A 72,089-nucleotide genomic window follows, 5' to 3' on the forward strand; every position below is an offset into this window, starting at 1 on the left:
GCTGGGAGACTAGCTTATTGCCTTCTTTTTTCACACACTTTTCTGCTGTCTGAAGTGGATTCACACCATAAAACTTTCTAGTAACAGTCACAACAGAGTTGTCATTCCACTTCACACACTACAATACCATTTAACTTGCAGTCAAAACGTCCTCTCACGTTATTCAACTTCATTCTTGATTGGGAGAGGACAGCATCCTGATCTCTTTTCACGAAGGGTTCCACAGGCTCGAATACCCTTTTGAGCCAATTCTGTCAGTAGTTTGTGGCTTGTGATAAAAATTATCAAAGAACACATGTCGGTATGACCTCTAAACTGGCTGCAGGGTTTTATTGACAACTCGGGATCCCAGCAGTGACTTGCTGTCACCCTCTTTACCACAGTAGTTGGAAAAATTGTATGGATAGCCATTTGCACTACACAACAACCACATTATGTATCCAAAACTATGTTGTTTCCATTGTCAGCAGACTCTTGGGATCTGCGTCTGAGACAAGTAAATACTCAGTAATACTCATGGCAGGGCCAGTGAGCTTATATTTCTTTGGGATATACTGTACAGTTGCAGCAAGTATCAGTTTGTTTCAGTCTGTAAGGTAGCGTTGTAGTACTAGATCTGCAACCTGCTTATTCGTGCATGAACATAGGTAAATTTTATTGGGCTACATAGCGACGTTACCCATTTGGGGAACATCAATAATATTATATTCTATCTTAACAAAAATTTTCTTTTAGTTAATTGATGATTTCAAGTGGGATAATAGACTATAGCACCAGTCGAGCAGGGCAGTACTGCCAAGGTGGATGGAAAGCTGATGACAGTGAGAGCTGGAGCTCCCGTTTCATCAGCCCTCGGGACTAGGTCCCGACCATCCCCCTTTGCTGAACATTTTCAATGTTTCAGTAACACAGAGAGTAGGCCAGCATGCTCTTCAATACAAGTTTCTCTATCAACACCAAACTACATGCACAGTGCACACTACACTTCCTTTTTCCACAAAAAAAAAAAAAAAAAAAAAAAAAATCATGGCAGCTCAACACGTGGCCTCGGAATCCCCAGGGGGGAGGGATCATAAATGCCCCCACCTTCCACCCATCTCCCGGTGACGACTCGAGCTGCCTAGAACCACTGTCTGACTCTCTTCTTCATTTCTGCAACATTTGCGGCCTTTCCTCAAACTTTCGCTCTGTTGAGCACCACCTCTTCTCTAAACCTCACCTTCTTTTTCTAACTGAGACTCAGCTGTCTGAGGCAACTGACAACAGAAGCTTTTCTGTATCCTCCTACTTTCCCTATACTCATATCAAAGCCAAAGGTGGCTGTTGTGTATATATACGCAACAACTTATCTTGCTCTCGTGTTCCTGAACTCGATTCTTCTGAATTCTCTACACTCTGGCTTCGGCTATCTTGGCATTCTGTGTCTAAAGATATCTGTGCTGTTGACTAATCTCCTAATTCTACTGACTGAAAAATTCTTTGACTATCTTACTTCTACGATGGAGCACATTCTATCCATTTCTCATTTCTTTAAAATCTCGATTCTAGGAGATTTCAATGTTCACCACCACCTTTGGCTCTCTTCTCCTTTCACTGATCAACTTGGTGAACAAGCCTACACCTTTTCTACCCTTAATGACCTAGAGCAGCTTGTACAGCACCCTACCTGTATCCCTGATTGCCTTGGAGAGAGCTCCAACATACTTGACCTCTTCCTTTCAACCAATCATTCTGCTTACACTGTTAATCTTTTCTCTCCATTGGGCTCCTCCGATCACAACCTTATCACCTTAACCTGTCATATCGCTCCAGTACAGCCTGTGGACCCTCCAAAGAAACGTAGTCCGTGGCACTTTGGAGCTGCGGATTGGGAGGCCCTCAGGCAGTACTTCTTTGATTTTCCCTGGAATGATTACTGCTTCCATGGCCGGGAACCATCGAGTGTGCCTTGCGCATTATGGAGGTTATTCTCTCGGGCATGGAAGCATACATTTCTTTCTCATATCCTTTGACTAATGCAAGGTTTAATCATGCTTGTTCTAATGCTGTGCACAACAAGATGAGGGCCTATAAAAGGTACCGGAGCCAACCCACCTTGAATCGCATCTTTCATATATTTCTGCCCGGAATCGTGCTAAGTCTGTTCTTCGCTCTGCTAAAAATAATTTCATCCCTACTAAATGCTCTCAACTCTCCAACTCGAATTCTTCCCGTTCCTTCTGGCACCATGCCAAAAACCTTTTTAACAACTTTGCCTCATCATCCTTCCCTTCCCTTTTCTACTTTGATGTCTCTGTAGCTATTTCTTCTATTGATAAAGCAGATCTCTTCGCACAGACTTTCTCCTCCAGTTCCACCTTGGACAATTCTGGTGCTGTTCCTCAATCACTTCCCCCCTATGACTTCCCCACAGTTGACATTAAAATGTCTTCAGCTGATGTATTTTCTGCCATCACAGGCCTCAATACAAATAAGGCATATGGGTCTGATGGAGTACATCCTGTTGTTCTCAAGAACTGTGTTTCTTTGCTTACATCCTGCCTAAGCAAACTCTTTCGCCTTTGTCTATCAACTTGTACCTTTCCTTCTTGCTGGAAGTTTGATCTCATTCACCCAGTCCCAAAGAAAGGTGACCATTCCCAATCCTCTTACTATCGTCCAATTGCTCTTACATCCTCTATCTCAAAAGTTTTCGAATAAATTCTTAATAGAAAATTTTTAAACAATCTCTCCTATCACAATCTTCTTTCTGATAGTCAGTATGGGTTCCGTCAGGGACACTCCATTGGCGATCTTCTCACCTACCATTCAGACTCCTGGTCATCCTCCTTTCGGGACTTTGGCGAAAGCTTTGCCATTGCACTTGACATCTCAAAAGGCTTTCGATCGAATCTGGCATAAATCTTTAATTTCCAAACTGCCCCATTACCGTTTCTATCCTTCTATCTGTGCCTTCATCTCTAGCTTCCTTTTGGGTCGTTCTATAGCCGCTGTTGTAGACGGCCATCGTTCTTCTCCTAGACCTATCAACAGTGGTGTTCCTCAGGGCTCTGTCTTATCACCAACTCTCTTCCTTTTATTCATCAGTGACCCTCTAAGCTGTATATCTAACCCTATCCACTCATACGCTGATGACTCCACCCTTCATCTTTCCATTCGGTTTCTACAACGTCCATCCCAGTAGTTACTTCAAGAAACAAGGGATGAGGCTATGGCACACCTAATGTCTGACTTGGCTCGTATCTCTGACTGGGGTAAAAATAATCTGGTTGTTTTTAATGCATCAAAGACTTAGTTTTGACACCTATCAACCCGACAAAATCTTCCACAGGTATACCCACTAATGTTAAATAATATTTAGCTTAATCCAGCATCATCTTCGTACACGCTTGGAGTTTCATTTACTCAGGACTTATCTTGGAAAGATCGTTTTGCATATCATAAAATCTACCTCCAAGAGATTAGGTGTGCTAAGCCGATTCCGTTCCTTCTTTACCACCGCTCAGTTGTTGACTCTATATAGGGGTTTTAACCGCCCCTGTGTGGAGTACAACTCTCATGTGTGGGGAGGCTCCCCACATACAGCTCTTTTCATTAGGGTGGAGTCAAAGGCTTTTCGTCTCATTAACTCTCTTCCTCTTACTGGCTCCCTTTAACCTCTGTCTCTTTGTCACATTGTTGCATCTTTATCTCTTTTCTATCGCTACTTTAATGGTCACTGCTCCTCTGAACTGTCTGCATGCATTCCTCCACCTCTGCGACGGGCAAGTAGCACCCGTCTAGCAGCAAACTCTCATCCCTTTTCTGTCCAACTCTCTAATGCAAGAGTTAACCGTTACTCACAGTCCTTCATTTATGCAACAGGTCAGTTCTGGAACTGTCTCCCTCTGTCTGTGGTTCCTGCTACCTATGATCTCCAGTCTTTCAAACGCAGTGTGTCCAGGCATCTCGAAATGATCGGATCTTGAATTTGGCTCTCTCTTGTATTTTGTTTTTCTCTTGGAAGGAACAATAATTGCGGGCTCGCGGCCTTTGGTTCCTTCTTTTTCGCAAAGAAAAACATATTTAGTGAAAAATGACTAAGGATTTTAGCAACAAAAAATGAAAAACACAATACCTAAAGTGGTAAAAAATCGTGAAATGTAGAAGAGCAGAGGGAGGTAGTGGAGGTGATTCTATATATATGATTAACTAAACACCAGTGAAGTTATTTTTGCACTATGGGTATAATATCATCAATAAACTGATTTTTTATTAATATTTATTTTGATATTCCAAAAATGGGAAAGTTGGTGCTTAAAAGGTTATGACACAAAGGCATTGGGAATGGAATGCTAATCGCACGCCAAAATATGTTGTTGGATAAGGTACACGGTACCTACAAACCATATTAGGAGACGAGATGTTTTGGTAATAGATACATAAACACACACACACGCAAGACCCACACACAGACACACACTGAGAAAAATTACATCACCTAGCCTTGCTAAAAGGGGATGATAAAAATATACAGCAGCTGACATTCGGTCGTCCTTGATCAAATCCTCTTCAGAAGCAATAGGCTTCTGCACATCAACATACTTACTATATCCTGAAGGTCTGGCGAAAATTCATCCACAGTTTTTCAAAGTATTTTGGCAACACACACACACACACACACACACACACACACACACACACACACACACACACACACACACACACACACACACACACACACACACACTCACACAGACACACACACACACACACACACACACACAAGCTATATCTCCACTCCTTGCTAAAGATGGGTGATAAGAGGAAATACTGTAGAACTGTTATTAAGAAAATGTGAATGCCTCTTTAGAACTGGGTGCAAAAGCACTCAAATAATTTTCAAGGAAGAATGTTATCTCTCATTTTGTAGGATGAGGGTACGACATATTAGTGCAAGGTCTGAGGTACTGCTTGTTTAAAGGGAAAGATTTCAACTGAAGCGTAGGGTAAAAAATTAAATCGATGTGTCAAGGATGAAATTGCTCTCACGTCAAGTGTGTGTGTGTGTGTGTGTGTGTGTGTGTGTGTGTGTGTGTGTGTGTGTGTGTGTGTGTGTGTGTGTGTGTGTGTGGTGGAATTGTGGTGAGTCTTATTAGGATTTAGATAATGCAAGAGTGTAGTGTATGTATATTTTATATAACTAATTATAAAGTATATGTCAAGTATAGGAGAGGAGGAAGCAGGGGTGAAGGGAAGGTAGCCAGAGAACAAAGAAGAAACTGACTGTGGCAGTATGATGTATGTATGTGTAGATAATGTATAGATAATGTGAATAATTATACTGGGTTAATAGTGTAGGTTATGTAGATGATGTCCAAGTAACGTGTACATAATGTGTTGATGAAATAGATGTTTTGATAACGTAATGCCTAGGATACGTACATAGTGTGTAGAAAATGTGTAGATGATGTGTAAATAATGTAGATAATGTGTAAGTACTGTAATTTGTGAATAATGTAGATAATGTGTATATAATGGAAATGATGTTTGGATGATGTAGGTAATGAAGGTAACGTTTAGATAATGTGCATAATATGCTTAATGAAAATCATTTTTTTTTCTCTGAGGAAATGGGGAGGGAAGAAGTTAAACTACCCATTCAGCGAAGTACAGATCCATTATCGTAAATACAGATAGGTAGAGTGACGTTGTTAGTGTTGATCAACGCCGGACTGTCTGGCAGAATAGACCCATCAACCGCAGGCAAGCAACAGCTCTTGCAGGGCCATCCTGTGCAGTGAACTTACGTTCCTTTGAGGCTGACAGCACCTAGCGGTAGCGAGGCGCGGGGAACTGTGGTGGTTTGTGTCCTGGATGGATGACGCATTGACGTCACGCCACGCAGATAACAGCGGCACCTTAGCAGTCTCCACATCATCCTGTTATCTGATTTTATGTTCACCGTCCAACACTGTGAATGGAATCCTGTTTTTTTTTTTTTTTTTAATGCGAGGAATAAGGAACCAAAGGGTTATAGGAAACTATTAGGCTTGTTACTCAGAGACACGTAAAGTGGAAAGAAGATAATAAAAAAAATGAAAGTCAGGAAAGGGGAAAGTAGGAGGAATGGGGACAGACATAGATATATAAAGGTGAAGACAGAAGTAGGCAGCACTACATCAAGCTAGTGAATGCTGGTCATCACCACTTACAACCACTGCACTGGAGTAAAGTCTGGTGGTTGTGGCTACGAAAAAAGATGACCGGATTGATTTCGCACGACATGTCTCTTAGTGAATGCTAAGTCCTGTCACTTATTCTGTCTCTGTACCAGGACCATTTATGTATCTAAGTCTTTCTGTTGCCAGACGATTTGATTTAGCTTAAGCTATGAGTTTGTACTCGTATGTCAGTGAGGTGGAGGAGGGAAGAGGGGACGGGAGACCGAGAATGATATAAAGGGATGGAGTAGAAAGGTATATGAGAAAGGGGAGTGTAAGTTGGGGGGAGGGGCAGCGAAGTGGCAGGGGCTACGGCGACACGGAGGCGATTTGTTTGTGGTCACCCTTTACGCCTAAGGGATTAAGGTGTCTGGTTATATACTCGTACATATAGGTAGATAGTCAGGGAACGGACTGTTTGATGATGCTTGGTGTTGGAAGCATTCAAAACCAGAGAGGGTATTCAGACAGCATAGCATGCCACGCCCGAAATTTGACCATGACCCGTAACAATTACCTTTGATCCAACTTCACAAAAGTCGAATACTTTCCTACAATTAACACACATCGTATCAGACATTCATGAGACATCGTCATACCCTAAAATTTTATCTTGACCCATGACCTTTGACCTTGGATTTTTCCCCACAAAAACCAAACCACTTCTCTCCAGACCCATATGAAACATGTCAATCTTCATGTGAATAGGATGAGGCACTGACGAAGTACTGTGTAAAGAAAAAAATGCATACAAACATTCATACATATATGCATAATAAATACATAAATATAACCTAACTGGATGATTGAGCTAGGCCTTCAGCATTGCTGTTAAAACTCAATCTCCTTTCACACATGCCAGTCACCTGCATCTGTTAGAAAATGTCTATTAATTTATCTTATACCATTTTCATTTTGATCTATCTGCTGTCAACACACAGTCACCAAGCACAACAAAGCAAAATTCTGTAGCCGCACTCAACAACAGGAGACACAATGAAACCTATAGGCTGACAGAAAATGTTAATAACATAAATGGCCCTAAGATGACAAAAAACAACCATGATATTCACATCCACCGCACAAGTATCCAAATGGCAAATAAATAGTTTTATGTCCTCGGGTCTCAATACTTCTAAAACCTCGTTCGTGTTAGGTTAGTTAGTGTGCAAGATTTTGCTATAAAAAAAATCGGGGCTTTCCTCCCCTGGTGGTAGACCATCCGAGGAGGATTGCGGAATTCCACCTTTCTTTAAACTTGATCCAACAGGAGGCTTACCACTGTGCATATTTTCAGAGTTAAAAAACTTGGTTGTGCGAACCAAACGTCGCCTGGGACCAATGGGAACACAAGCCCCCACCCACGTAGGGGACAACCTTAAATTGTTTCCCTAGGCCTAATACCTGGTCTGGGTAGAAGTCTACCACTATTTAATATTTTGCTTCTTAGGTTAAAAAATATGGCATTCCTATCCTGGAGACAGATCCCTCGTAGTAGGTGGGGGAGTCCCACCATTCCTAAAAGCTAATCAGAGTGGAATTCTTTCACAGCCCAAATTTCGTTTTCCAACACCGTCCAAGACCCTCACGTTTGTCAGGCAGCTATTTCTCTGAGAACCATTTCCTCCTCCTGTTCCTCCTCCCCCTCCTCTTCCATCTGCTCCTCCTCCTCTCTCCTCCTCCTTTGCCTCCTCCTCTTCCTTCATTCTGGAGACATACTCGTACTATGCGGTCTCGTAAACACAACCGTCAGATGTTTTTATACAGTACCACTAAAGTGACAGCTCTCGTGACCAGGTTAGAAAGAGTCTCTTTGTTCTTTAACTACGAGACAGACTGCCCCAAATCACAGCTGATATTAAGTCCAAACAGACAACAAATTGGTAGCGATTTAGTTAAAGCATCTAACAACCATCACACATCCAAGTGAAATCCTTCAATATAGCCAACATTTATTCAACACAGCCAACATCCAGCTAACAGCCAACACATAGCCTCACTAAATTACCATGATATCAACAGCCTGCCCTCGTTCAGCCTGGTTATCAAATCTAAGAGCTATAATATTAATGAAAAATAAGTAGCATGGTTCTTTGTAGACACTTTGCTTATATTATCCAAGTGGTGACACGTGACGTAGTGTAAAATGGACTAAGAGCTAAAACATCTGTGCTAACGCCATCACACCAGCACAGAATAAGATAGCGCTAGCCTATTATCAGCATAAATGACTCGATATTACTACAGAAGTGGTTACGTGATGATGTGTGAGTCCACCTTCTACAACAGCAAGCATCCACACCAATACGACTGGAGCCAACACCTAGCCAACACACAGCCAACAGTCAACTCAGCCAACACACAGGCAGCCCTCATTCAGTCTGCTTATCAAATCAGAGAGAAGTATTAAGCACCACTAGCTCGCTCAGCCAATAGAATAGGACTGGAGCTGAGAGAGGAGTTTGGGTTTAATGACTGGAACAGCAGCAGGAGAATGGCTGAGTGACAAGAGGATGGGTGGGGTATGGAAGGGATAATAGTGGGGTGAGGCGAGACGGTGTAGTGACAAGAGGTTTGGATGGTAGGGTGCCATTTGGGTGGGAAGGGGCGTGGTAACGAGAGGGTGGGAAGGGGTAGGGTGACAAAAGTGTGGGTCGGGTAGGGTGGGGGTGACAGGAGTGTGGATGGGGAGACAAGCATAAGGGAAAGGAATGGTGATAACAGAGAGAATGGAGTATTATGGTAACATGAGTGTGGGTTGGGTGGTGGGACGACAAGAGTGTGGGTCGGGTGGGATGACAAGAGTGTGGGTGCGGTGGTGAGAAGAGTGTGGGGGGGTGGGGAGACAAGAGTGTGGGCAGGGTGGTGATATGAGAAAAGTGTTGGTAAGGTGGTGACAAGAGTGTGGAAGAAGTGGGTTAGTGACAAGAGTGTGGCTGGAATGGTGAAAATAAAGTGAATGGGGTGGGATGGTGATAATAGCGTGGGTGGGGTGGTTTTTTTTTGTTTTTTTTTTTATGTGTCCGACTCTGGGCATAGGCTTCACAGCCTGCACTCAAGGCCCAGTAGTCCTCCTACATACCATACACCTCTCTACATGTCACCACTTCGGCGCTAACACCCACCGTCCACATTGAATACATGCTAGGGCTGTCTCATACAGGACTGGTGTATTGGTATTAGCGGGGGTACTTTTTATGACATGTCGGCGGGTTATCTGGTAGATCAGGAAAGAGAGTGGGTGGAGATGTGGTATGACAAGAGTGTGGGTGGGGTGGTGGTACGACAAGAGTGTGGGTGAGGTGGTGGTATGACTAGAGTGTGAGTGGGGTGGTGGTATGACAAGAGTGTGGGTGAGGTGGTGGTATGACAAGAGTGTGGGTGGGGTGGTGGTATGACAAGAGTGTGGGTGAGGTGGGGGTATGACAAGAGTGTGAGTGGGTTGGTGGTATGACAAGAGTATGGGTGAGGTGGTGGTATGACAAGAGTGTGGGTGGGGTGGTGGTATGACAAGAGTGTGGGTGGGGTGGTGGTATGACAAGAGTGTGGGTGAGGTGGTGGTATGACAAGAGTGTGGGTGAGGTGGTGGTATGACAGGAGTGTGGGTGAGGTGGTGGTATGACAAGAGTGTGGGTGGGGTGGTGGTATGACAAGAGTGTGGGTGAGGTGGTGGTATGACAAGAGTGTGGGTGGGGTGGTGGTATGACAAGAGTGTGGGTGGGGTGGTTGTATGTCAATAGTATGGGTGGGGTGGTGGTATGTCAATAATGTGGGTGGGATGAGGGTATGACAAGAGTGTGGGTGGGGTGGTGCAATGACGAGAGCAAGAATGTGGGCGAGGTGGTGGTATGTCAAGAGTGTGGGTGGGGTGGTGGTATGTCAAGAGTGTAGGTGGGGTGGTGCAATGACAAGAGTGTGGGTGGGGTGGTTGTAGGACAAGAGTGTGGGTGGGGTGGTGGTATGACAAGAGTGTGGGTGGGGTGGTGGTATGACAAGAGTGTGGGTGGGGTGGTGCAATGACAAGAGTGTGGGTGGGGTGGTGCAATGACAAGAGTGAGACTGGAGTGGTGCAATGACAAGAGAGTGGGGGTATGATAAGTGTGTGGGTGGGGGTAGGGGTATGACAAGAGTGTGGGTGGGGGTGGGGGTATGACAAGAATGTGGGTGGGATGGTGGTGTGACAAGAGTGTGGGTGGGGTGGTGGTATGACAAGAGTGTGGGTGGGGTGGTGGTATGTCAATAGTGTGGGTGGAGTGGTGCAATGACAACAGCGTGGATGGGGTGGTGCAATGTCAAGAGTGTGGGTGGGGTGGTGGTATGTTAAGAGTGCGGGTGGGGTGGTGCAATGACAAGAATTTGGGTGGGGTGGTGCAATGACAAGAGTGTGGATGGGGTGGTGCAGTGTCAAGAGTGTGGGTGGGGTGGTGGTATGTCAAGAGTGTGGGTGGGGTGGTGCAATGACAAGAATTTGGGTGGGGTGGTGCAATGACAAGAGTGTGGGTGGGGTGGTGGTATGTCAAGAGTGTGGATGGGGTGGTGGTATGTCAAGAGTGTGGGTGGGGTGGTGGCATGACAAGAGTGTGGGTGGGGTGGTTGGGTGATAAGATTGTGGATAGGATGGTGGGATGACAAGAGTGTGGGGAGGATGTTAAAGCTTTGTAGCCAACGCCCATCTCAACAGTTACTTCAACAAACAAGGGATGAGGCTATGGCACGCCTAATGTCTGACTTGGCTCGTATCTCTGACTGGGGTAAAAATAATATGGTTGTTTTTAATGCATCTAAGACTCAGTTCTTACACCTATCAACCCGACAAAATCTTCCACAGGTATACCCACTAATGTTGAATAATATTCAGCTTAATCCTGCATCATCCTTGAACATGCTTCGGGTTTCATTTACTCGGGACTTATCTTGGCAAGATCATATTACATCTCTTGTAAAATCTGCTTCCAAGAGATTGGGTGTGCTAAGCCGACTCCGCTCTTTCTTTACCCCTGCACAATTGTAGACTCTATACAGAGGTTTTTTCCGCCCCTGTGTGGATTACAACTCTCATGTGTGGGGAGGCTCCCCACATACAGCTTTTCTCAATAGGGTGGAGTCAAAGGCTTTTCGTCTCATTAACTCTCCTCCTCTTACTGACTCCCTTCAACCTCTGTCTCTTCGCCGCACTGTTGCATCTTTATCTTTTTTCTGTCGTTACTTTAATGGTCACTGCTCCTCTGAACTGTCTGCTTGCATTCCTCTACCTCTACGACGGGCGCGTAGCACCCGTCTGGCAGCAAACTCTCATCCCTTTTCTGTCCAACTCTCTAATGCAAGAGTTAACCGTTACTCCCAGTCTTTCATTTATGCAGCAGGTCAGCTCTGGAACTGTCTGCCTCTGTCTGTATTTCCTGCTGCCTATGATCTCCAGTCTTTCAAACGCAGTGTGTACAGGCATCTCAAAATGATTGGACCTTGAATTTGGCTCTCTCTTGTATTTTGTTTTTCTCTTGGAGGGAACTGTAAACTGCGGGCTCATGGCCTTTGGTTCCTTCTTCCTCGCATAAAAAAAAATATATATATATACAGTATGTAACTCTTAATTCTTGTAATAGTTGAGTCTTGAGTTAATTGAAGGGCAGGAGTAGTTAATGATGAATACAGGGAGTTGATCTTGATTTATTATCTTCAGAGAAAGTCTAAGTTGGGCAGCGTATGTATTATTCAGAGACTTAATGTACTAAGTAAGTCTAGTTGGATCTCTCTTCTTATTCGCTCACTCCACTACCTGCCGGTTCTATGGCCAGTCTCCTTCTGATCTCAGAATCCTACATTCCGGTGTAGCAGGGGTCGTGTCACCTGTGCTCTACTGTCGTGGAAGCTTTTAGAACACTGTATATCTGTGTGTATGTACTGCTTCCGGTGCACGATCAACATTCCTTCACTTAAAGAGTTGCAGGCTAATTTCCCGTTCCCACACCTTGTCTGGTGCTCTGTCTATCTATCTGTCTATCTATCCATCATGCTTTCTGTTAAGATTTGTATTTATAATATGGAGTCCTGACATCGCTCGGTCACACAGCTGGCGGTCCTCCGACAGCAATCATCCTTGACATATGCTAATCTGTTAATATATAATATTCTTCTTCTTCATTCTTAATACATAATATTGATTATAATATTGTATAGATATAATATTGCAATGATCCATTAATATTGCATTTTAAACAAGTTGTATACATAATTGAATATGGTTAAATTGGTTATTGTATTACATTTTGTAAGATGTGTATGTATAACAGACATACGCATATAATTGTGCAATGGTAAAATGCTTGGTCATTACATTACATATGGAGTTATCCTTTCAGTAATGTCTAATATATCACCTAACTTGTGTGTTGATTCTGGTAATACAGAATTGTAGTAACATTGTATGAACTGTTACATAATATTGTAGTAACATTGTGGTAATACATAACTGTAACATTGTATGAATTGTTACATAATATTGCAGTAACATTGTAGTAACACATAATTGTAACACTGTATGAATTGTTACATAATATTGTAGTAACATTGTGGTAATGCATAACTGTAACATTGTATGAATTGTTACATATCGTCTGTAGTTATATAATTGTAGCAAGTGTAACATAATGCAAACTGTTGTCGTTATATAATTGTTACATATTGTTTGTAGTTACATAATTGTAGCAAGTGTAACATAATGCAATCGTCTGTCGTTACATAACTGTTAGATATTGTTTGTAGTTACATAATTGTAATAATTGCAGTCCTGACATCGAATCCGGTCATGCTTCGGTCGATGATAGTGATGATGTGCCATGCCACTGGCTCGTGTAGACAACAATTTGCTTTTTGTTTCACTTATAGAAGGAGTTTATGTGGTATTTTGGCATTTGTAGTAACACTTACGCTTATTTTCATTTGTTTGTTATGTGATCTTACGCTTTTTCGGTGTTGTCCGAGGTTGCATAATTGCTGGCTAATTCCCTTGGGACCCCTTTTTTAAGGTTTAGTTTATATTGCACAGATATTACTAAAAATGATATTATATAGCCCCATATTTTGTTATTTTATATAAAAAATATATATATATACACTATATACAGTATTAACTATGTACACTATATACAGTATTAACTATAAACACTGACTTGTTATTCACTTGTACCTATCGTGGGCAATATATGTGTCAGCACTGTGCAGAAATCTTTGTCTTCACGATTGTGTGGAAGTAGTTCATCCTTGTAACTTAATTTATCTGTTTCCACTAGGTAGCTTTAATTAATAAATGTTTAATACTGTTCTTTTAATCGCTCGCTGAGTAACTGTGATAGTATATTTTCTTTATTACTTTGTAGATGTAATAATGTATAGCTGTATGTATGAAACACGTATTCTATGTAGGTATAAATGTTAACACTCGTTGGTAGTAAATAAATGCTATAATAAACGAATGAATATATACAGTGTAGAATATTTATAATTGGCGCAAGTACTTAATAATTGAATTATGAAGATAATTGAATTAGGTATATGTATGTAAGTTGTAACTATACAGCACGTTTTATATGTTTGTGCAAAATGTGTTGTCTATCACTGTGTACCGTAGAAATGAAGCAACTATGTAACTCACTAGTTTTTACCGTGGTGGGAATGGTGTGAGTGGTGGTGGTGAGTGGTGGTGTCACACACGAGTTGATTGACGTGGCGTCGTCTCAGCAAACACGAATGGTGACATCGACTTCCCACACTGGTAGCTGTGGTGAGTAAATGAGCAGCGACGAGTAACTTGAGTGAAGACGAGTGAGTAAGATGAGTTGTGAATATGAGCTTGGTAATTGCTGTCGTCGTCTTGACCTTCTCGTACTCCTGCGTCAGCGGTGGAGGTCGGGGGGCGGTAGGAGAAAGAGGAGGGTTAGGTCAGGTGGTTGTGAGTTGTGAGTCAAGTCTCGCTCTTCATTTGCTTGTTATGTTTTTCTTCCTCGATATATTCTCGGTCCTTTCCTCTTGTGATTTACTCGTTGTGGGATGAAGAATGTCGCTACTTGTAGGTGAGTGTAGAAGATTATACAGATAACTCATAGAGTTGTTAGTTGTAGTTGATCATAGATGGTTGTAGTTCGTTGGTTCGTCGTAGAAATTGGAAGATTGTTTGTATCAATATTTTGTTAAACTACTGGCAAGGCGTCCTGTGACCTCTTCACCTCTAAATCAGCATGATGATTGGGGAGACGGAGGGGGGGGGTTGCAGAGAACACTGTCAGGAGCTGGTTGTGAGTTGTTGGTTGTAAGAGGTATTGTTTGTTTTCAATCTTGATAATTTAGAATCAACTGTACATTTGTAGACTTGTAGGCTTGTAGACTCGTAGGCTTGTAGGCTTGTAGACTCGTAGGCTTGTAGGCTCATAGGCTTGTAGACTCGTAGGCTTGTAGCTTGTATTTTGTAGGAATTCACTGTAGAATTGAAGCTAATCTTTGTTAGAGTCTCACCTGCTTTTGTAGAAATTCACTGTAGATTCGTAGATGAGGTTCGTATGTTCGCTGCTGCCATATCTTACAATAACTTCATAGCTTCTTGTAGTGTGTTTTGTAGATCAGTTATACATATATTAGACTCGTGGACGAGCGGTTGTTATACGTGAGTAGTTTTGTAAGTTGATAATCTTCGTTCCCTTTTGTCATGCAATGACAGGAGAGGTAAAGATTAGTATGGGACTATTTTTATTTGTCCTGGAAATATTAACAAAGTCTCTCACACACGAGTGAAGTATAGAGTCCCGCGAGCTACCTCCTGTCTCTCTCTCTCTCTCTCTCTCTCTTCCACCCTCTCGCCCATGTTGCTAGCCTCCTTCTCCCTACTACCTGTCGGTTCTATGGCCTGTCTCCTTCTGATCTCAGAATCCTACATTCTGGTGTAGCAGGGGTCGTGTCACGTGTGCTCTACTGTCGTGGAAACTTCTATAACACTGTATGTCTGTGTGTATGTACTGCTTCCTGTGTACGATCAACATTCCTTCACTTAAAGAGTTGCAAGCTAATTTCCTGTTCCCACACCATGTCTGGTGCTCTGTCTATCTATCTACCTATCTATCCATCATGCTTTCTATTATGATTTGTATTTAAAATATGGAGTCCTGACAGACGGTGGTATGACAGGAGTGTGGGTGGGGCAGCTGGGTGATAGGGGTGTGGATTTGATCATATTCTCAATCCTGATTTACCTGATTATGTCAGCAAAAGCATCCATCACACACACCTTTGCCTTTTGCATTTAGCGTCGGTGTTGGAGAGGGACACCTTCACTTTTATCGATATAACATAAAAACGTCTTTGCACTCCCTACCTACCCCTCGATAGGAGGGTGGTGGACTGCAGGACAGGTAACTTCAATTTGCAGTCCACCAAGTTCAAGTTCAGATGAGCTCAGGCCACAAAAACAACATAGAGTATCCTTTCCTTTTCTTAGTTTCTTTTTCCTCTTCCTTTCAATTTCTCAACCATCTCTCTTCCTTCTCATTCCTTTCCTTCTCTTCTTTCTCTTCTCACCCCAACATGAGCTCCCTCCTTTCTCTTCCCTCCCTTTTTTTTCCCGATTTTCCTTTCCTTCCATTCTTCCCCAGCTCCTCTTTCTCCCTTTTCACTTGTGGTCTCGAATCAGAAGATAATAGTAATAAAATATCGCCCTTGCTCATTCTCTAATTTTTTCATGTTCATTTTTATTACACTGTCTTTTCCTATCGTTTCACCTTCCCTCCTTTCTCATTTTCCTCCCTCCCTAATTACATCCGTCAATTACCTGATTACATCCACACAAACGGGGTGCTCATGCTAATTCCATGCCATAAATCCGCTTGGTGTAGTAATTGTCAGGATATTGGACTCGTATACTGACAATCCCCCCGCTACCCATCACCGCTCTTTAATCCTTTCCTGCAATTATCCTCCCGATGCTGCTTGCAAATGAGTCCACCGGATTTATATTGACCAACATTTTACCAGTTTACAGCAGCACAGTGTTTCTGTTCACGTTATACAATGGCAGTGCCAAACTGATTAAGCCACCGGGTTCCTTCTGTCTATCTTGCTAATATTATAGCGGATAGCTGTAATCTCGGAGAGGGTGGCCATAAAAAAAGCAACGCCTATTTTTCACCCATTCCTCTGCCATCAGGCTGCCCTTCCTCTAGCTCACACCACAGTTATTCGTATCTCCACCTCACCTCTGCATCATAAACCTCTGTCTCCCATCCACACCATTTTTTCTCCACCTCTTTTCTCACTCACGCCACCTTCAGTCACACAAGTCACTTCTCCAGTGTAAATCCCTTGGGCAAAAAATTTTCATTATTTTCCTCCTGTTGCCTTTGTGAAATTCCTGAATCTATTTACTTTCACGCATTTCAAATTTCCTGTTATAGCACGACATCCAGTCTGGCAAATTCGTCTGAAAGAGAAGAATGGTATGAGAGACGGAAAAGTGGAAGTGGAAAAGACACCAGCAGGTAGAGGAAGGGAATGAATGCATATGAAACTTCTATGCCTCTGGTTCAGTCAACTTGTGTGAAAGCCTTATCCTTTGAGCCACCATAAGCGACTCATACAGTCATTATGAACGCTGCGAATAAAAATGAACGGACGGTGCAAAACAAATTATCATTTTACCAATATGAAAAAAATTACCTTATTGTGTTAGGTAAGAATCTACAGACAAGCTAGCTGGCGCAGAGTGTACCGACTGAATTATAATGGATGTGAGGTGCCGTAATGTCTCCAAAATGGCCTGACTGTATCTAAGTTTACCTAAATGGCTCTCAGTGGATTTGAATTCACCTAAATTAGTCTGACTGGGACAAACTGGACGTGGATGCCCTGAAAGGACCTATTGTAGCTGGACTTGACTGGCTTCACAGATCTGTGGGAGGATCCAAGCCACCAGATATACTGAATTTGTACAGGGGTCTTATTCGTCCTTGTGTAGATTTCTGTACAGACGTCATGTGCGGAGTTATAGGTTTTTACCTGCATCATCTTTCCTCCTCTGAGTGACTCACCTGCACTCCTTCTCCCCCCCCTTCCACTTCCATGATGGGGTTGGTGTGGTTCACAACATTAGATACCTAAAGGGGTTATCACCCTGAATGAGATAAATTATTTCATTATTGCCATCCCCAGACAATTTTATTCATATTAGGATAGATTAACAGGAATGGAAGGACTGACTTTAAATATCCCCTCTGAAACAAGAGGTTTTCCTATAATGAATGAAATAGTCTAGAGTTAGCGAGCTTTAAACGAGTATTCAGCACCGGTGATTCATTTTAACATTCGGGAAACCTCTGGCATGGAAAGAGTTAGACTCATTCACCATTAAACTCCTGTAATATGATAACTCTTTCTAAAGCTTTATGAATGACTGTGCTGGCAAAAAAAAGAAAAAAAGAAAGAAAAAACAGAAACAAAAAAGATGTCCTTAGGTTTGAAGGAGTTAAGAATAACATCGATGAATGAAGCAGAAAACATGTGCATAACGGACGACATAATTCTCTTATTAGGATTAGCAGTTTATTATCAACTGATTGTTATGTTTAGGGAAGACAGACACTTTGAAGAAAGCTTGCATCATATATTCCCACAAGGTCATAGTATAGAGACAAGTGCTCGTGGGCCCTTCGGGCCCCTCGCACTTGCTCCTGCGGAGGGCTCTCGCGTTTATATGCTGCTCTAGTGTAATGCTGTCACTTGGATTTTTAGCAGCTAACCAACTGATCGTGTTATTTGCAGCTTCGGTAATGGAACCCAGTTTATTTTAGTTCTACCTCTGGGCAAAAAAATTATACGGAGATCCTATGCCGGGCTTCGGAAGCAGCGTTTTTTGGTCAAAATGTGATACGCTCATTAAATATAGTAAAAGTTTTTCAATCGTGATGGGACCAAGTTTTTTCACATCAGCGAATTTTTTGCCATTTTTGTGCCAATTTTGGTGCGATTTGAATGTGTAATTTCGGCTGCCCAAAACACACACACACACACACACACACACACACACACACACACACACACACACACACACACACAGACACACGCACACACGCGCGCGCGCCTACTGCTATAGTATATCACATGAGGATGGTTCAACACTGATTTAGTTTCTTCACTACAATGATTGTGCTTGAGATGGACGCCTTCACACAGTGTGTTCGTTATTAATTTGCGGATCCAGTACCAGGCTATAAAAAGGTCCCTAAACCCCCTCCCTATCTCCTCCCTATCCCCCAAAAGGAAGATGATGGACTGAGAGTAAATGGTAGCTTCAGCCTGCAGTCTGCTGGGTTTCCCTCCGGATGACGCTGAGGTCACAGCAGCAAAAAGATCTATAATGATAGTCCAGTAGTTTTGTTCTGAACCAGGAAATGTTGATACTACAAGATTTTTGTTAGGATTTATAAACCATGGGGATCCTAGATGAGGAATGAGTCAGAAGCCAGTCAGACAAATTTGGGCAACTCGAATAATATTCATACATGCATAGAAGATAGTTCTCACCTGACTGCAAATTGCAAAATGGACATATCTGGTAATTGGAGAATGGCGAAAGGCTGATTCTAGTCTCTGTGTTGGGGCTTTTAGGCAAGGCTCCTTCCGTGTTAATTCTTTTATTACAGTGACTTTATTTTATTCGCTCTACTACAAATAAGAGAATGTTATTTCGCTATACTGTATATGAAATTAACTGGTAAGGAAGAAGTGCTACAAAGTCTAATAAGGCCACAAGATTAACAAAGCTAGAGAAGAGGAGATAGTGAGAGGAACAGCAAATTTCATGGAAGGGAACAAATATTTGTCATATATACTTTAGATATATCCCAGCCTGGAACACATGCTACGAACACATCTATGGAATTACCTAGGAAAGATGTGTTAGAACGTCTCCAATGGGCAGGAAATCAAGAGCCCGTGAGAAGGGGAGTCTGAAAGATACTAAAAAGGCGAAAAATATGCAAGGAAATACATGTGAAGATGTGAATATTAAAAAAACTATAGTTCCCAAGACTGAATTCTCGTCGTTTTAGGCTTTGCTGCCCTTTTTCCTTAACTATTTCGTTTGCTTGATGCACTGTATTATTCTCTTATGTAATGCGTATATAATGATATCAATAAAGGTTGCACGAATTTCATGTAAAAGAATGATAATACCTCATAAGAATATTAAAAAAAAAATGGGGGGGGATACGAAGGAAGGTATCAAGGATCCCAAATCCACAATATTAAGATAGCCAGACAGCAGGTGTGGGTGTAATGTTTGAAGAATGTAACATGCAAGAGAATATTAAAGTTCCATGTGTAGAAAGTAACTTGTGAGCAAGAAGTGCTTGAAAGTCTGTTAAGTCAGTTATATTACTGGCCATATTTTTGTCAGTAAATTTCTACACATAGAACGTTAAAACACTGTTATATGTTATGTAGCAGTGATAAAGCGACATCAGCAACATAGATTAAAAAAAATAAAGAGCAATATGTAAGATGAATGACTATGTATTAGGTGCTCGTAAGTTTCTTAAACACATGACCAGGAAAGTGAGACAAGAGGTTGGTGTGAGAGGACATGAGTGAAATAAAGGAGGAATGTAGGAGAGGCTGTGGATGCTACTTTGTGACGTAAATGAAGACAAATCCTCAGGGAAGGAGATTAGGGGGACGTGATGGAGGGATGAGGGGGTGACGGTGGGGTGATGGGGAGTACGGGAGGGTTAGGGTGAAAAAGGGTAACGGATGGTGGGGTGAAGTGGGCCGATGGAGAGAGAGAGAGAGAGAGAGAGAGAGAGGAAGTGGGGCGATGAAATTAGAGACCATCTTTGAAGCACAGCTCACACACCTGAACCACCACATGCATTGCATCCAAGGTTGCCTCTGACAGTATAATAATCAGGTCTAGATTCAGTGGCTTTTGGCTGTGTGCTGATAGCTGGGGGAGCCATTGAGTCAGTAAAAGTTGCCAGGAAGCTAACATGACATTAATATATTTCTCGCGAAATGCATGTTTGAGTAGTTATAACATACCCGGGAGTAGCCCTGGGCAGGGTTGAACTGGGCCATCCCCCCCCCCCCATGCTTAGTGCTGGGCATGCCCTCAAGCAAACCCCTACTTCAAACCTCTCTCTCTCTCTCTCTCTCTCTCTCTCTTTTACCGCTCACATTGACTTGTCTTCCATTGCAAGTAATTGCAAATTCTTGTCTGCTGTTGAAAAAGACTCCTCTTCTTAGCTGGCATCGTTTTCAAATGACAGATGGCATCCACTTCTGTTTCAGGTGAAGTCTAGTTCTTTCTGCAAGCAACATCGACTTCTCTCTGCTGGTGACGCTGACAACTATCGGCAGACATCTTCAGCTTCTATCTGCAGTTGACATCGACTTCTTTCTACAAGGGACGTCAGCTACTCTCAGCGGATGACAAAGTATTCTGTCTTCAAACATCGTTGGGTTTTTCTGCAACTTGACGTCGACTTCTCTCCCTGTAAGTCCGACTTTGCAAGTTACATAGACTTCTCTACCCAGATAACGTTAACAGCTCTTAAGAGGCGGTGTGACCTTCCTGCAAGGAATGTCAACTTCTTTCTGCAGGTGATGCAGAAATCTGTTTGCAGGTACAGTAAACATAAAAATAGGTGGTGTAATTTAATATTTACAGGTAAATTTTACACCTCTCTCTTTAATAACGGCGAGTTTCTGTCTCTGTCTCTGTCTGTCTGTCTGTCTGTCTGTCTGTCTCTCTCTCTCTCTCTCTCTCTCTCTCTCTCTCTCTCTCGCTTTCAATATCGTCTTTAGTTTCTTTGCGAGTGACATGGTCTTTACTCCCCATATGGATTTGTCTTCGATTGCTATACCTCATACCAATTAATCTGGCCAGGCATGTATGGCAACACTGTTCCTGCCGAGATTCTGATTGGCTGGAGGTGTTTGTTCGATTTCGTTGTTTCTTAAACCGATACTTCCTTTATTATCAGAAGTGATACTGGGAGGATGGTTTATTTCCGGAAATGTTTAAAGTGGAGGGGGATAGATTAATAATGATCTTGACCAAGCTATTCAATAAGATATGGGTGACGGGGTTACTACCGTCAGTTTGGAAGAATGGTGTAATTGTTAAAGTTCCGAAGAAGGGAGACCTGAGTGAATGTGGTAATTGGAGGGGAATCTCTTTGTCACCGATAGCTTTGAAAGTTTTCAGTAGAGTGTTGTTAAATAGGTTGGAGCCGGTGGTTGAGGGTATTCTGAGGGATGAACAGGCTGGTTTTAGAAAGGGACGTGGTTGCAATGATCAGATCTTTATAGTTAGGCATTTGATGCAGCAAGTTAATGAAATGAGAGTACCGTTAAGTCTTTGTTTTGTTGATTTTGAAAAGGCTTTTGATAGTGTTTCGAGAGAGACTATGGGGAAGATCATGAGACATTATGGAATACCAGAGGAGTTTGTGAGGGTCATTATGAACATGCATGAGGACACATTTTGTAAAGTGATGGTTGATGGTTGTCTGAGTGATTCGTTTGAAGTCAAGTCCGGAGTAATTCAAGGTGGTGTTCTATCGCCTTTACTATTTATATTGGTCATTGATTACATTATGAAACGCGTTGGAACAGAAACCGGTGCAGGTATACTTTGGGGAGAGAACAGGAAACTTTTGGATTTAGATTATGCAGATGATATAGTTTTGATTTGTGATGGCCCAGAAGAGATGCAGAGAGTGTTGGACTGTTTGGTGAGTGAAGGTCGCAAGGTGGGTTTGGTTATTAATTGTGGAAAAACTGAAATAATCAATATGAATATGGAAAATGCGCAGGAATGTGTAATTGGAGGTACGGTTGTAAAGCAAGTTGATAGGTTTAAATATTTAGGTACTTATTTAGCCAAGGATGGTTCTTTGAACTTTGAATTCGAGGAAAGGTTAAAGAAGGCTAATCAGGCAATGGGAATGCTTAAAAATATTTGGAATAATAACAATTTCTCTGTGCATACAAAAATCAAACTTTATAAGGTAATGGTTAGGAGTATCTTAATTTATGGACACGAGTCTTGGTACAGCACAGTGACTATGGAAAATAAATTCTTGGTGTTTGAAAATAAGGCACTTAGAAGAATATTAGGAGTTAAATGGTGGGAAAGGATACCAAATAGTAGAATTAGAGAAATAACGGGAGTGCAGCCGATCGATGAATATGTTAGATTCTCACGATGGAAGTGGCTAGGACATGTGTATAGGAGACAGGGAATAGTACGAGGTACACCAGGGTGGGTGGCACTTGGTAGGAGAGGTAGAGGAAGGCCAAAAGAGACGTGGGTGAGGACAATGAGACGGGAAGCTGGAGATGAGTGTTGGGGAGATCTTGAGGAGTTAGCACAAGATAGGATGTGGTGGTGTGAGTTCATCGAGGCCCTATGCATCCCCGAGGGTGCCACAGGAAATGATTGATTGATTGATACTGGGTTTGTGGACAATACAATCGTCAAAAGCAAATAGAAATCCGTTATATACTTAACAACAATTAAATTTGCGTTTGAAGATAGAGATATGAGTCAACAAAGTTTTATAACATTCCAAGTCAAGGTCATCATTCGAACAATTCCTTTATATCTCCGACACTCGATAATATAACAGAAAATTATGGAAACTTGCTTAATCTAAGCATTGGTATAACACATTTAAATTTTAAGATCAGTCCGTACTGTGATAATAGAGGAGATATAATAGTTTTCCTTTAGCCTACTTTCATTTTCGTGATTTTTTCAAACCTTCCTCCCCGGAGAACTCGTCTTTTCATTAGAATTTTGAATTATCCAGAGTTGTGGCACGATTTAAGGATGCGGACTGATCTTATAATTTAAATGTGTGTTATACCAATGCTTAGATTAACCAGGTTTCCTTAATTTTCTTTTATATTAAGGAGTGTCGGAGATCTGAAGGAATTGTTCGAATGGTGACCTTGACTTGGACTGTTAAATTACTTTGTTGACTCATATCTCCATCTTCAAACGAAAATTTAATTGTTGTTAAGTATATAACGGATTTCTTATTGCTTTTGACGATTGTATTGTCGACAGACTCAGTATCACATCTGGTAATGAAGAGAGTATCAGTTTTAGCAACAACGAAATCGAACAAACACCTCCAGCCAATCAGAATCTCGGCAGGAACAGTGTTGCCATACATGCCTGGCCAGATTAATTGGTATGAGGTATAGTGATGGGAAATTCTTACCTGCAGTTGACAGTCTCTTTGGCACTGTCCTCTAATCGCATATGTCATTCGGTTCTATTTGCAGGTGACGTCAAGTTCTTTCGGCAAGTGACATTGACTTCTCCCTACTGATAACGGTGAACACTACCATCAAGTAACATCAACTTCTTTCTGCAGTTGATATCGGTTTCTCTCTGCAAGGCATGTCAACGTTGGTATGCGAATGACGTCGGGTTCTCTCCTCATAGAACGTCGGTTCTCTCTGCATGTGAGGTCGACTTCTGTCTACAGGTGGCGTCGCCTTCTCTCGTGACGAAACGTCGTTATCTCTCTGCACTTGACGCCGACTTTTAGTGCAAGTTACACAGACTTACCTACGCAGGTATCGTTACCAGCTCTCAAGTGGCGGTGTGACCTTCTTCTTGCAAGGAGTGCCAACTTCTTTCTGCAGGTGACCCAGAAATTAATTTTCAGGTAATCTCAACATATCACAACAGGTGACACATAATTTAAATTTCAGATAAGTTTGACACCTGTCTTTTCATTATTGATGAGTTTCTCTCTCTCTCTCTCTCTCTCTCTCTCTCTCTCACTCACTCTCAAGATCGACATGTGTTTCTTTGCAGCTGGCATGATCTTTCAGCTCACATCGTCTCGTCTTACATTGCAAATGAATAGAAATTCATGTATACAGTGGTCAAAATCTGTCTTCTTAGATGCCATCGTCTTCTAATCACAGATGTCACCAGCTTCTGTTTGCAGGTGACGTCGAGTTCTTTTTGCAAGTGACATTGACATCCGTATGTTGATGACTTTGACAACTATCTGAAATAACTTCACTTTCTTTATGCAGTTTACATTGGCTTCTCTCTACAAGGGACTCTCTCTCTCTCTCTCTCTCTCTCTCTCTCTCTCTCTCTCCCCCCAATATCGACTTCTGTTTCCTTGTAGGTGACATGATCTTTACCACTCACATCGGACTGTCTTCCATTGCAAGTGACGGCAAACTTTTGTCTGCCGTTGCCAAAGACTCCATCTTCTGAGATGGCATCGTCTTCTATTCGCAGATGGCATCCGCTCCTGTTTGCAGGTAATCTCAAACTCTTTATGCAAGTGACTTCGACGTCTCCCTGCTGGTGAAGCTGACAGCTCTCCGCAGGTAGCTTCAACTTCTTTCTGCAGTTGGCATCGGTTTCTCTCTACAAGGGACGTACACTTCACTCTCCAGATGACGTCAGGTTCTCTATTCATATATCGTCGGTTCTCTCTGCAGGTGTCGTCGGCTTCTGTCTACAGGTGACGTCGCTGTCTCTCCTGATGAGACGACGAAATCTATTTGCATGTGACGTGGACCTCTCTGAAGGTGACGCCGACTTTTCTCTGCAAGTTACACAGACCTCTATGCAGGTAACGTTAACAGCTCTCAAGAGGCGGTGTGACCTTCTTGCAGGTTCTTTCTGCAGGTGACGTAAAAATCAACTTGCAGGTAAAATATCAACATATCAGAACATTTGACACATAATTCAATATTATCAGGTAAGTCTGACTTTTTTTTTTTTTTTCATTAACGACGAATTCTCTCCCTTGCCCTTAGTCTCTCTCTCTCTCTCTCTCTCTCTCTCTCTCTCTCTAAGCGTGCAGATGGTTGTTGCTTAGTCGTCATGACTCATGCTGCCAGAATGTCATGAGTTGGTAGTGGCCACTGCCTTTCCAAATCCTGAGGAGACTGTTTTATGTGAATGCAGAGTAGTCAAAACACTGAGTAACACACAAGGAAACTGTGTTACCATTTCCCTGAATGATATTATGAACGACTAAGATAGACTTGACCTCGGGAGTGTAACACAACCCTCTCCCTGTACAGCATCCAGTAGTAACATAAGTCTTATGAGTAACCTGAAATTGATGGTAAATCTACGGGCCTAGATTTCACATTTTGGTACTTAATAGCTCTTCACTTCTATTCACTTGCTTAAAATTTTCTTTGTATGTACATTTTTTCTTTCCATTTCATATCTCAATCATATTTCCTTACATTAAGAAGAGTAAATTTTCTGAATATGACACACACTTTCGGAGATGAAAAAAAGTCGACCCAGACTGAAAGGTTACACGACAATCTTACTCGTTTTAGAAACGGAATGACATATTTACGTGAAATAGATCCATCAGCTTAGTCTCATTCACATCCTATCCCCAGTACATCGCATTTCTCTGTTACCTTCGACTTTTTAAAAGTAGGATGTCACAACTTCTAATCCCTCCTGCTCCCGAAGAGATCATATTGGAAGATGCTTCTCGTTCTTAATTTACGGGAATGAATCCTCCTGTTAAGGTGTATGATTACATTAGGAATGTGAGGGGTGCAAATGATGAGGTGAAAGAGAGAGAGATTGTCCAGAGGATTAAGGGTGCAAAATTGGATGTACGTGGATTAAATGAAACTAAATGGGGAGGTGAGAGTGTGAGAGAATGGGAGTATGGATGGGGTGTATGTGCGGGAGTGGGTGAGAATGAGAGGGCAAAAGGAGTGTGTCTCGTTGTGTGCACGAGATGGAAGGAGAACATAAGAGAGTATGGATCAGTTGGCTCAAGGACTGTGTGGGTAAGATTGAAAGTTGGACTACAAATGTGGGCGATTGTGTGTGTGTATGCGACAACGCAAGATCGTGCAAGCAGAGTGAAAGAAGAGTTCTGGGCACATGTAGACGCGTGCATGGAAAAGTTTAAAAGGAATGAGTGAGTGATTTTGATTAGATATATGAATGGTAATGTTGGGGAGTGGGGTGTGCCTACAGAGGTGGATGACAATGGCAGTGCTATAGTGGACATTTGTGCAGGTCAGTACCCTCTTCAGGAACAAAATGATCCACAGGAATACGTAGCGAGTGATGAGAAAGGTGGGTGGTGAACTGAAAGAACGGAAGGCAATGACTGATTATGTGTGTGTGGATGACGGAATGAGATGTGTAATGGATGAAAGAGCATATAGAGGTTGGGGGAGTGGGTTCTCTGACCACCTGCTGGTGGTGGTGAGAATCAAGGTTCACATGAAATGGAGGAATAGAGGAAGGGAAGGACAGGAGGAAGTAGTTCATACAAGGAAGGTGTATAGGGTATAAGGAGATGGGAAAAAGGCGAGACTATAAGAGAGATGTGGAGGAGCAATTGGGTAAATTTGGATTGGAGCAGATGGGGGACATGGAAGGTGTGTGCAAGATATTCACAGAAGAAATATGTGCAGCATGTGAGGTGGTGTGTGGGATGAAGAGAAGACGAAAGGGAGTGCAAGGAACTGCATGGTGGAATGAAGAGGTGAGAGAGGCTGTGGCACAAAAGAAGAAAGCATATAGGGAGTGGATGAGAAACAGGCGTGTGGAAGAAGTGGAGAGATGGAAGAGAGTTCTATGTACAGAGGAAGAGAGAGGTGAAAAGATTAGTAAGAGTGCGTAAGAAGAGAATGGATGAGAAATTTGGAGGGAATTTGAGTAAAAAATGGAGAGAATGTAAGAAAACATTCTGGAAAGAGGTAAAGACAGTTAGCCTGGGTGTTAAAGGAGTTAGTCGGGAAGTGAAAGATAAAAATGGCAGAGTACTAGTGGAGAAGGGATAAAATGTGAGCAGATGAAGAGAGCACTTTAAGGAACTGTTGAACAGAGAGAATGAAAGTATAAATGGCTGGGGAATGGCTAGGAGACGGAAGGATGTGAGATGGGAGGAAGAAATCAGTAAGATGGAAGTTGTGGAAGCAGTGAAAAAAGTCAGAATGGGGAAAGCTCCAGGAACTGATGGAGTGTGTGGTGAAATACTGAAGCACTGGGGAGAGATAGTAATAGAATGGATGCGGAAGATGTACAGAATGGCCTGGGAGGAAGGTAGAGTCCAGGAGGATTGGAAGTCGGGTATAATTATTACCCTGTACAAAAGGGAGAAAGAAGTGTGGTAATCATAGGGGCATTTGTCTTCTTAGTGTAATAGGAAAGTATATGGTAGGATACTTACTGACAGACTAAGGGAAATAAAGGAATTAGTTGGAGAAGAACAGGGAGGTTTTAGGAAGGGACGAGGTTATGTAGATCTGACATTCATTCTTAGGTCTGTAGTGGAAAAGTTTCTAAGGAAGGGAAAGAAGTTGTGTGCGGCCTTCATGGATTTGGAGAAAGCATATGGCAGGGTGGATAGATATGGACTGTGGAAAGTGTTAAGGATATGTGGAGTAAATGGGATGTTGAATGCCGTGAAGAGTATGTATGAGGGAGCTAAGGCTGCAGCGCATTTTGATAGTGAACAGAGTGAATTTTTATTTGAAAGTTGGATTGAAACGGGGATGTGTTATGTCTCCATGGTTGTTCAATCTGTATAAGGTTGGGGTTATAAAGGGGATTCAAGGTAGGGCAGTGGGTGCTGGAGCAGCCATAATGAGAGAGGGCAGTGTTTGGAAAGTTGCTGCACCGTTGTTTGCAGGTGATACTGTGTTGTTATGTTAGGACGAATGGGAGCTGCAAGGCTTGGTGGATGAGTTTGGGAGAGTGTGTAAGAAATGGGATCTAATGATGAATGTAGGGAAGAGTAAAGTGATGGTCTTCCAGAGAAATGAAGTCAGTGAATGTATAGTGATGCTGGATGAGGAGGAACTGGAAAATGTGAGTGCGTTTAAGTATTTTGGTAGTGTGATGAGTAAGGATGGAAGTTTGGAAGGTGAAATGCATGAAATGGTACAACAGGAAAAAAGGGTTGCTGGTTCCTTGAAAGCAGTGATAAGAAACAGGGATGTGAACATGGAAGTGAAAAAGCTCCTCCGTGACAGTATTGTGATACCAACTCTAACGTATGGAAGTGAAGCTTGGACCTTGTTGGAGTTACACAAGTCAGGAGTGAGAACAGTGGAAATACGGTTATTTGATAGGAGCATGTGGAGTCACATAGAGAGACAGACTGACAAATGTGGAAGTGAAGGAACGTCGTGGTGTGGATGTGGATGTGATAGGAAGCGTTCGGAGAAACACACTGAGGTGGTTGGCCGTGTTGAGAGGATGGAGAGCGAGGGACTGACGAGGAAAGTGTATGTGAGTGAAGTGGAGGGGGAAGAGGGATTGGGAGGCCAAGGATGAGATGGAGGGATGGAGTGGAGAGGAATACGAGAGAAGGGGGTGTGAGCTGGAAGCAGGGCAGTGAAATGGCGGGGGACAAGGCGACATAGAGGCGATTTGTTTGTGGCCTCCCCTTATGGGATTAAGGTGTCTGGCAATAGACAGACAGATAGATAGATAAATAGATTTCATTAGGGATGTCCATTCTGCAGTTACAGTCAAAGGATTTACGACACACGGTGCTAAAATCGCTTACTTTAGGAGCCTATTAGATAATGGTAACTCCCGAGTTGGATCCCTTATAAGACGTAGATTATTGAAGATGCTTACATCCTTTGATGAACGCTGCAACAAATGAGTCGATTTTTTTTTTTTTTTTTAACCCAAGAAAGCAGGATGTTTCATCAGCATCTAGAGGTTATTGCAAAGCATGAGACAGGATATTGTCATCTCTCCGGACAAAGTACGCTGTTAGAGGCAGCTTTGGGATCAGCAGCTATAGGAAAAGAAATTTTCGAGATTTTGCGAAATAGTCCGAGGGCAGAAACTGATGAAATGTGAAAAATAACATTAACACTAATGTAGCAACATTACTAAGTTATTTCAAGGTCATAAATCTTCTTAGGATGAATCAGACGCTGCGTTAGAGATTCAGTGTTCTCCTAGGGATAACTGGGGGCAGGGTGGCTCAGTGGTAGTGCGCTGGACTCGAGACCGTGAGGTCGAGAGTTCGTGCCCCTCCCAGGTAACTGCTTTGCTGGGAAAGGTAACGCTCTCTCGTCACCTAGCAGGGCTATATGATCTATCAAGGTCTAGTCCAACCAGTTAGTAACCCAACACCACCTGAGTCACAAGGTGAAGGAAGCGTTTCACGTTCACTCAGCAGGCAAAACGTCACGCCACGTTCACCAGCCATGTCACGTGCAGGACCTGCGTCGCAAAGCAGCTTCTCTCATGACCATGCCAGATCTAAAAGCAGAACTAAGACAGTTTGCTGGTACTGTAAAGAGGTCATTTTTGTGAGGCAAGAGTAACGTGGTTTGTTAATAAAACTGATGTCTCTAATTATTCGTTTCAGTAACCAGCGATCGCCGAAATTTATCCTCAGTCAGTAGTGCTTTCTTGAACTAGGTTTCTACACAACCATTCCTAAATCATGGGTGGCACTTGACTTAATCACATTGCTGGTAATTAGTGAGTTAAAGTTGTTACTGTCTCCTGGAAGCCGAGGCCAGAGTTACTGCAAGAAGGTGCTACGACACGGTCACTGCACAACAGATTAACTGCGGTCTCACAGGTCATATGGAGTAGCACATTGTTCATGAGGCCACTAAAACACTACCGTACTGAGTTTACTGTATATGAATGCTTCCGTTCAAGGTTGGAAAGCCATACAGTTCTTTCCCCTGTAAGCGTTATGAAGGACTTACTCGTATACTGTACAGAACCATCGCTTGGAGCGGCCCTGTCAGTCAGTCTACCCTTTTTTTTTTTTTTCCCAAGGCGTAAAATTTTCTCCCGTAGACTTTGAAGACGTTCCATATTATGGCCCTTATGGTTTTGCATCAATTTAGCTTTTTCGTATATTTTACCCATGGGTCGCGTGGTATAACAGAATGACACAATACTTATTACTATTATTATTATTATTATTATTATTATTATTATTATTATTATTATTATTATTATTATCATTTTATTATTATTATTTTTTTATTATCATTATTATTATCATTATTATTGTTGTTGTTATTATTATTATTATTTTATTATTATTTTTTTATTATCATTATTATTATCATTATTATTGTTGTTGTTATTATTATTATTATTTTATTATTATTATTATTATTATTGTTATTGTTATTATTATTGTTTTTTTATTATTATTATTATTTGTGGATTTCTTAGAGAAAGTTATGAAATAAACTATCACGCCCAAACCAACCAACCTACAGCCGCCAGCTTTACGGTGCTTCTTACTCTCACCTCTCCCACCACCTGCCAACATACTCTCCCACCACCTGCCAACATCCTCTCCCACCACCTGCCAACATCCTCTCCCACCACCTGCTAACATCCTCTCCCACCACCTGCCAACATCCTCTCCCACCACCTGCCAACATCCTCTCCCACCACCTGCCAACATCCTCTCCCACCACCAGCCAACATTCCCGACCATTCATCTCAATTTCCCGCATCGTTTTCTACCCCACCACCAGCACCGAATTTTCAAAAGGAATCTGATCCCACCGTCAACTCAGCGCCTTATACAACGACCAGTTTCACCGATTTTACTCGTCCAGTCCAGCAGTCTTACCCGCCACCATCCCACCCACTCCTCTGTAGCCACGTCCAACCAGTTTTCATCCCTTACCTTTGAATAATGAAGGCTTGAATGATGAGTATGACCCATTTCACTGGACACCTTGTTCACAGTTCTGTATATGTGCTTTCCTGTTCATATTTTTGGATCTCTCCCTCCGAATGTGTTAATGGGAAACAGGATCGGCATGATGATGATGATGATGATGATGATGATGATTGCCTGCGCTCCGAGTGAGTTTTCAACAACTTAATATCAGTTGCCAAGTAAGAGTACTGAGACTGACGACAGACGACTTTATTTATATGAAGAAATTAAGTATGTTGTCAGCAGTATTTCAGGAGGTGTATTCTAATGTACGCGAGGAAACTGAAATATCACTGAATATCATTATATTCTAACAAGGATACAGAACGTATGTTAGATCAGTCACACACACTTGGCCCCTTCAGTAAGATTAATTTTACTTAACTATCATTGTTGTTACCTCAGCTTATTTTATTCAGCTTTTGTGGAAGGTCATTCACAGTGCTAGATTTTTGACAGTCTCTATGAACCCCTTTATTCTGGAGACGTAGTGGAGAGTACTGAGGTATGTAATCACCTGCATCACATGATAAATACCTGGTCTCTCTACAGTAGCCTTTGACTCTTATTAATCCCATCATTATGGTAATTTCTCTTTTATTTTGCTTTCCTCTTGTTATATGACTTCATTAAACTTGGGAGAGATTTTCATAATGGAGTTGGTATAAGCCTTACTAAGCTTGCATGTCAGAGCACATTTATTTAATGAAATACTTCAGTGGCACTGAAAGAAAGCTTTAAAAAAGACATCACCGTACTGAAGGGATAAATGTATAACGCTGTGGTTGTCATTTCACAAGGGTTAAATACAAACGCCATAGCATGAAGAGAAGCTGTGATGTGCCCTCATTTTACTGTGATAGTTACGTTCAGGGTGTCACTGAATATTTTTTTTCATGATTAATTGAGCAATAAATTATAATACTCCTTATTAATAAAGCCACAGATATTTCCCACAGGACATCCAGTGTTCGTTATGCCGTCATTTTTGTCCCGGTTATTGTCCGTATATCACTGAAGCAGTAACTACGCTGAACCAACGTGGTAAACATGTTAAGACCCCAAGAGCCTCACAACATACATATATATCAGTCAAATAAAAATGTCTGAATATTGATTAAATGATTCTAAGACTGTAAATAAAACTAAAATACCCATCAACGGTAATATGTTCAGTGTCTCACGTCATCACAAACACCTAAGACAATGTAACAACCCTTTACTACAGGCTATTTTACACATCGGCAAAACTTGGCTCCTAGTAGCCTAGTGATGGGACTTAAATTGGCTATATCTAACTCCTCCATTTTAAACAGCGTACGTTAAACTAAACAAAGCCACCTGGAGGTAGGAAAATTATTTAAAACACTTCACTGAGGTTAAGTGATGAAAAAGAGAACTAAAATAACATTATAAAGAATACTCACAGAGCACATACATCCACCAAGGCATAACCATTCCTCCTTATAATTTTTGCTGGGAAAATGTTGAGTCAGTGATTGAAATTGCTGAGGATCAGTTACGATTTGGAGAACGAACGGGTAGATAATGTTATTATAGAGATCCCGTTGTGTAGAGGGTTTTGAATTTTTATTGTCCAAAGCTTCATTACTATTTCCTGCTACTGTCTTCAAAAATGTATTTCATATCTGGCACAGTCTCATTTATTTTTTTTCCAGACTGAAAGACATGATACATGGAGCCTTTCCGGAGATATATGTCTGAGGAGCATCACATAACAAAGAGCCATATGTGGTTATCAGTTGTAACATCGTCTCTCCTTAACGTCCAGATAACGAGAAGCCACTGCCCTGCTGAATAATACTGTATGCCGATAATAAGAGCTGAATAAACAAGCCGGTAGGCCATGATGGCCAGCTCCACTGCCCTGTTGAATAATATTGTATGCCGATAATAAGAGTTAAATGAACAAGCCGGTAGGCCACGATGGCCAGCTCCACTGCCCTGTTGAATAATATTGTATGCCGATAATAAGAGTTAAATGAACAAGTCAGTAGGCCACGATGGCCAGCTCTAAGCTGGCCTGCCATATTTTAGCCACTGCTGTTCAGACAGTACAAACAATGGAGGACGCTTATCAGGTTAAAGTCTAAAAGTCCCATATCTCGCCTCTATTTACACACAAACTAAACCACCTAGACAAGAGAAATAACTCGATACCAGCAGAAATACGATAATCATCCAAAAACGTGAAAAAAGAATCATATCTTTTTATGAAACTCCCACATTATGTACTGATTTGTTTCGTAATGCACATATCTAGTCATTTCAAACCATTTCAGTACCACCGAAATTGAGGGGGGGGGGGAATGTGGATATTTCTTAGTGTGATGTTCTTTCGCTCCTCTGCTTATTTTTCTGTGGTGCGTGCACAGTTGTTTTGTGACATTTTTTGTGCTTAATTTCGAAGCATGGAATGGGTTCAGGAAGCTAAAAATTGCATTGTCAGGTGCGCCAGACGTGTCTCTTCAGGTTGGTAAGGGAAAAAAATCGATTTCAAAGAAAAAAAAAAAAAAAAAAGGTGCCTGGGCAGACCACTGGGTCCTGACAATTCCTGGACCCACAGCCAAGGAGGGGCAAGAGGGGCGGTTGCAAAACATTGCAGACACAATTGGTTAATGACCGGTCATTGTGTCCAGGTTTGGTCGGAATCGGATTAATTCTGAAGGGTACAAGTTCCTGCCACAATTAAACAAGCCTCCTAAAAACACTGAGGTCAATGTTCGCAGGGTTGTCACTGGAAAACTAGAGGAAAGAGGGAAAAATGGATGGAACATTTCCGACAGGGAATGGACTCAAGATTACGCCTAAAGAAGTCAAAGTTTTCTACTCCCATTAATAATTTTTCTACACCTCAAAACGTGATAAGTACCAAAAAAAAAAAAAAAAAAAAAAAAAAAAAATCTGTTTCTCGGCCGTTACTGAGCAACGAGTGGTTGCCTAGCAACCAAAGCCTTGCTGACTCTGCTAGGTCATAGGCTGGTCAATGTGTCCATGTTTGGGCGCAATCGGATATTTCTAAATGTTATAAGTGCCTGCCACAATTAAAAAAAAAAAAAAATACAAGACAACAAGAAAGAAAGAAAACGCGACAAACAGTAAGGACATTACGGAGCTGGCCAGTGAGATATAGTGCCTTCTAAAATAGGTGTTGGTAACTGTCTTTAACTACACTTTTATATTTCTTTATGATCTGTGTGGGTATTGAATCGGCTGTCTATCTGCGTGGAACAGCATTATAGTTTCCCCATTTACATGTATACTGCATTCCTTACCTGATGTGACAAGGTAGAGTTATCATTTTCAACAAAAAAACACGTAAGTATGCGACAGCGAACAGGAGGGGAGGCGTGGATGTGGGGAGCGTAGGAATAACTGGATTTGATGGGAGTGAGGCCGCGAGAGTGGCCTACCTAAAATGAACAGATTTTAGCGTTAACAACAACAGTAAACACCGGACCACACAACATTGCAACTAAAACACTTGTATTAGTATGCTATTCATATATTTTCGTTGTTGTTGTTGTTGTTGTTTAAGCCAGGTTCGTCTGACCGAGCAAACCCAACAATCGCAACCAAGCAATCAAGCCGGGAAGCCCTTTCCGTACAGTGAACCGAAGTTCCCTTGTGGCAGAAAGCGCCTCGCCACAGCGGGGCACGGGGAGGCGTGTGGAGCAGAGATGGAATTAATTCAAACTCTGAACATTCGAGAAATCATAAGAATTCTTCAAATTTCTAGGAATACGAAAACGAATACACAGAAATAATGTGAATTCTAATGCTAATACGAATACTTTATGAATGTATTCATGAATGCATTTATGAATATTCTTCGTTATAAAAAAACTTCTAGCTATAGGTCAGCCTAGCACCGTTCCAAAGTTATGTAATGGTAAATGACTTCATGACTGGCGCCAGTTTCTGTACCGGGATATCAACTTATGCTAAGTACAGCAGTAGACATACTAGTGTGTGTTTTTCTTGCAGGCTAGTTACAACAGAAACACAAGATATAGTAAGTCAAGTCTGAAGTAGTCTCATCTTGTAGGCCTCACTCTTATTCTTCAGAGTTTTAAATATAGATATGTAAGCAATTGTCTGTTACTCCGGATATTTATAGTAATATTAATATTTGGGACAAGTTTCATAACCGTGTGGGAAAATATGTGAATATTTGGCTACTGGGTGGACACCGCAGCTGCTTCACCCAGGATGCACTGCGCCAACACGTGTAGGTTCTTCGTCAACGTCTAGTACTGATAATGAATGAACCCAAACGCTGACTATTAATCCTTTCGGTTCAGTGACTTTATTTCATTCTTGCTGCCCTCAGGCAATTTTTTTTTTCAACATAACAAGAACCTCGTAGTGACAGGACAAAGGGGGTTGGGATGAGGACGAGGGAAGGTGATATAACTGGAATAATGACCTAACGGGCAGCATTAAGGCAGTGGCTGACGGAAGCTGAATAAAACTGTCCCGTATGGAGTTTCTGCATAAACAGGCTTTGAGGTAAATTTCTGCGTTCCGGGTTGCGTGTTTGGAATCAACCTTTCATATTATTCTGGGGCTTCTCAGTGAATTAAGTAACATTTCTCTTGACTAAACCCCGATATATATTAAGTTCATTATTTTGGAAACGGTCCATGTTCCTCTTGTTTTGAAAGGAGAAAACTTTGAAATAAACCAATGCAGCACCTGTTTCGGTCCACCGTCAACGTCGATCGTCACCCTGTCCCAAGACGCCCCTTACCCTGCCACTCCCATGCATTCTTCTCCTCTTACCATTCTACTTTCCTCATCTCTAAATCCACACTTTGTTCTTTTCTCTTCTCTTGCCCCATTGCTCACCCTCCTCTCATACCCTCTATTTCATCTCCTCGTGCCCCTCTCGTCTCACTGTTCTCGGTTCTTAATCCACATCTGTTTTCTTACGACTGTGGGTGTAGTCATCCCATCTTCCCCCATCACCCACCACCAGCTAGCCAGTTCTTCTCCTCTTACCTATAGAGTTCCTGCCCATCCCCCCATGTCAGTTTTAAGGTTGTTGGCCAATTCTTAGTAGCTGCGGAGGAGTCGAATCACCTTTTCCAAAACATGCATTTTCCCCACAGCATCTTTTTTTTTTTTTTTATCTACGCTACTAAGGCAACCTGTGTCGATGTCAAGCCAATAATTTACACTAAAAGGACCATGGGGTAGAAGAGGGATAATTAATTGCAGGGGAAAAGATGCCTACAATGCCTCTTAGAAGACGACCCTTACACCTTCCTATGGCAAGGTCATCCCTCATGTAACATCTTTTCTTCACAGGGTGCACTGATGCCATCGTGCCTACCCATACACCACACTCCCACCCACTCCACCTACTCCTTCATATCCAGTCCATCCGTCATGGATCTCATCTTATCTGGACTGACGTGGTAATATATGAAGTTCTCTCAGTTGACTTAAACTCGACCTGTGCTTACGTCCATGAACCTGAACGGGTTTGGTTGGCCCAACATAATGTAAAAAGGTAAAAGTAAAGGTGGGGGTAGGCGCCATGCTGGACTTAGCTGCGGTGCTCATCTCCATAACATAAGCCTTTGAGCCAGTGGTGAGTTATTCACCCAATATCCTGGGCTACAGAGCCACTGCATGATCCAGGTTACCACAGTTACCTCCCCTAGGTGTTCCACCAGGTACTCATTTTACCTGCCAGCCCACAGATGGTGGATGCACACCTGAGACCAATGATGCCAGCTGCCCGCACCAGAATTCCAACCCTGGCGCTAACGGGCCGGCAGCTTTGCAGTTAGCGATGCTAACCACTCAGCCCCTGCAGCTGATCCTAAGGCCTTCAATAGTCTTAGCTGGAACTAAGTAAACCTTCTTGGAAGCAAATGGCCTTGAACTGACCTGGCCGGGCCAGAATTGATGAAAAGGACCTTGACTGACTTACCTTGTTACTGGCATGAACAGATCTACCTGGTCCTAAGTGGAAATAAATTATTTTGAAATATGGATTAAATGTGAATGTTCTGAATGTACCTCACGTCGTCTGCCTGGTTGTAATTGGGTCAGCCTGTGCCTGTGCTGTACCTAATGAATCAGCACTGAACTGACTGGAGTTAACTGACAAACACTGACAGAAATAGTCTGAGTGAATCTGCCCGTGGGTGACAGTACCAAATCTATATTGCTAACACAGTGTATAATGGTGGTGGGTACTGGAGGTAAAGACCCTCCCCTCACAGACATTGACGACATACAGTATAATATGATATATACCTGTATGGGCACACAGACCGACAGACATATAGATTGATAGATAGGTAGGTAGGTAGGTAGGTAGGGAGAGAGAGAGAGAGAGAGAGAGAGAGAATCCAAAGTAATCTACATCATTACATCTGTCTGTCTGTCTGTCTGTCTGTCTGTCTCTCTCTCTCTCTCTCTCTCTCTCTCTCTCTCTCTCTCTCTCTCAAGAGCACCAGGTGTTGCAGCTTACCCCTTCAGTTGTAGAGGTGTTTCTAAAGCTAAGTAACATCGTCAAGTAATATCGTAATCAAGACGTTGATGGAGATTATGTCTCACCTCTTCATTATAAATGGTCTCTTATTCGTTCACCATGATACTGTGTCGGTCGCAAAAATTACACATAAAAAGTCTTCACAGTAGCGGGGGCTGAAGGAAATTGTGTAACCTCTTTTTCTTGAGAGGTGCGAAGACAAATCTTGGGATGCGTAATGGCAGTGAAGTAGGTAACATCACCACTGATGCTCCGCCAGTCTTATACACAAACTTTATGCTTCCATGACCCAGATATGGAGTCATTCACACACGCAAGACTCATATGTATCGACCCAACATCACATTATATACTATTTGGCACCGCATGATTGCGGGAACTTATAAATGTATTATAGATTACAGCAGCTTACATTAACTTAGTTAAATATAAAACAATAATCCTGTACTGAAAAAAGTTGTTACATTAATTGCGTAACTGATATGAGTTGGTATCCTTGTGTTTTGTTCGATGAAATGCAGGCAACAATGCAGGGTTTTGTAACAATAACACTGGGTGGGTTGCATATTTGTTACATGTTTACTCAAACACAAAGCAGCATCCAACCAGAAGCCCATGACGCTGATAAATACTGCCTATTTATCAGATGGCCTTTTACACAATGGCATATCCTATCACATTTGGCCAGTGGAAGGTTTCATAACAGTGATAATAAATATTGTAAACAGTGCTACTATACCTGCCTAAATGATCAGCAAGCAGTCAACAGGTATAACAACTTTTCTTCGTCATTCTCAGTTCACACCCTTCAGTTCCATGACTTACATGTACATTGCCACTCGCGAAGCAATAGCGGTGTTGTGTGTGTGTGTGTGTGTGTGTGTGTGTGTGTGTGTGTGTGTTTGTGTGTGTGTGTGTGTGTGTGAGTGTGTGTGTGTGTGTGTGTGTGTGTGTGTGTGTGTGTGTGTGTGTGTGTGTGTGTTTAAGTATCTCAGTTAAGACACGGTTTTAACTATATTTGGTGTTCGGACAGAGGGTCAGCCAGGAAGTAGGCTTTTTTTTTTTTTTTTTTAGAAAAGTAGGGAAAAGGTCAAAATCATAAGGTGAGGTCAGTTTAAACGGTTTATATTGGAATCAGACCAACATTTGTGTTCATGTTTAGGATAACACAGGAATGAATGATTCTGTTTGGAGGCAGTCAATCAAAAGTCAGGGTCACATGGGTAGGTCAAAGTTCAAGGTCACACGGCAGGGTCAACGCAACAGTTTTTATAGCTTTGGAACCAAACCTGGTCGAAGTGTTCATAGGCAAGAATGACGAACTTCAATTTCGAGAACAATCATCAAAGATAAAGGTTACAGAGACATGGTCAAACTTCGACTAATGCATATGTTTGTGAACAAAACAGTTATGATTTTATATCAATCAACCATGGTGGATAAGCTGAGGGTCACCCAAAATGATGACTTACAGTAGTTGAGAACGATAGGTGACAGGTCATTGTCACATGGTAAAGTCACCCTAAACAGTTTTTATCCTATATAATATTGTGTTTTGTGGAAGGGTTGAAATTTAAGCCACGATAAATAGATTTTGAAAACAATCAGTCAAAAGTCGAAGTAACACGAACAGGTCAAAGGTCAAGTAAACTGGAAAAAGGCATTTCAGTTTTGATCTTTTCTGAACAAAGGTTGGTGGAAGAATATAAGGTCAGGCAAGGATGGAGTAATATGATTTTGAGAATAATATGTTGAAGGTTAAGGCCACATAGCACAGTCAGAAAAAAAAAAAAGTGCCTGGGTGAAGGGATTGACATTCAAAAGAGCTGAGAGGCATGTGTAAGTAATACATGCTACTATTAGTACCGTACACATGATTCTGGTGGGCCCAGTATATATACAGAGAGAGAGAGAGAGAGAGATTTTCATGGCGGGCCCACCAACAGGGACACTGTCTTGCTGTGGGAAGCAGAATGTAATGATGGTCAGCAAACATGATGACATACATGGTTTACTGAGGTGATGTTTCGGTATGCACATACACCATCTTCGTACCTAAAAAACACAGGTAAAACCAGTATATTATTATTTTATAACGTTAGACTGAGATTTATGTGGAAGAAAAAGGAATGAAACAGTGTTACATAATATATGATTTACTGGTAAAAACCAGAGTAACTGTGCAGAGGAGTCGTGTGAGCTAAGTGATGGTAGTAGATCTGCTGTAAGTAAAGACTCGGCTATTAGTCTCGTCAGGTAGGCAGGTGCAGTGAACAAAATTCGTAAATTTCTCCTATTGTGGGTGAACCAGAAAGTCACCCTACACGTTGCTGGAGCCAAACTTAAGTGCAGTGACCACGGTGTTATCTCATTTACAAACTATTCCTTATAATACCAATAAATTGAGTTTTGTGAGCACGTGACGAGCGAGCGAGCGTTTGTACATACGCCAATCACTATAATTTCATCTTGGTGTAAACTTCCGACATTTCTGGTGAGATAGTTGAACAGTAACAGAAGAAGGTTTGAGCTAAAATATTTACTTTCTCACGTTTTCTCTCTGGATGTGCATATAGCTAGGCGCCGTAGCATTTATCACATGCGCAATGTTCAGTTCTCCGCTCCCAACTTGCTGTGTCAATGAACTGCTTCAGTAAACGCTTGGCTATTGAACGAATAATACGGTTCAGAAATGGGGCGATTACTCTTGTTGATTTCACCCCCTGAACATAGAAAAAACGTTCTTGTAAAATTATAAGCGTAATATCTGATTTTTTAGTTTTTGCAGTTCATGCAATAAAGCATAGTGTTGCAACAGGAAATTGTTTTTTAATTCGATTTTATAGTGGATTATGTCAACTGAAGCCCTCGGTACATTCCCTTGGAAAGGTGGGATTCCAAGGGTTTCTTTGTCCTCGTGAGTAAATATATCAATAAAAACAAAATTTACTGAATGTATCTACTTCCTGCTGAAAGAATCTCTTCTCTGTCTCACATACTGTACTAGAAAAGTTATTAGCCTCGGAAAACCATCGCGGTCAGGCCGTCCCGTGTCAGGGAAGGCCGAGTCTTGTCTGCGCGTCATTTTCTCAGCTAAACCTAAACATCGCTTCGCTCGTTCGTGATCAGAAATCAAGTTCGCCATCACATTTCTAACCCACACGTGTGTCCACTTGATTACCGCCTACATGTTACGCATTACTCTCAGGGGACTGATTAAACTGGTGCCCTGTCCGATAAGATGTTCACGCAGGCATAAGATTTATGGTTGTATTCTAAGTGGCTTCAAGAAATTGGTTGCCTCTCTTTCTTATTGAATTATTTTGCATTTTACACTCCAGTATCCTCTTGTATGTTCCCCAGACAAACTCTGTCCATGCAAATACCGAGTAACTAATACTGTACAAGGGATTTTTAAGGTACGATATGCAAGACATACTGTATCAATAAGAAAGAGGCGTTACGAGATCTACAAAGTCACTCATAATACAACCCCAAACCAAATCAATGACCTTTGAGCAGGGTGAAAAACAGTTACTTTTAAATAATCTTCCTAGCACTGAATGAATCATATTTCTCGAATATTACACCTTTTTTTTTTCTGTTATTTTGTTCAGTATTTTGTCTTCACTTAGCTCGTCTTCGGTAATGAGTTATTTATCTTTTTCCCCAATTTCCGTCTGTTCTCTTATCCTACTGTTTATTTGCAGTTATTTTTTTCTTTTTCTTTCCTTTGAATACCACAGTCCCCTTCTTCCAGCTGTCCCTCCTCCTCCTAAAATCCACTTTTTCCTAAATCACAAATGCAGTATTCTCCTGTTCCTCTTTTCATCTCACTTTGTACACTTTTATCCATTTTATTCGACTTTTTCATCTCAACATTTTTTGGAACATTATTCGTCTCCCTTCTCCTGCCCTCACATTAACCAGTTTTTACTAATATCCTCATTCCGTTATTTTCCTTCCACTCTTTCCTTTCCCTTTCTCCCTCTCGTCCATTATTCCATGACATCAAACTTTCTCATTTCTCCAACGTTAAATAGTCCCACATGCAATCCGGACTCGTTGATTTAGGCCTAATTCCCTTCCTTATTTCTTCTGTCGCCACTTCCTCCACATCCCTTCCCTTCCATCTCACTTCCAATCTCTTCCAGTCCTCCAGACACCAGACTTGTTCTCATTTCCCGAGACTAATTACCTCCATCAACGAAGTTGGAGGAGGTTATGTATTCATCCATGTTTGTATGTTTGCATGTTTGTTTGTCCACGCAATATCCCCAAAAGTTAGTAAAATTTCAATGAAATTTTGTGGAAGGGTGGGCCATGGACCAAGAAAGAATCAATTAAATATTGGGGAGGCTCCGGACCCACATTCAGATACTGCAATGGCATTGCCGGAGGTATGCGCTCTCTGTGCACTTTCTAGTTACATATGTGTGATCTTGTTTTACGTTTTTTTGTTCCCTCATATTTTTCCAGTTCCTTTATTTGCCTTTCTTTCCTTCATCCTGTTCGCCTTCCCGCAGCATTCACCTTTACCTATTTTCCCCACACTCGTTCCATATATGTAATCACTTTTCATATTTCAGAACACTTCCTTCTTCTCACTTCCCTCGTCTCATAGATACCTGTCTTTCCTCCTTCCTTTGATTTATTCTTGTCCACTCCCAGACACTTCTCAAAGTGATCAAGTTTAAATTCCCCCAATTGATCATCTAAGTCTTTCAGTGAACTTCCCTCCATTCTCTCTAGTTTCTTCATTTCTCTCCAGTAATCATTTTTTTTCGAATATTGTCCCTCTTTCAAGCTGATTCTCTTTCATTCTTCTATCGTAATGTAATATTAACCATCATTAGATAGGTTGACATTCTACATTCAGCCAGTTTATTCTGCACAAGTGGAGAATGTTTCGGGCAGGTAATTAGAGGTGATTTAGACCGCGATCCAGGGCCCGAGGCGAGAGGAGACGTAGATCTGCACAGGTTCAAAAGAAGGACAAGACCCGCCTCTCCCACTTCATCACATACCTCTGTCAATCAATGAACCCCTCCTCCTTCCTTCTTTCCTCTTATGTCGTTCTTCCCGTCATTCTTTCCTCTTCCTTCTGTCTACGGGTGACTCTACACTGAGTGACATACCAAATGGTTTCCTGTACGCCAGGAAACCATTTACTACGCTGGGTGGTAACCATATAACCAAACTACGGTGCCTGGTAGTCTACTGGGTAATTAAGGCGCTCCAACCGGATTGAGCCTGTGTCGGTTCATATCCAAGGGGTGGTTGGGGTGTATTGCTCATGTAATGCAACTCAGAGATAAGTGAGGCTGGTCACTCTCATCTTAAATGTCAGGACCAACTTGCCTAGCCCCGGGCTCCTACGTTCCTCATGGGGCAACACAGGTTTAGATGATGGATGGATGGATGGACAGTGGTTTCTCCCATTATCCATTTTTGCGGAACTGAAAGGTAGTGGGTAAATTACCTTAACCACACACATACCAGAGGCAACGGCGAGGGGAACGGGGACGTCAAGAGAGAGAGGAGGGGAGAGCAGCGTTACACTGCATCCAGAGACGACGACGAGTGATTGTCTTCCTGTCTCGACATGATAAAAAGATCAACAACTCTTTCGTCCAACATCAGAAACAAGCAACAATATCATAGTGAGACATGCCTAACACTATTTTGTCTTAAAATTTTTACTTATTTTCTCCAGACCAACTTGTGTCATTGAAGTGTTATCCTGTCATGGCAATGTACAAAGGTCAGTGTGTTTAGTGTTTCCATATCCCCTTTGATAAACTAATATCACCCGCCACCCTTTCCTTTCGTCAGAGTGCCCTCTTAAAAGATCAGAAAACCGACACAGCCCTTGTGTCTTAATCATATATGTACGAGTACTGACCAAAGTGCTTAACTGCATGCCTACCTACTTGTCTACATTCATACGTAGTCCTCTTTCTCCTTTATTTCTTTTGTCAGATTGAGTGAAACAGATTTCTCATGCACTCCTTGTCCTTCTTCCTCAATCTCCACTCATTGACTTTGCCTCGGCATATTTTCGTCTTCTTCTTATATAAGGAGTCGCGTCCTCCTTAGTCTTCCTCTTCCTCCCGTCTCATGTACTGGTGAGAAATTGGGTGATAATTATGATGAGGATGATAATGATGGTAACAGAACTCCCACATCATTGTCTCCTGTCCACACTGTCCTTTCCAGAACCATGCCGGGAGATGATGATGATGATAATGCCAGTAAAAGTTTCCACACAAGTGTTCCTTGATCACACTACCCTCACGAGGCCTATACCATGTTATCACAGGAAACTAGTCGACTGTAAACATTTACCTAAAGATTGCAGCCATCTCAACCCAGTTCTTCTCCTCCCTTCGCTCGCTCTTTTATATCCCATTACAGCCTCATTTCCGTCTAGCTTTACCAGCTACATCTTCCCCCACTCTCTCATCGCCCTTCTTGACATGTGCCCTTAAATCATCCTTACTCTCTCATTACTGTCCGATTCATCTACCCTCACTTAATTTCATCGTCGCGGTTCCCCTCGTGCCACTTCACACCATCCTTTTGCTCACATAACCAAGCCATTTGTCACGTTACTTCCTGCACTTCATCTTCCACACAACCTTATCACACACACACACACACACACACACACACACACACACACACACACACACACACACACACACACACACACACACACACACACACACACACACACACACACACACACACACACACACACACACACACACTACTTCGTCCCACACACCACCACATTTCTAGCACACACCATCTTATCAAACTCTCTCTCTCTCTCTCTCTCTCTCTCTCTCTCTCTCTCTCTCCAACCGCTCATATTTTTGCTCCCGGTATGTACCACTTCACCCGTCACGCTTCCCTCCTCGGCCATTTTTCCTCTTTCCTCCATCACCATCGTATCATACTCCTGATTCATTTCCTTGCATCACAGTATCATCTGAAATACTAAAATCTTTACACCTCCAGATATGTGTCTTTTTGCGGCTTATTGGATTTAGCTTACCTGCAGAAGGCAGTACTACGGGCCTATATCTTTGCCACAATGCTTCGCTAAACTGTTGCATAACTGGACAATCAAATGAGAGAAGGCAGTTATAGGCCAACTTATACTGATAACAGTATAACACTCTGTAGGTCGTTACGTAATTATTTTACAGAGCCTTTGCTGTAGTCCCCATATTGACGGGAGATAGTTGTTCTTGTCGTTGTTGTTGTTTTTCTTGTAACTCCAGGTCCATTCTGACGTGACCTCAGTACACTTTATGCTGAAGTTGTTCTTCTGAAGGCCATCATTCTCCTTTCGGCAGATAGTTAAAGAGTTGTAGGACGTTTGCATAACTGAGCTGTAGACCAGTCCTGTTATATCCGTGCCAGCTCGTGAAGGCGTCCCAATCTAGCACCTGACTAGGAGGTGAATCCATAAAACGTACAGTCAAGTACCTTTTATGACCCAGATTTTGATTTACAGGATAAAATAAGACCTGGAAAGTATCTACATTCGTTTTGTTTTAATGCCTACACAAACAGCTCGTAATAATATCCTACCGCCAAGAAGTCTTTTTTCGTAAGAAGAACGAGAGACATGGAAAAATCCACATTGTCCTTGTGTCATCCTTCATTCACAAGTCACAGGTACGGCAAGGAAGTGGTCATGAATTTCTCTTTGAATCCTTACCCCAGGGACCGTGGGCGCCATTATCGCATGTGAACCAAAGGTATTTTTTAACGGCTACGACACCACGTGTTTGTTGTCCAGGCTGCATTCTTGAGATACCTCACCGGTTGGTCACACTGGTAGCGGCAGTATTATGTGTGTGTGTGTGTGTGTGTGTGTGTGTGTGTGTGTGTGTGTGTGTGTGTGTGTGTGTGTGTGTGTGTGTGTGTGTGTGTGGATGGGGGGGAAGTGGGTAATCGTATAGCCTGATCATCACAGATTGAAGGGGAGAGATTATGGGTGGGTGGACAGAGAGGGAAAGATGATAGTTGTATGTACCAAAGGTTTATCAAGTGGTAGGACGCCTTCAAGAGTTCGTGTGAGGTCTCAGTTTTACGAGCCACGTGGCTGTGACGTGTGCCTTGCTTTATTGGTTTGCAGGCGTAAATCTTCTTTTGCAAAATTCTCGAAATAATATGTATTAACGAGGATTTGTAGGAAACACCGCGGCCCACCAAGATAATAACGAAAACTTTATGCCACCACCGCTGCCACCAGTGTACTAACGAGGATTTGTAGGATACACCGCGGCCCACTGCTGTCACCAGTGTAATAATGGAAAATTTTTGAATTCATCGCTGCATACCAGGATAATAACGAAAATTTTGATACGCCACCAGTATGATGCTGAGAATTAGTCACCAGTGTAATGATCAGAATTTAGATATCTCCGGTGTAACGCCGAGAATTTGAGATATTATAGAGAAACAGGGTAGCGTGATCTTATTAGAGAGCATATGCCCTTATGAGAAATGAGGTAGTGTGATCTTATTTGAGTTTATGGGAAATGTGGTAGCATGATCTTATTAGAGAGGGCGTGAGTAGTTAGATATTAGCACACCTTGCGGGCCACTTAATCTCGTCTGCACTACTCCTTAAAGGACAGCAAAATTCATACTCACAATGACTTAACCTATGATTTACTATGTATTAAAACTGAGATACAGATTACTCTTCAAACTGGGAATGGCACCAAACAAAATATAAAGATGATCTATAGCAACAGAAATACGAATCTTCTCAAACTGAATATCCAAAGAATACTGTTACACTTTTCAGAAATATGAATCTTCACGAAATAAATTAATATTCAGTAATGAGGATTTACAGTATAACTCCAGATATAATATGTATCTTTCCACACTAGATTAATATACTGTAAGAAGGTTCCAAATCCACAAGGTAGAAGACAGAATATCTCACATTATTCACACATGAAACACCAAAGGAAACTCCGAAGTAAAACCATACATTTATTTACAAAATAATTAAAGATACTGAAATACCAAACATTATCAATATTTAAACCCTCTCGAGACTTTCCCCCAGGTCTAACAAGTCCCATTAATAAATTTATGAAAAACAAACAAGTAGCGATTAAACTCCCCCTGAAGCTAGGCAGAGGTGAGGATACTGCGTATGGTAGCAGATAATTCCGGGAACAGTAGAGAAGTGGTATGCCTGCCATTCAACACCGCTACATGGCAGCACAGGGACGACCTGGGTGAACTCTCGCATGGTGGGTAGAATGGATGCCTCACCGACCCGGCCCTCGGTAGGTGTAGGATCCTTAGTCCCCCAAATTTGATAAAAGTTAATAAAATAACAAATGTACATAAATTATGGCTCTTCTGGGAAGTGAACCAAGGACCTACACAACAAGCAAAAAGCCGAGTACAAAAAGGAAATCATAAAGTTCAATATTTAAGTCTAACAATAAATCAGTAAATAATGCCAATGATATAAACTCAATCAATAATATACACAGTACATGGAAAAATAAAAGAAAAAAAAATTCTTAAAACTCTAGAGCAAATTCACAGACATTTAACCAAGTTTCATATAGAAGACAGAACCAAAGCAAACAGAAGAACGATTAATTTTTACCTTAGTCCCGTCGATCTGCTGTTTGATGGTAGAGTGAATTTAATGGGTCACAGACGCCCTTATATAGCCTTCAGTCAGGCCGAAAATTCTCGTGAGATACATAAAGCAAAGTTTATGAAGCAAATGAAACAGTACAGGAACTTAAAAGATAACGAGACGAGACCAAAATAAAGGTTTATGAAGCTTCAATTACTTAATATTGAGATTTTAAAACGAATTACTGAAACTGTAAAGACTTACAAATAAAACGCATTGAATCTTACCAAATTAGGGTGAATATAACAGTCGGGGATAACATACAAATATTACAATAATTATTACAATAATTATTAGGCTGTTTTTCTTGGCCCTTACATGGCTCCCTCCAAAGGTATCTACCCAGGGGTAGATACAGAAGGAATATATAAATTAAATATACAACTCCCCCTCCCACCATAATGAAGACAATTATAATTCGTATACTAGGACTAGTCATGGTTCAGCCGATGGCCCGACTCAGAAAATCTGCACCAACATTATCTTTCCCTGCTACATGTACAAGCCGAAATCTAAATGGCTGTAATGCTAGGGCCCATCGGAGTAATCTGTCGTTATTTCCCTGAAACTTACTTCGATATACTAGGGGTTTATGATCCACCTCAAGAATGAATTCAGTTCCTAACAAATAATATTTAAACCGGTTAACCCCAAACACAATTGCTAGACACTCTCTTTCTATAGTGGAATACCTACGTTCTCGGTCTAGGAGCTTTCTACTGGCGTAAGAAACTGGGAATGGCTTATTATCTACGTACTGGAGCAATACTGCACCCAGTCCATAACCCGAGGAATCAGTTCTAAGGATAAAAGGCAATGACAGGTCAGGAAGTTTAAGAACTGGGCCATCAGCTAAAACAGACTTAAGCTTCTCAAAACACTCTATAGACTCTGAACTCCATTCCAAAGGCTCCTTCACACCCTTTCGTAACATGTCTGACAAAGGTGAAGTTAAGGATGAAGCATGTTTAATGAAATTTCGGTAGAATGATATCAAACCTAGGAATGATCTCAAAGTTTTCTTGGATGAGGGAGGAAAAACACCGAGAACTGCCTGAACCTTATCATTAACAGGTCTGATAGTTTGTCAATCTATAACAAAGCCTAGATACTGAATGGTCTTTAACCCAAATTTACACTTATCAGGCTTGACGGTTAATCCATGTTCACGGAGACGAAGTAGAACTGCACACACAGCTGCAACATGACTTTCCCAATTATTAGCATATATCATCACATTGTCAAAATAGAAAGAGACATTCTCCAAACCTGTCAATACAAGGCGCATCAGTCTAATATAAGTGGCGCAGGCAGTAACCAGTCCAAAGGGCATACGACAAAACTCCATCAGGCCTTTATGAGTTGGAAAAGCAGTTAATGGTTTGGCTCTATCTGTAAGAGGGACTTGGTAATAAGCTTTGGTTAAATCTAATTCAGTATAGAATTTAGCCCCAGAAAACTTGTGTAGATCATCCTCTAGCTTACACATTGGTTCTGCATGAAATTCGGTAACTGCATTAAGAACTCTGTAGTCTATAGCCATCCTATAGGTGCCATCAGGTTTCTTAATCATGACCACAGGTGATGAATGGGATGACTGAGAGGGTCTGATAATCCCTTGGTCTAGGAGGTTTTCTACTTCCTCCCTGAACTGAGGCTGGAGGTGTACAGGAATGGGATACAATTTGGGTTTCGGTCGTTCAGTAGTACAGAGAGAAATATCATGTGATAAAGCAGTGGTATACCCTGGTTTGTCAGAAAAAACATCACCAAACTCTTCAATGATATTCTTAACATCCTCTTTCTGGTCTGGAGTCAGTTGCTCATTTATGTTTAAATCTAAAATATTTGATGGTGTACCAAGATCTGGAAAGGTAGGCAAGTCCAGCTCAGAATCCATATTTACCTCTGCCTTTGTACATAACTGAGAAACTAAAGGCTGATCATCAAAAGTTAATCCGGTTTCCTCATCTAGTACATATGCCATGGAAACCTGCGACCTACGATGGTACTTCTTTAAGAGATTTGCATGGTACAACTTTGGCTTACCCTGTTCATCTATTAGGTAATTAACCTTATTCTTACAATCTAAAACTCTGTAAGGTCCTTTCCAAGACATTAATAATTTACGCTGTTCATCAGGGAGCAAGACAAGGACTTCATCTCCAGGTTTGAATTTCCTATCTTGAGTTTTTACGTCAAAGTAAGACTTGTAATTCTTGGCATTGATATCAGCATTCTGAACAGCAATCTTGGCGCAATCTTCTAATTTATCCCGAAGCTCAAGCACGTACTGATATAGTGGTCTATCACCACTCTGTACAGATTTATCCTCCCAAAGATCTCCAAGTACTGACAAAGGACCTCTTACCTGTCTACCATACAGGAGTTCAAAGGCAGAGAACCCTGTGCGATCACTGGGCATTTCTCTCATGGCAAACATCAAGGGGGGAAGATACCGGTGCCACTCTTTAGGTTTGTCCTCAGACACTTTTCTAAGGGAAGCTTTCAATGTGGAGTGAAATCTCTCTATTCTACAATTTCCACTAGGGTGATAAGGAGTAGTGAAAAGGGGTTTTACTCCTAACAATCTATGTAATTCCTTCATTAAATCAGATTTGAACTGTTTGCCATTATCAGAAAGTATTTCCTTGGGAATGCCTACTCTGGAAAATATGAAAATTAAAGCTTCTGACACTGCAATAGAAGAGATATCTTTCAGGGGCATGGCTTCAGGAAACCCGGTGGCAAAGTCTATCAAGGTAAGGATATATCGACGTCCTTCAGAGGATGGGGGATTTAAAGGTCCCACTAAATCTATGGCTACCCTGGAAAATGGCTCAGTCACGATAGGCATAGGTTGGAGAGGTACTGGTTTCACACGACCCTTAGGGGAAAAACGTTGGCACTTGTCACATGATCGGCAATAATCCCTTATGTCCGAGGTGAGACCTGGCCAGTGAAACTGTTCTTTGATACGGGTCTCAGTCTTTCTATGTGAAAGATGACCTGCAAGAAGACTTTCATGAGCTGTTGAAAGGACAGATTTCCGACAGTCAAGGGGAACAACTAGAGAAAGTTTTCCCTCTCTGTCTGGTTTCTTTGCCTTAATACATCTCCTGTACAAAAGTCCATCAATATTCTCATACCTGAACACGTTCCCATCTTTGGTTTCCTCTGTCTCACCTGACATACTCTTCATCCTGACAGTGACTAAACTAGAACAATTTTGTTGAAGATTTGCAAATTCACTAGGAGTAACTTTTAAGGGCTCAATAGAGGGAGTTACCAGGGGATGGAGTTTCCTAGTTTTAGAAGATCGAGTTTGAACAGCTTGCACACACTCAGTGGTATGAACTGAAGCTGTGGGAGATTGGGTCAGTTCACTCTGTATAGGAATGGTAGTTTCATGAGAAGTTAATTTAGGTGAACATGGAACAGGAACAATGTTTCCAGTTGATACAGTAGTAGATGGATTATCAAGCTCAGTCTGCTTTACTCCAGGGACATTACCTATTAAAACACTGCAAAATTTAATAGGAGCTCTAATTACTTCTGTCCACCCTTCATAACAGGGGCAACGTAAATAACACTTGACCTTAGGGAAAGTGTCAACTCTACCCAGATAATCAGCTACTCTTACCTTCTCACAGTGTGCTACATCAACATCAGGAAGGACTTCCTCAGACACTATGATACCAGTACAACCAGTGTCTCTAAGAATAGTAGACACCCAGGCTCCGTTAACTGTACCACAGAACATGTACTGGGAATAATTATCGAGGTCACCAAAGCAAAACCCCATCTGTACTTGTTGGTCGAGAGGAGAGGCATTACTTTTAAATCTTAGAGGATTCTTGGGACAGTTAGGACGAATATGGGCCTTGTCACCACAACCGTGACATGTCACATTACTAAAATCACCTTTACCACGATGAGTCTGTGTAGGCTTAACATTGCTTTGGTTAGTCTCTTCAGCAGAAGGCGATAGTTTGTAACAAAGTTTCTTCGGCTTACCCTTCACAAGAGAAGATCTCGGGTAGGCACGATGGGCAGAAGTCCAACTATCAGCCATTCCGACTGCCTTTTCCAAATCTTTCACATCACTCTCCTTTAAATACATCCGTAGCTCTGGTGACACTGAAGATATTAGTTGATCTAGAATAATATGAGATCTCAGTGATTCAAAGTCTTTCTTCACATCACACGCTTCTAGCCACTGGTCAAAAAGACGTCCTATTTTTATGGAAAAAAGTTCATAAGTTTCACCTTCCTTAAGGCGGGCTGCTCTAAAATCCTGCCTATACCCATCTGGTGTCTTGTGGAAGCCTCTTAGCAGTGCCTTCTTTAACAATTCATAATCACTAGTTATCTCATCTGACAGACTAGTATAAATGTCAACACATTTGCCAGTCAATACACTACCCAATCTAGCAGCATATGTCTGCTCATTAATATTCAATAATTTGGCAATTCTCTCGAATCTGATTAAGTACGACCCAATATCTTCACCTTCACGATACACTGGCAAGTTGGGCCTTCCAGCATAGTCATGATTATCAATGGGCTGACCTGAGCTTGCATTTATCTTAGCTAGTTGTAACTCATGTTCTCTCTGTTCCTTCTCTCGTTTAGCCTCCCTTTCTCTAGCCCGTTCTTCTCTGGCATTATTTTGAGCATTAATTATATACTTTGCTACATCATCACCAGTGAGACCTATTTGTTCTGCTTCTGCCTTAAAAATTTCTATATTAGGATCCATGGTACATAATAACCAAACTACTCTACATTAACATTACCAAGACAAAGGGCAACTGTGGCCAGTTACCCTGACAAAAGAAAAAAGATTAATCAAATGACTCTACATTACCCCCATCAAGACAAAAGGGCAGCTATAACCAAGTACCCTGATGAAAGAGAGGGGGTGGTTTGTCACTTCCGGGCCCCAAGGACAGTGACAGGCCTGATCTGTTTACCGGACCTTAAACATAAATAAATGAATAGTAAAGTCCAAGCTCCCTATGGCCTCCAAGTGTGCATAAGTGCGAGAATCCTGGCGAGGTCGCCACTTGTAAGAAGGTTCCAAATCCACAAGGTAGAAGACAGAATATCTCACATTATTCACACATGAAACACCAAAGGAAACTCTGAAGTAAAACCATACATTTATTTACAAAATAATTAAAGATACTGAAATACCAAACATTATCAATATTTAAACCCTCTCGAGACTTTCCCCCAGGTCTAACAAGTCCCATTAATAAATTTATGAAAAACAAACAAGTAGCGATTAAACTCCCCCTGAAGCTAGGCAGAGGTGAGGATACTGCGTATGGTAGCAGATAACTCCGGGAACAGTAGAGAAGTGGTATGCCTGCCATTCAACACCGCTACATGGCAGCACAGGGACGACCTGGGTGAACTCTCGCATGGTGGGTAGAATGGATGCCTCACCGACCCGGCCCTCGGTAGGTGTAGGATCCTTAGTCCCCCAAATTTGATAAAAGTTAATAAAATAACAAATGTACATAAATTATGGCTCTTCTGGGAAGTGAACCAAGGACCTACACAACAAGCAAAAAGCCGAGTACAAAAAGGAAATCATAAAGTTCAATATTTAAGTCTAACAATAAATCAGTAAATAATGCCAATGATATAAACTCAATCAATAATATACACAGTACATGGAAAAATAAAAGAAAAAAAAATTCTTAAAACTCTAGAGCAAATTCACAGACATTTAACCAAGTTTCATATAGAAGACAGAACCAAAGCAAACAGAAGAATGATTAACTTTTACCTTAGTCCCGTCGATCTGCTGTTTGATGGTAGAGTGAATTTAATGGGTCACAGACGCCCTTATATAGCCTTCAGTCAGTCCGAAAATTCTCGTGAGATACATAAAGCAAAGTTTATGAAGCAAATGAAACAGTACAGGAACTTAAAAAATAACGAGACGAGACCAAAATAAAGGTTTATGAAGCTTCAATTACTTAATATTGAGATTTTAAAACGAATTACTGAAACTGTAAAGACTTACAAATAAAACGCATTGAATCTTACCAAATTAGGGTGAATATAACAGTCGGGGATAACATACAAATATTACAATAATTATTACAATAATTATTAGGCTGTTTTTCTTGGCCCTTACATATACCAAGAATACCATTACGCATGGATATAGTCCCGTGGTCTCTGATGGACTCGTCGGGAAGGAATCTAAAGATTATCACCAAAGAATATGCACAAAAACTGAAGGTTCTTATATAGACACAATAATCCAAAGGACCAGTAATCACATGGACCGTAATCAAATGGACAAATGGACCAGCCGATATTTACTTTGATTCCATGAACAAAAGGGGGGGGGGAGAATTTAGTGTGAAAGAGGTTAGGCCGAGGCTATAACGCTCGAATCCTCCATAACTCTCGTCTGTAACGATGAGAGGAACAGCGATCTGATTATTCAGCGCACGAAGGATCAGGGGAAAATATCATTAATTTAACTCACGAACGTATATGATGACTTAATACACGAGGGAGAGAAAAGAGGGGGGGGGGTTGAGAGCTTGGGCACTAACCTGCAACGATGAGAGGAACAGCGATCTGGCGGTTACGCTGTCCCCTTACCTTTTTATAAGCATCACAGACAGTATTCGGGAATCGGCTAAAACTTTAACTGATTACTTTATACTACTATCGATTCTCTAGGATCTTCAAAGAATGCAAAAGATACGTTTGCACTCAACATACGTAGAAAAGTGACTTACGATGTTGAAACTTTTGCAATAAGCGTATAGGAACTTTAATCATAATGAAGCCAAATCAATGAAGAACTCGAACAGTTTTATTACCCGTGTCGGTTACATGCCTACGTGACTGTAAGCAGGACTCAACAATAGTGGCGTACCTGAGGGGGGGACGGGGGGGGGCTATTTGAAACTGCCCCCTGGGCCCCCAATTGAGGGGGGGTTCCCAAAAGCCTAAAAAATTTATAAGCTTTTTTATTAATATTTAAAAATATATATATTTATCATCCCGTCAATCCCGGCTGAGATATTAGATAAGTTTTGAGAATGTGGGGGCTAGGTTCCAGGAGGGGACCCCTCAAAGATCCTAGCTCTCCATGCCCCCAAATCTCTAGGTATTCCCTGTTCAACAACATGAATTTCACGCCTCACAAATGACAATCTTCAATACTCTTACATCAGTCGACTCTTAAATACCACTGCATAGTTCAAAAGGGGAAATCTATTAATTTCGGCAGATAAATCTCTAGATTAGAATATAAAGGAAGACATTCGCAGTTTTTAATCTCTACTAAAATTTCTGCGGTTATACGTCTTTGTTGAAATCGGCTGGTTCACTATGCATAAACACTAGTCATATTCACATCAAAATTCGACTTAGCATTACCAATAGCAGAATCATGTTCAGATTATGAATATAAACTAAGACTAGACTTAAATGTAGAACTTAAAGGTTAAACTATGAGCTATACTTATAATACTTAAACTTAAGATTACATTTACAATACTAGCTTATACTAACTTACACTAATACTTAAAATCATGGCACTACCATTAAATGACAACATTGAAATGAAATGTGTCTGAATAGTTTTGCCTTTCAGGTGAAAGTCAAAAGTGGGAAAGCAAAAAATCGGTAAGGTAGATATAAAGGTGTGGGTATCATGGGTCAAGAAGGTGGTGGGGGCAGGAGCCTGGCGGGATGAGTACACTCGTTGAAGAATAGCATTGGGGAAGTCGCAGCGTAAGCAATCAGAAGATGAACGTCATAGATCTCTGATGGAAATATAATATGGGTCTGAGGACAACGGAAGAGAGTGTGGTGGCTTGGGCGAAGAACAGGAGCAAAACTTTCTGGGATCGTGGCACAAGGTGGGGCTGGATGGAGTAATTCTCTTTGTGATAATGGGAGTTGTAGGGTGGCCGGTATGGGCGTGTCGATCATAAAGCAAAGTTTTACTCTTAGCAGACCTAGAAGAAAAACATCAATAATGTAAACACGTGGCCATCAGAGCGGAAGCAGTGTGTTGTGTATTGCCGGATCTGCTCAGGGGAGTAGGATGTGTGTGTGTGTGTGTGTGTGTGTGTGTGTGTGTGTGTGTGTGTGTGTCTGAGTGCCAGAGAAAGACAGGGTAGAGGTGAAGAGAATCAAGGAGACAGGAGAGATGCAGGGAGACAAGACATACGAAGGAGGCAGGCAGTAACCCATGCCAGGTGAGGTAGGTAGGTGGAGAGGCAGCAGGCAGGATGGCAGGCGTTGTTGCTTGACAGGTTAGGTAGGTAGGTAGAGAGGCAGCAGGCAGGGAAGTAGGCATTGGTGAATGACAGGTTAGGTAGTGGGATGCAGCAGACAGGGAAGTAGGCAATGGTGCATACCAGGTTGGTAGGCAACGAGGCGCCAGGCAGAGAAGGAGGTAGTTGTGCTGGCTAGGTGAGGCAAGCAGGGAGGCAGCAGGCAGAGAGGCAGGTACTGAATCTTATTGAGTACAGTACATCGTCGTCATAACCAGAGTGAAATACATTATTGCTACTTCATCAACAACAGTTAACAGGAGAGTTCTTAAGTAAAATAAAATATATCATGACACATTTATTGTCAATGAAAACTTCTGACAACAAGTGAGAAAAATATATAATATCAGTAATGCAGAAGGATTTGTAATGGCCACTTAGTTACGTAATTGATGACAAAAGTTGAGGGAAAGGGTGAGTGCTTGAGAGGGTAAGGGGAAAGGATAGTAGTTAAACGAGTGAGGGGAAGGGAGTGCGGCTGAGGAAGAGTGAGAGAAAGTGTGAGTGGCTGAGGCAGGGTGAAAGGAAGGGAGAGTGGATGAAAGATGATGAAGGATAGGGAAAGTAGTTGAGACAGCGAGATGGAAAGAAGGAAGGTCAAGGGAGGGGAGGGGGAGAACGCAAGACGAAGAGACAGAGTGGTGAAGTAAGAGTAAACAAGGTCAGAAAAGGATCTACTCTGAGGGAAGAGTGAAGCATGAGAGAGAGAGAATGTGAGATCAGATAGGGAGGGGAAAGGGAAAGTGGAATGATAAAGAATGGAGGGATGGGGGATGAAAGAGATAAGAGTAACATTTCAAGGACAGACGAGAGAGAGAGAGAGAGAGAGAGAGAGAGAGAGAGAGAGAGAGAGAGAGAGAGAGAGAGAGAGAGAGAGAGAGAGAGAGAGAGAGAGAGAGATGTAGCATCAAAAAATGACATCCACTGCTACCTTTAATCAAGTTGACAGAATAAATTCTAAATAAAGTTGGCATAATATCTGACTATAGGAGAAACCATTAGATGAGTAACAAAAATAAAGGAGACCCACCCCAAATAGTGTTGGTGTTTGGGAAATGTTACGTAGCCTATTGTTAACTGTTACTGTACATAATAGTTTATTTTAATATAATAAAAAATCTCGTCACTTATACTCACTCATTTAATATTTCCCTTGTACTTTTTTTTCTCTCCAACTCATTTTGACTGACATTTCTAACCCACCAAGATCGAAATCTTACACGACAATCTTACTTGTTTAAGAAACGGAAAGACATTCAGGAGAAACAGTTCAATCAGCTGAGTATCATACCCCAATACATTACACATTTCTCAGTCACCTTCTGCTGTAGGCATTATAGGCACTAGTATATATATCATATTCCAATGTGCAGTACATAGTGTCTGCTGGAGACATACACAGCTTCTCAATAGGAATGTCAATCCACATGATGTATATCCACAATCCTGTTGTCCCAGACCATCAAGAATGTATTAACACATGATGTATCTCAAACAATTTCTTTGTAGTCCAGACGATCCAAGAATTTCGTGACACGAGCTGGTTAACAAGACTTAGCCAGTTAACTGACGTCATGGAAACTAACCATGGAAATCTACCAGACACTACATCCCCACCGAGCCGTATATATTCTCAGATTTCGGAGAGCATAGGTAAAGAGTCCGAGAGTACGACCGAGGGCAGAAACCAGGAGATAGGGTCAGCTAGGAGGTTTGACGTCACGTTACGTTACGCAGTCACATTTCAGTATAACTGTGTACAATAAACTCCATAACCCAAGAAGTGACCATAACTCACCTCACTGACGATAAAATAATACACAGAGAGGGAAGATGAGAAAGAGAGAGACCTAGCCATTCACTCTACTCGACAACGCACCATTTTACTAGCTGCAGCCCACGTTACTTTCCACTGGCGATAGAGGGGAAGCCTAATCTACGATACACCTACAATCTCCCCATCTAATCAAACCCCTCGACTACGTTTATTGATGCTACATGTTTTACTTCTGTCAGTATGACAACCCCTCCTGCCCCCCAAACAATTAGGCTGTTTTGGAAGATGCATCACGTCCCAACGTCACTGCAATGAATCCTACAATTAGCGCGCATGATTTCAAGTGGTGCCCAGTCTACATTTACAAACAAAACACTTACAATAGTGTTAAAATCGCCTATCTTCGGAGCCGATTAGATGATGGTTACTTACGAGTCGGGTCACTAGTCCATTGTAGATTTTGTTGAAAAGTGTTTTTCCTTTGATGAATGCTGTAATAAATTCGTAGAAAATTTTTGTAACCACACGAAAGCAGGGTGTTTGATGAGCGTTTACAGATTATTACAAAGTATGAGATAGGACAAGTTCATCCATTCAAAACAAAATACGTTGGTAGAAGCGGCAGCGGTGTCAGCAGCAACAAAAACAGAATGTCAGAGGCATTATGAAACAGTTCGTGGACGGCAGCTGATATTAAGGGAAAAACCATCCTATCACTAAACAATGCAGCAACGTTATTTGGTTATCTCAGATGCTTAAATCGTCTTCGCAAGAATAAATTAGATGCAATGTTAGAGATTCACTTTTCTCCAAAGGATGACATAACCATGTTAGCTGTACAAATAGGTGAGAAACTCGGTATCATACCTTCTCAAACAGTTTGCACGGTTCGCCCACTCACTAACTCAGCACAGTCCTTGCAGTCACAAGGTCAGGGACGCATTTCACGTTCACTCAGCAAACAAAGTGTCACACCACGTTCACCAGCCATATCACGTGCAAGACCTGTGTCACAAAGTAGTTCCTCTCATAACAGACCCAGATCTACAAACAGAATTAAGACAGTTTGTTGGTACTGTAAACGAATAGGTCATCGTGAAGTCAATTGTTATAAGAGACTAGGAGATGAACGAGGACACAGACATGGTAGTAGATAACCTTCATTATCACTCAGGAATTAGTACTGTTTTAATCATAAAAACCATTTCCATTCCACTAGAAAATGCCGTGTCCTTGCCAGTACACAGTCGCGGGAAAACTGGCGCAAAAACCAACAGAATCCTTCATAACGTCACAAAATGCTGAGCTTCCCAATCGCCAAATTGGTCCTCTGACTCGCTTAAGTATAGTTATATTAGGTGAAGGAGAGGGAGTCCCTACACCATTTTTCATGGACTTTGGGTCTGTGGTGAATTTTACATTGGGGTCCTCCCTAAGCAGTATTAAAGGAAGGATCAAACGGGTTTGGATCCTTAAGCCGCCTGAAATTCGTCTCTGTGGTGTTGACGGCTCAGAATTTTATGTGAAGGGCAAGGTAACTCTTGAGATACAACCCAGTCATTTAATAAAACCCTTCACAGCTGAGCTTTATGTCGCAAACTCCGGTATCCTGCATATGCTTTTACTGGTATTGACACCATGGCTCAACATTCTGTTGAACTGATGCCTGTTTGTCTATCTTTCTACTGTATATACCTAGGCTGCTTCCCCCAAGGAAAGGGAGGTAGCCGGGACAGGACGACACACTCCCAATTTACTCATCCACTCAAACACATTCATTTGTATCTTAGCCCCAAAGGGGAGAAGGGACAGATCTTCACCACACCACACCTCACGAGAGTCGACTGCGCAGTGCAATCAGAGACATCCGGAGCAGGGCCCGACAGCAGAGCTGGTTTACCCCTGCCACATCATAATAGACCCATCCTCTTACCCGCACCTGACCTGACCAGCTGATCAGACCAAATGCGGGAGAATATCCACTCAGGGCTGCATCATCATTTATTTATTCACAATTTCTCTCCATTTATTTCTGTCACGCACAGCCACTCTTCCTTGCCAAACAGTCATCCCTTTCGCATCCAACGCTCTCTTCATCCTATTCGTGGTCTCCCTCTCAGCCTTACACCTCTCACATCAGATCTAGTTATCTTTTTCACCAATCGCTCATTATCCATTCTCTCCATATGCCCAAACCCTCGCAGCTTTATGTATCAGGCATGAATTGCCCACACCCTGTCCTTTCACAAGTAAATTCGATCACACATTCTACCGTAACTCCACCACCACCAACTGAGAGCAATGAGTATCATTTACTAATTTCTCATTACACCCTCTCTAACAGTAACACAATGGTTGACTCATTTACGTCTCATTTAACTACCTCAAATAATCTGAATGACATTTTGCAAACACGCGGAGATAAAACGAGCAGTGACAAATTGGTGCACAATTTTGTTGCCGCAAGAATCCGCGAAAGTATCCGTCCATGTTGTTGGTGTGAAAGGAGTGAATGCATTAACATTACCTGAGACGTGTTGTGTGAATGGTTTAACATACGAGTTAGCATTGTGTTCCGTGTTGGAGGATAATTTGTGTTATCTTTACTTATCAAATATAACAAATGCCCCACTAAAACTTAAAAGTGGTACAAAGATTGGCGATTTCCTGGTCTACCCATCGGCCGTCAACGTATGACAGGATATACCATGCTCTGTAACTACTGGACTAAGGATGATAATTATGATAATACACCTAGTGAATATACCACTGGAAACTCTATGGATTCTGTTACGACACCTTCAGCTGATTTCACTTTGCAAGTAGGCCCTGGCGACTTTCATCAGCATAAAGAACTATTAATAAATCTTTTGCAGACCTATAGAGATGCTGTGGCCTTACCTGATGAGTCAATGGGTAAGACTGTTATGATTAGGCATACTATTGAACTGATTCCAGGCACCCAACCATTTGATGTCCCTCAGTATAGATTACCCCACAGTTAACGAAAAGAAACTGACAAGATAGTTCAGGATATGCTAAATCAGGACACAATTGAACACTCCGTCAGTTCGTGGAATAGTCCGCTTTTCCTAGTCCCCAAGAAAGGAGGCGAATTTAGACCCGTATTTGACTATCGTAAACTTTATCACTGTCCCCGATCTATTCCCAGTACCATTCTTTTAAAAAATTTATGGAATCACTTGGCGAGAATAAAATGGTGTTAACCTCTCTTGACTTACTCAGTGGCTACTGGCAAGTAGAAACGGAAGAGTCGTCTCGCTCACTAACTGCATTCAGGACTCTTTCTGGCAGCTGTCATTTCAAAAGGCTTCCCATTGGTCTTAGAAATGCTTCATCAGTAATCATGAGGCTTATCCATTCTGCATTTAGTGGTATGATCGGTCATTCTCTTTATGCTTATCTAGATGACATCATTGTAGTAGGTAAGTCAATCTCTGAACATTTTACTAAGATACAGCAAGTTTTTGATCGCCCCCAAATGGCAGGTCTAAACGTTAAGCTCAGTAAATGCAAATTTCTACGTAATAGAAATAATTTCATTCCTTTTAATTCAGCTCTACTACCTCTCTCCGCTTACTTCTCTCTGTCTCTATCCACATCTATTTTATCCTCCGACGGTTCGCTCCTCCTTCCACTCTTTTACGAATATCATACTCCTCTTCCTAGTCCTTTCCTATCCACTTTCTCCTCCTTCTCCTCTTCCTAGTCCTTTCCTATCCACTTTCTCCTCCTTCTCCTCTTCCTAGTCCTTTCCTATCCACTTTCTCCTCCTTCTCCTCTTCCTAGTCCTTTCCTATCCACTTTCTCCTCCTTCTCCTCTTCCTAGTCCTTTCCTATCCACTTTCTCCTCCTTCTCCTCTTCCTAGTCCTTTCCTATCCACTTTCTCCTCCTTCTCCTCTTCCTAGTCCTTTCCTATCCACTTTCTCCTCCTTCTCCTCTTCCTAGTCCTTTCCTATCCACTTTCTCCTCCTTCTCCTCTTCCTAGTCCTTTCCTATCCACTTTCTCCTCCTTCTCCTCTTCCTAGTCCTTTCCTATCCACTTTCTCCTCCTTCTCCTCTTCCTAGTCCTTTCCTATCCACTTTCTCCTCCTTCTCCTCTTCCTAGTCCTTTCCTATCCACTTTCTCCTCCTTCTCCTCTTCCTAGTCCTTTCCTATCCACTTTCTCCTCCTTCTCCTCTTCCTAGTCCTTCCCTATCCACTTTCTCCTCCTTCTCCTCTTCCTAGTCCTTTCCTATCCACTTTCTCCTCCTTCACCTCTTCCTAGTCCTTTCCTATCCACTTTCTCCTCCTTCTCCTCTTCCTAGTCCTTTCCTATCCACTTTCTCCTCCTTCTCCTCTTCCTAGTCCTTTCCTATCCACTTTCTCCTCCTTCTCCTCTTCCTAGTGCTTTCCTATCCACTTTCTCCTCCTTCTCCTCTTACTAGTCCTTTCCTATCCACTTTCTCCTCCTTCTCCTCTTCCTAGTCCTTTCCTATCCACTTTCTCCTCCTTCTCCTCTTCCTAGTCCTTTCCTATCCACTTTCTCCTCCTTCTCCTCTTCCTAGTCCTTTCCTATCCACTTTCTCCTCCTTCTCCTCTTCCTAGTCCTTTCCTATCCGCATTCTCCTCCTTGTCTTCCTCTTCCTCCTCCTTCTTGTCGTCGTTGTCCTCCTCCACCTCCTCCTATCTCAGAAGGAAGTGTGGATTGGATGAAGAAGGAAGGCCATATCTCGGGCCTTCTCCTCTTCACCCGCTGAGTAATTGTCAATTTGGGTCCAGACAAAAGGGGAGGAGGAGGGAGGTGAGGGGAGGAGAGAGAGAAGGAGGAAAGAGAGTGGAGAGGAGGAAGAACAGTGTGAAGAGATGAAAATGGATGATGATGAAGAGAGAGAGAGAGAGAGAGAGAGAGAGAGAGAGAGAGAGAGAGAGGATCAACAAAGGAAAGAGGTAGCTGTGAATTAAAGAAGAGAGAGAAAAACGGTGGAGGGATAGGAGTGAGGAACGAGAGAGAGAAGGAAGGAAAAAATAATCAGACGAAAATGGGGTGAGTGGAGACGCAGAGAGAGTAAAATACTCAAGAGAAAGAGGTATTTGCGTAAAGGAGAGTTGGTGATATGTTACAATTGTTTTCTAACATTATCACCCTCACTCTAGTTCCTTTCGGACTCTCTCTCTCTCTCTCTCTCTCTCTCTCTCTCTCTCTCTCTCCCGTATTTCCCAGTCCCACTCTCCTCGTCCATCTCACTCCTTCTCTGCCACTATCCTCTCTCTCCCCCTCCCTTGCCCCCTCTCCTTCCCTCTGCCTCACTCCCACACTCCTGAGCCAAATCTCGTAACAGTCCAAAAATCGAATCCCTCTTAATTGTATCGTTAACTGGCCCAAGCTTTCATTTTCCACCCTTCCTGCACCGCTTTTTCCGCCTCTGATTCACGTCTCTCTCTCTCTCTCTCTCTCTCTCTCTCTCTCTCTCTCTCTCTCTTTTTAATATTACCCTCATTTTCTTAATCCTCCTATTTGTTGTTAATTCTTCCTCTTGCATCAGTCACTCTTTTCTCATCTCTCCCCCTCCTTTCCTCTCTATTCTCAAACTTATCTTCCTTATTCCTTTCTCACATCTTATATTCTCCTCTACCATACCCATTCCTCTTCCCTGCTACGTAGGTTACTCTTTTCCTACGTGTTCTTCAACAGTGTTCCTTCGTGCTCTTATTTCTTTCCTTATTTCTACACACACCATTCTCTCCTTCTCGCACTAAACTGTACTGTTTCTTCCTTCTCTGACATATGACCTTAGCAGTTGCGCCGCCAGTTTTTACTACAATCAATTCTTCCTTCTCTCATTTTTCTCTTATCGTATCCTGTGCCTGCCACCTAGCCCACTCCCTGAACCCTTTTCGCTAGCACGTATATTGTGTATAAAATGCTTATCTCTTCCCTCCTATCTATCCTTTTCACATCAAACCATTTTTATTTCTTCCTTCTCTGTTATTCCCTCTTATATCTTCCTTTGGCACCACGTACTCCTCTTCCTTGTTCCACAAGTCACTTTCTTCCCTGTTTACCTCCACAATGGTTTGTGCTTCTGTTCCCTTACTCTCTTGGAAAGCATCTCTCATCACCTCCCTCCTGGTCGCTCAGTCGCGTCCTTACTGTATATATGTAATACTATTTTAGCGCTAATTACTCCTTGTAATGCTTCCTTTTTTCGCATTTTTCATCCTTTTTCAACTTAAGCATTTTATTTCAAATATCCTCCTGTTTTCGCAAATTTATATATGTACGGTCATGATATTGGTCTCCATTTAAATTCATCAGAACACTGGGTATTTAGAAACTTGATTATCCAGATACCTGTTTCCCAACAATATAATAACCTAAAAGTTCATCAGGCTCTGTTCAGTAAATCTGCAATTGAGTTCACCCGTTCAGTGGTTTGTCCACACTCATTTTTAAATTACGTATTTAAATATGCATTCATACTGCAATACCATTTTCAGTCTTCAGTTTGTGTGCTAAAAACAGTGAGGTGATTTGAAAATATATAAAACGGTAAATAGACGCCACTGTGTTAGTATATAAATTCCTTAATCCTCTTGAATGTCGTGGAATAAAGTCATTATGGATAATGAAAAGTATTGTCACTTGTTCATTCACGAGACTGGATTAAAAAAACAAGACCAATAAACATTTAAATTGCTGTTTTGTTTATGCCTGTGACCACTGCTTTGTTATCCTTTTCTGTTACAGAATTAGAAGTCGTAGTATTCTCCGTAACAAACAGCATCGAAATTACCATTAGGTCTGCTGCTGCTTAAGCTACATCCATTTTGACTGCTGTCAAGCAAAACGGTAGTGTAGGCCGTGTCATGTAGGCATGACGTACCTCATCCACCCGGATCTGTCCTTCGTCGTTTATTTGCTTCTTATCGTCTGTATCTTTTTTTTTTTTTTTTTTTTGTAACTTTACCATGCCCATGATAATTAAACACTAACACAGATGCTGAATGAAACCACTGATACCCTTGTTAACTTGTACATGGCCAGCATCGGTAAAAGTAAGATTTGGGTATCATTCTCTGTCAGCAGAGTGGCACAGTCCTGTAGTGGACCTCATACAGCTCTGCTACTAGAGAATGAATGCTGTGTTCCCATATACTATCCTACCGTAGCTGCCAATCCTGTGAAGCAGGATGGTATCATTTTCGGCAACGCACCCTATGCCACTACGCTAGACTCAGGCTGTGTGTGTGTGTGTGTGTGTGTGTGTGTGTGTGTGTGTGTGTGTGTGTGTGTGTGTGTGTGTGTGTGTGTGTGTGTGTGTGTGTGTGTGTGTGTGTGTTTACCCACACATGAGTATATATATTCTTAAGTTCGCGTCTGTGTCTGTCTGTCTGTAATGCGAAGTTTGTTTGGAGTATCACGGATAATTGGTAAGAGACATAAAGGAGCTCCAGAAGCAAAAGCTGCTAAGGACCCTATGGAGAGTGCTGTAGGTCCATCGCTTCCACCCCCTAGTAAATATATACAAATATATATATATATATATATATATATATATATATATATATATATATATATATATATATATATATATATATATATATCTCCTAGACAGCCTAAGCCACTTGGTAGAGATACATTGGCTGTATCGTCCCCACTTCGGTAGGGATAGGCCGGTCCTGCAGTGGACACTCAAAACGGCTGATGAGATGAGAGATGAGATTATATATATATATATATATATATATATATATATATATGTGTGTGTGTGTGTGTGTGTGTGTGTGTGTGTGTGTGTGTATTTGATATAAACTTGACCAAGGGCCAAGGTCATTGGACAGACAACTACCGACTTAGTTCTCTCTTTATGAGATACTTTTAATACGTAAAATCTACATGTAAAATATAGCCATCTAAAAGTTCTGGGAACAATCTAGCTACTTTAGACACCAAACCTCGAATGATATTAATATTCTTTTTGTACCTATTTCAACAGTGTCCGAGGGATGTTAAGAGGGATAACTATTAATATTCCTGAAATTCATGTATGATTTTAACTGGCACTAGATAAATAACAAAGAAGGTACATTTGGGGGTCCCCAATATAAACCCGCTTAGCTCTCCCAGAAAGCCACAACCAACACTGAATGGGAAAAACAGCGAGAATACGAGTACATTCACAAGTCTGAATTTCCCACGCAGAGAAAGTCATACTCAGAAAAGCTCAGTTCGAGATTAATGAAGGCATTGTGGTTGAAAGACTGGAAGTTACGGGAAATTGGAAAGAGTCTGAGGAAATATAGATCCAGAGCTGACCAGCAGACAACTTGGGTGTTTTGAGCTACAAAGTAGTTGAAAAGATGACATTTACAATTTTCGTAGTGTTACAATAAATCACGTTTAAAATAGATAAACATTGACATATAATCACGTACCTGTTTGGCAATGTTTTGTTTCGGTTTGGCTGTAAATAAGGAAAACAATAAGCAACTTCTCAAACACAGTGAAAAGATGAACAGTGTTTGAGATCGCACTACTTTAACGACAAAAAGAAAGCATAACATCGTTAACAGGTACTCTGTATTTGGTCAATGTTATTTTCACACGATTTTTACTTACTTTAAAAGCGATTTGTGTTAATTCTACGAAACTGATCAGTGTCGCGAGTCTCACCTTCCTTGTAGGACAAAACTTGCATGTGGCCAATTATATACTGTACATGAAGGACTGAGAATTCTGGTACACTGTTGTTTTACTTTGGCTACTCCTTTTCACGTTCTCTCTCATATCCTTCTTTCTATTTCTCTCAATTCGGTTCTTGCATTTTCTCATTCCATCTCATCTCCAACTTTTCCCCTTCATTGCGACTGATTTTCCCCTGTACGTGTCTTTCAGTTTCCCACTTATTTTATTTTCCACTTTTATTACATTTGGCTCCTTCCCTTTTATTCATTTTTCTGTTCTCTCATTCGGGTATATTCCTTTCTCACTTATCTCAGTTCGATTCCCTCCCTTCCCCCGATCATTCAGCTTCTCCTTTCTCTCTGCTTTCTTACATTTCCTTTCTATCTCTGCTTATTTCATTTTAGCAACCATATTTTCTCTTTTTTTTTTAAGTTCGCCCCCTTTTCCTTTAGTTGGTTCTTCCTCTCGTTCATTTTTTTTTTTTTAATACCTTCCCATTCACCATTGTCGCATTTCCGTCCTACTCCTGTTCCTTTTACTTATTCTATTTTTTGACTTTCCTCTTATGACCTCATTCGTCATTTTCCCTTCCTATCAACGCGTTTAGCTTCCATATCTTATTTTCTCGTTTAGCTCTTCTGTATATTTCACTTCAGTTTTTTTCACCATTCATATCTGCCTTTTTTTTTTTTTTTTCTTTTCCTCTTCCATGTCTTTTCCCATCATCATTCATATTATTTTCTCCTACCATTGCATTTTGGTACCTCCCTTTTCATTCACTTCGTTCCCATTCCTTTCTCCATTTATTCGGTTCCATCATTTTCCTTTGCATCTCATTTCCTATCTCCTAAGCTAAATTTTTACATCTTTTCTCTCTGTTTAAAATTTCCACTCTCAAAGATGGATATGCCCCCGTTTAACCCACCGACATATTAAAAGAAATACTAAAAAAAGATCACATGTAACATTGTTGAGAAACAAGCATACAACGGGGAGTAAAAATACAGGAAGAGGTGTACTGAAGATGTGAATAACTGCTCTAAGTAGAACAGGGAAACGTAAGAAAAAATGGAAGGAGGAGAGGTGGGGAGACTGGTTCACAGTCCCGTCCTAGATGATCCTGGACATCAAAGGGCCTGCTGGACAAACACTGGACCTGCAGTAAGTATGTCAGGGTAGATGCTGAGATAAAAAAGAGTCTCTGGTCATTACTGGTGAAAGTACGGCTAGAGTAGAGTGGAAGGGAATTTTGTGTTAGAAGCAAGGTACCCTTGCTCCTTTATACCCTTTCCTTAACCTCTTTTTCATTTTCTTTTTCGTACACACTCAAATGCTCCCTGCCACGCTGAATACCTGCGGCAAGAATCCCCACACTGACAATAATATGTGACAAACGTGTACTGGTGTACACACACACACACACACACACACACACACACACACACACACACACACACACACACAAAATGCTACTTTGAGGCACAGAAACCCACGTTTTGCACCCACCCTTATCGTGTGAACACCAATATGGACCGTGACGATCTTCACAAACTTGGACGGCAGCCACGCCACCCCGGGCAGAATAACATGACAGGTGCAAACATCCAGTTACACGGCTTCACTCTGCACCGCTGAGCTGCATCCACCACTCCAGGTGCACACTAGTCAATCAACCCTGTCACGCGGATAGGATCGAAATCAGATGCCTCTCCCCCCCAGCTTTCAGATAGGACAGTTGCCATTTGCTTGTCAATTCAGCCAACGAAATCTAACCTAGTCTTCGCAAAAAGGCAGTCGTGTATGTTGTCATAATTCATTTGTGATTAAACCAGTACTTTGGCCGTTCCCTACAAATCTCGAGAAATCACGCTGAGAGAAAATTACCTTGCCTTAACTCTGTCATCTTGTTGTCAGATGGACCCTCATCAAAGGCCTCGCCGTATCCTCTCTCCTCGCTCATCATCATTTACATATCTTTACCCATGATATCCTTACTCTCTCGAGTAACGCTTTTTATGGATTCCCGCTCCACGTTAGCATCGCGGCCACTCCATCAATCATGACAACCATCTATGTCAGTCCCAACATGTCTTACTGTCTAACATTCCGCTACTTATGTTCTTGCACATTGTTGGTCCAAGTACAGAGGCAGGCATAAACAGGTTGGTCCATATATTATACAACCCAGCTCTCATGTGTTGTGGTGACGGTTCTGACAAAGTTACCAGCGTCCATCCTGCGGTACTTTATGCTTTCCATAATCCCTGTCATGCTTTTCGGTGTCTTTTTTTTTCTTCTACTGGTTGCTTATGGCGATTACTATTTTCATTCAAAAGCTAAAACTGCATCACTCCTAAAAAAAAAAAAAGCAAACTGAGTCTCCCCACGCAACACAAAACAGGAGAATCTAATAAAAGAACCACTCTGTGTACTGATACAATTCATCACAGTAAAATGAAATACAGTGAACACTGACATTCGAATCACAGTGGTGCCATATTCAATCCCAACATGCTATTCAATATGCTATGCAAGAGATTAAAAAGTATCATATTAAAAAGTACAATGATATTATTGTCTGCAACTGTACATGTGTAGGATGTAATTTAACTTTCTATTCCGCAATGGCGTTAATAACTACGAGAATTACCAAATATTTTGAGTCAAGAAACGTCACTACTGTCATGACTCCTAGTCTCTCTCTCTCTCTCTCTCTCTCTCTCTCTTGTTTTTAAGCATATTCTTTTAATCGCCTCACGGTTTTGCTTAACTCTGGATAATTCGTCGTAATGATAGTTAAAAACAGTTCTGCACTTGTCCCTTCAATACAATGTCGCCTTGTTCTCTTCTTGTTACCACAGTACGATTTTGTTCATCTTCAGAGAGATCCCTCTAGTGAAGCAGCCTCCTCCAGTTTCTTCACTATAATGACGTCTTTCACATTTTATTCTTCCAATCCATGGACGATTTTGACAATTTACGGGAGAGCCATGATTATACGAGACAGCTATATTAAAAAAATCCCTCCACAAGGATATTGTCTACGTGTCAAGTGGGGTTGGTGGAGGATTAGTGCCCCTCCCTGTAAAACAATTAACTCTAAGCCAGTGGCCACCCCGTCTGGGATACATGGCGTCTGGCAATGAATGAATGAAATGATTTTCTTTTCTTGCTACCTCCAGGTACTTTTACTCAATAAAAGTATCACATGTACTTGTAAATGTTCAGTACACTCCAAAAGCCGTCCACGCCTACACCCATGCTTGAAGAATTGGGTGATGGTGGGTCACTTCTCCTGCGAAACAAAATGCTGTTCCTCGGCCCAGTGGTTTAGTTGCCCATAAGCACACGCAAACACTCATTAAATGTCATATAGTGCATTTGTTTTAACAGTGAAGATCATTAATGCCTTTCAGTTCAACTGATAGCTTCATTCACTCAGAGTGGAACGCTAATTCAATCAGTAACTTAATACACCCATACTTATGTCTTAACTAAGGATCACCGAATTTCATGCACCCACCACCTAGAATTCAAGAGGGAATGGCCCAGTTACATCAGGTAAAAACAAAACGGGATTAGTAGAGATACTATGTCATGTAAGATGTGAGCAAGTCCCATTCTACACTACATCACACGTTTTGGCAAAAAAAAAAAAAAAAAAAGTTGGTTGGCATACAAAGGGTTAGAACGAAAAGGTAATATTTAATCAAAGTGTCATGGCATTATACAGTGCTACTAAACACAGGATACAGGAATCTGTTGGTGTTGCCTCATTTTACTGCCATAATAATTTTTGCATAGTCAGAGTGGTCAAGAAAAGTTTAGAAAAAAAAACATGTTGACGCAAATTGATGATTGTGATGACGATCATTGTGACGGAGGTAATAACGATAATGAAGACAATAATGATGATGGTCATGACGAATCTGTTCCATTCAGAGTGGGTAGGATGGGAGAAGCCTTTGAAAAAATGACATGGATTGATGATAATGATGATGATTATGATGATGATGATAAAAGAGATGGTGTTTTTGGCGACAAGGGCCATGTTGATAATGACTTGATTACTGTAGGACAACAACATTCTTCCCTGCGATTAAAAAATCGTTTACTTTATTAAAAAAAGACTCATTACTCTGACAAGTGTTAATGGAGACTGTTATAACATTTTCACTTCCAGAATGTAATTATTTCGAGGCAGTACAAATACACTATTAGTAATGGTACTGATGAGGTAAATGTTTCTAATCTCACTAGCTCGTGGAGTTTCCTACATAAAACAATCGGCTGGCGATAACTAGGCTGAAAACTGTTAGCGTACTAATGGAATAAATGGCTTAGTTAAATATCCTATTATACGACGTTCTGAGAGAGAGAGAGAGAGAGAGAGAGAGAGAGAGAGAGAGAGAGAGAGAGAGAGAGAGAGAGAGAATCATAGTGTATTACGGGTTGGAAAGAGCGTTTATTTTTTATAACCTAAATCGATCTGCCTTCCATATGATTACCTCATCAACATCAGTATTTGTATATTAACTTCTTTAGTTGTTTAGTTCATATCAGTTATTATATGTTCAGTATTTTCATCCAGTATACTGTAGTTGTTTGCAGATGATACTGTGTTGTTGAGTGAAGACGAAGGGGAGCTGCAAGGCTTGGTGGATGAGTTTGGGAGAGTGTATAAGAAACGGAATCTAAAGGTGAGTGTAGGGAAGAGTAAAGAGATGGTCTTTGAGAGAGGTGAAGTCAGTGAATGTACAGCGAGGTTGGATGGTGAGGAATTGGAAAATGTGAGTACGTTTAAGTACTTGGGTAGTGTGATGAGTAAGGATGGAGGTTTGGAGGGTGAAGTGCTTGAAAGGGTACAGCAGGGAAGAAAGGTTGCTGGTTCTTTGAAAGCAGTGATAAGAAACAGGGAAGTGAGCATGGAAGTGAAAAAGTTACTACATGACAGTATTGTGATATCAACTCTAACGTATGGAAGTGAAGCTTGGACGTTGTTGGAAGGACACAAGTCAAGAGTGAGAGCAGTGGAAATGAGTTATTTAAGAGGAGCCTGTGGAGTCACATGGAGAGACAGGCTGACGAATGAGGATATAAAGGAGCGTTGTGGTGTGGATGTGGATGTGATAGGAAGCGTTATGAGGAACACACTGAGATGGTTTGGCCATGTGGAGAGAATGGATGGTGAAAGATTGACGAAGAGAGTGTATGTGAGTGAGGTGGAGGGGGGAAGAGGGAGGGGGAGGCCGAGGATGAGATGGAGGGATGGGGTGGAGAGGTATATGAGAGAGGGGGGTGTGAGTTGGGAGCAGGGCAGTGCAATGGCGGGGGACAGGGAGACGTGGGGGCGATTTGTTTGAGGCCACCCCAAACGGGATTGAGGCGTCTGGCAATAGATAGACAGATAGATTTTCATCCAGATGTTGTATAAGTTGGAAGTCATACACCTAACCTGTCCAATAAACTAACACAAAACAACCTTCTGCTTGAAAGTGTATCATTAGTTAGCAACACTGTGTCTGGATTAGGACCAAACCACCTGGACAGCACCACAAGATGTGTGTGGTTTGTGTATATATGCAACTGGTTCATTATGCTTTCTTGATCTCTTACGTTGATGATTATCCTTGATGAAACTCTCTCTCTCTCTCTCTCTCTCTCTCTCTGCAATATCACAAATATTGCCTACAGTGAACCAGTCATTTACATCTCGCATATTTTTGTAAACTGTTGCTTGGATGCCAAATAACATATCTATTGAGACGCTCTGCTCTGACTGACACTGGGGAGGGAGGAAGTAGAAGCCGAGATACCGGGTATTCTTTGTGGTAATATTTTCTACCAGCCGTGATAGCGAAGCTGGTATTGGTTTCAGTTTGTGTGTGTGTGTGTGTGTGTGTGTGTGTTAGCAGCCGCTCAAGATATCATCACAAAATTTTACAGGTGTGTAGTTGGGATAAAAATATCCAACGAGTATTGTTTTCAGTTTGTTTGTGCGTCTGTGTGTCTGTTAGCATGATAACTTCGCAACCGATCAAGATATCATCACAAAATTTTACAGGTGTGTAGTAGGGATGAAAACCTCCTGCGAGTTCGAAATTAGCGAAAGT

The 72,089-nt window shown here is 41.6% G+C and overlaps 1 protein-coding gene across 1 annotated transcript; it reads right to left on the bottom strand.

The window, feature by feature from the left end:
* Positions 1-23,840: 23,840 nt before the first annotated feature.
* LOC145417192 (uncharacterized) lies at positions 23,841-51,946 on the bottom strand. The gene is made up of 6 exons (XM_080285965.1): positions 50,828-51,946; positions 49,881-50,071; positions 48,454-49,679; positions 47,943-48,120; positions 24,427-24,532; positions 23,841-23,897 (listed from the first exon to the last, which is right to left on the bottom strand). Exons 1-6 carry the CDS (start codon positions 51,944-51,946, stop codon positions 23,841-23,843), a joined length of 2,877 nt encoding a protein of 958 aa, XP_080142091.1.
* Between the last annotated feature and the right edge of the window lie 20,143 nt (positions 51,947-72,089).

This window comes from Coenobita brevimanus, chromosome 109, assembly GCF_032717465.1.
Source record: "Coenobita brevimanus isolate Jiangsu-jjx chromosome 109, ASM3271746v2, whole genome shotgun sequence".
In the NCBI taxonomy this organism is placed as follows: Eukaryota; Metazoa; Arthropoda; class Malacostraca; order Decapoda; family Coenobitidae; genus Coenobita; species Coenobita brevimanus.

Excerpts from the sequence above, each read along its gene's own strand:
- LOC145417192 (XM_080285965.1), bottom strand. The coding sequence starts at position 51,946 with ATGGATCCTAATATAGAAATTTTTAAGGCAGAAGCAGAACAAATAGGT. Across the intron at positions 50,072-50,827 it reads ATGTAGCACACTGTGAGAAG|GGTCGTGTGAAACCAGTACC; the intron begins GTAAGAGTAGCT and ends TTTTCCCCTAAG. Across the intron at positions 48,121-48,453 it reads GATGCGCCTTGTATTGACAG|ACATGTTACGAAAGGGTGTG; the intron begins GTTTGGAGAATG and ends CACCTTTGTCAG.